This window comes from Phalacrocorax aristotelis, chromosome 9 (genome assembly GCF_949628215.1).
Source record: "Phalacrocorax aristotelis chromosome 9, bGulAri2.1, whole genome shotgun sequence".
Classification (NCBI taxonomy): Eukaryota; Metazoa; Chordata; class Aves; order Suliformes; family Phalacrocoracidae; genus Phalacrocorax; species Phalacrocorax aristotelis.
In genome coordinates this window covers 32,850,641-32,914,927 of record NC_134284.1, presented here as the reverse complement: position 1 = coordinate 32,914,927, position 64,287 = coordinate 32,850,641, and the positions used below count along the sequence as shown (strand labels likewise).

The 64,287-nt window shown below is 39.0% G+C and overlaps 1 protein-coding gene across 2 annotated transcripts; it reads left to right on the top strand.

Annotated features, from left to right (window-relative positions):
- The first annotated feature begins 11,185 nt into the window (after positions 1–11,185).
- On the top strand, positions 11,186–61,614 carry ARID4A (AT-rich interaction domain 4A). 2 transcript variants are annotated; one of them, XM_075104233.1, is made up of 24 exons: positions 11,186–11,382; positions 12,169–12,239; positions 13,455–13,565; positions 15,995–16,060; positions 17,015–17,105; positions 29,352–29,431; positions 29,538–29,632; positions 30,225–30,357; positions 32,258–32,337; positions 34,053–34,129; positions 35,952–36,118; positions 44,704–44,776; positions 47,324–47,418; positions 47,570–47,667; positions 49,169–49,397; positions 50,900–51,150; positions 53,046–53,243; positions 54,449–54,533; positions 54,725–54,857; positions 56,123–57,253; positions 57,445–57,549; positions 58,791–59,006; positions 59,229–59,375; positions 59,869–61,614. In XM_075104233.1, the coding sequence occupies exons 2-24, from the start codon at positions 12,234–12,236 to the stop codon at positions 59,970–59,972; spliced, it is 3,771 nt and encodes a 1,256-aa protein (XP_074960334.1). In that variant the 5' UTR covers positions 11,186–11,382; positions 12,169–12,233; the 3' UTR covers positions 59,973–61,614. The 2 variants fall into 2 exon arrangements, with proteins under 2 accessions (XP_074960334.1, XP_074960333.1); XM_075104232.1 differs by having other exon boundaries at positions 54,725–54,926.
- Positions 61,615–64,287: the final 2,673 nt, after the last annotated feature.

Genomic DNA, 64,287 nt, shown 5'->3' with positions numbered 1-64,287 from the left:
TTACACAGTTGTGCAGCAGCCATGTTTCACTAATTTAGTCCATACCTGATAGGCTAAATATCAACTTCAATGAATTTTGCTACTGAGAATTAGTATTTACTTGTTGCTGTGTCAAATAGTGGAGGTTGAGGAGCGGAAGAAATCTTCCAAAAAGAAGTGGCTACTCATGGCAACACTGACCACATAAAGACTTAAAAATGCAGTGGGACAGCACAGCATCATTAAACTTTGATTAATCAAGTGTTGAAGACCATGGGCATTTTTTTCTAAATATATATAGAGCTGTCTGAGGCAAATCACTTGGTGAAAGCTAAGCTACAGAAAGGCTCAAGCTGGATCTGAGATTATTATTTAAGTGACAACTAGATCTGTTACAGAACAAGAGAAAAGAATAATATCTCAAAAAAAAAAGCTTTTAGCAAAGGTTCTGTTTTAAGTACAGGACTAGGGGGAAAAATATAATCTAGCTGTATTGTAGATACTCCCTTACCCTCCAGGCTTAAGCAATATCTAGGGGGAAGGGTTTGATTTAAGCTCGGAGAACAAGAATTGATCAGGTAGCTAAAACATTTAAAAGCTTCCACCAGTCTCATGTAGCTTCAGCTGTGGGGCATGTCTGGAGAAATGTGTACGCTCAGCATCTGCAGAGCTGAAGTTCCAGCAGAGCTGTTCCTTGAGACAATGGGTAGCACGTGCTCCTACTTAAATCTTACTACTTTTGAGTACGCTCGGTCTGAGAGCAGTGAGTCTCACAACATGCCAAAGGACTAGGGCAGCCCAGTTGGCTGGCTCGATTCAGCACTGCTTGCAACACATGCAAGTGCAGTATGACAGACTCAAGAGCAGCAGCCTGTGACCGTGACTGCTGAAGGCTCCCAGAACCAGCCTTCAGCAGCAGAGGCAGCATGCTTTCCTACAAAAGCAGGGCTTGGATCCCCTTCCCTAAAATAAAAATTAGCTTTTATAATTGGCTTGGAAGGGGTCAATTATAACTTAAGTGTAACATTGAAATGTGACAATGCATTGCAAGGCTAACAAATGGGCAGGGTAAGAGCTTCTGAATCAGAGATTTGAGCAAAAGGTGATTCTTAACAGTATAATTTGGATTGTTTCTGCCCAAAGCACTGGAAGTTTCAGTTCTGAAGATACCAGAAAAAGCATAATTAGCCCATACTAAGCAGCACTTCTTGCTTCAGGCTCCACAACTAACCTACTTAGTCCACACTGGCCATTTATGGGAATACGTAATAGAGCAGAAAGTCAAATACCCACTTGGAATGCGTAACTGCAGTTCTTGCCACACTGAAACATCTTACGTTCGGTGTTTTAATGGCATGTGCCCAAAGCACAGCCTTTAACATAACAACAGAAAGTAAGACAGAATAGGCCAACTCATCTCTTAGCTCAAAGTCATCCCTCCACCAAGAAGTACTTAAGAAATACACAGATGCAGCAATGACACAAGAGTAGGATGTGCAGTAAGATGCTTCCTCTCCCTTTAAGTCTCATACATCCACTGACTCTTACTCAGCACCTGATGAATCACGACTGTGGTATTTAATAGGACTGGATGTGTCACATTCCCTATGATAATTATTTAGTCAGCAAGTCCACATACAGAAGCCTTGTTAACAAGAATTAAGAAGGGTGCTATGGTGAACAGCAGATGACAAAAAAACAGTGCTCCAGTATCTAGTTTACTTATGCACACCTCCGTGACTGCACCAGGACAGATTTTAGACTGTGCAACTGGACTTGCAGAGGTCACATATCAAGTTTAGGCTATTGAATCAGGATAATTGGTTTTCATTGTTTGTACTACTTTTACATGGCCATAAAAATTACTGGTTTGGATAATATCTTCAATACAACTGACTAGTACTGCCGATGTAATTACAGTAAGATTGAGCTGTTAGAAGCTCATAGAAGAACAGCTCATAAAAGTAACCCGCATGTAAAATTTCCTGTGTGGCAGATACGCACAACAGTATCTCCAAAACAAAGACTACTGAACTGTATTTGGTGCTGACTCTCAGAAAGGAAACATTTCAAACAGAATTTGTCTCACGCAGATCTGAAGTATGCCAAGCATTAGGTCATTTGTTGCTTCCTTCTCATCACCAGAAATAGCTCGATGGCCTGAGGTTCAAAGCCCCACATACTGGAAGTGTGACTGTCCATACGGATGCAATGCTGCTTGGGATGCTGTCTGGCTATATAGTCCAAGTCACCCTTACAGAAGGAGATTTGGAGTAACTACTTAAGCTGTTTTGCAACTCTTTTCCTTAAGATAAAACTGTAACCATAGAAGGAAACACAAAACAGTGAATTCAACGATGCCTGTTAAGCATTTATCAGCTGGAAGATAATCATGACCTTAAAGTGCACAGTTTCAAGATTGTGAAGAGAAAAATAGTTGTCATGACAATTCTGAGACTGTAATAGCACCAAAAACACAGTATGGAGACTTCTCTCCCCCTCACTTTCTTCCTTCAGTTGCATATGCCTATAAAACAAGAACTAGCTTTTCCACCACCCACCAGTTTTTGAAGTGACATGCAGCAAGGAAGTTACTTTTACTTAAGAATCAAGAGCTTTTCTGAGACACCAACTGCTTGTAACTTTCCATCACTGAAGATCTTGCTACTTATTATGTCTCATTATACAGAGTTGCAGAAAACGGGGTGCTAGGGGTGAAAGTGTAGCCTTACTGTTTGTCCAGTAAATACATGCTAGTATTTGAGAACATGGGATCTACAACAACGCTCAGACCAAGTCTCCAATTTCCAAATGGACTAAGCAGCCACCACACAGTGCTCTTTCATCTTCGGTACATTGCTATTAAAGGACTCTGAAACAGTTGTTTAAAAATGGTTCTTTACAAGTTGCTGTGCCAACCAAAAATGGACAACTAGAATAAAGCCGGCAGCAGCACCACATAGTTCATAGTCCAAACATGAGCATATAATCAGATACAGGAAAAACTGAAATCCCCTGAAGTTCCCCCCTAAAGACAGTATAAAGGCTACCTACTGAAAATACCATTTTAGGTGAGGTGGCAAGCCAAGCCCAGTTTAGAAAGAACACCGGGTGCTTTATTGCTGCATAAAAGGTAGGTATCATTTGATAGTTGTGTTGTCTGCATAGACAAAATACTTCTGTTAAGATTCCAAGTTCAGTTACAGTAAATTCACCCACAAGCTGATGCATTCCAAATGCACACATACAAAACCCCACCCAAGCGATGCCCAAGTTTTGGAAGTTAAATTTATCTTGTTTGCAGGGCTTTTAGAAAAGTAGGAATCCACTACTTCAATTATTTCAGGGCAGGACAGAGACCTCTTACATTAGGCTGGATTATCAGGTGTCAGGAGCAGCAAAGGAAGTGCTCGATGACTTCACCAGAATGCTTACGTAAAGCTCAATTTCAGCTCTAATTCTAGGCTTTTCCACAGTCTACAAAGCATACCACTTGAGAGGCTATTTTTCCCCAACTGCTTTTCTACATCAGGAATAGAAACAAATCTGAAATACTGTTTTAGGAGGCAGAATCAAAATGTAGCTTAATGTGTTTCCTGTCACTCAGTTTAACAAGCAGCTACTTCCCCCAGCTAAATGCTTGTTTCTATGCTCATACCAGTTTGTCCCCCGTTGTGCTGCTTACAAGGAGATCACTCCCACACTAATAAAAGATCTTTCACTGATTCAGAACAATTAACCTTTCCAAAAAGACATTATTTTCTTCTTTCAGAGTTCTGGATGTCACACAGCACAGCTTGTTTCAGTAGTTCTGTTTACAGCTGTACTGGTGTAACTAAGGGGGTGACAGACTACACAGAAGCACTGCAGGGGAAAGCACATCCCCGAAGGTACAAACCTCCTACAAACAGCACAGTCTTGCGACTAATTCACAGCTTAAGCATGCATTATGCGAGGTTGATTGCTCAGCTAACTCCCCGGCCACCTGGGAATTAGCTAGCTGTAATATCCTCCAAACAATACACACAAATAAAAAGTATCTTTTGGAAAAGGCAGCTAAGTAGGAAAAAAAATCAGAATTTAATCACTGGCTAAACTGTAGATTCTCACTAACAGCAGCTATTTAAAGCTAAAAACATGTAATTCAAAAGACTGAGGACATTAATACTCAATACTGACCAACTGCAGTCTTGTTAGCCAATGCTGAAAAGTAAGGTAATCCTAAGTGATTCAAGTAATTTGGACAAGCAAACGCCCTAGAAAAGCCATGTAACCACTGTCTTCACAAGCTCTCTTCTGCTAAGCAACCATGCTTTGCAGAAGTAGTGCTTGCTTCTTTGTGCTAGGCTGAATGCTGTGAGTGGCACACACTACTTTCTGGAGACTACTTGCAAGGAAAGACTGCACATCTACAATCCTGGTTAGGGTGGATCATGTTGCTCTACAGCCTGCATCTGTAACAGCCTGTAAATCAACAGCTTATCAGTGCTGACAGGCCTGAGAGTAACACCGACGCCGGCAGGTGGGCCACATCCAAGGACTCACCATCAGTATTAGAACCCCATTTTTTATCTCTACAAGTGTGGAAAGATGTACTTTAGTAAAAGCCCAAACTGAGCAAACCCCTTACCAGTGTCTGAAAAAGCTTGCAATTATGAGAACATAGCTATTAACAGCTTTATTTCCTTCTTGCGCTTTTTAACACGGCTACTTTGGCAGCAAGAGGTCTTACCAGGGCAGAGGGGGAAGCCTTCCAGGATATAACTAGCAACAGGTAGAATAAGCGAGGAAGATTCTTACTTCAGATTGGCCATGGCGGATCACTCAAAAGCACTTCTGAAAAACAAAAAGCCCCTAAATCTCCTAACGCAGGTATTAAGAAATTACTTCAGCCAGGGTTAGTTCGCTTTGCTAAAGTGAAACAACAGCTGATTTCAGCTCTCCAACGCCAGCACCAATTGACATCTTAGGTGTCTAATACTATCCATATCTATTTGGTACGCATTTACTCCCAGTCTGGTATCACAAAAGGCTGAAAAAGTGACCATGCTGTTGCTCCAAACTAGATGTCAGAAGTTAAATATTTAAGGAGAAATACCTTCTATTTAAGGAGCTTAACTTATTCAGAAGATTGCAGTAAGGTTCTTCAAATACAACATGCAACCTCATTTAAGTGTTAAAACTTTAAGGACTTTTTCTCCTGTTAGTTTTCACAGCAATGAAATATGTAATCGCCACTCCCAAAACCACATGGTTTCTACATTCAAGTTTTCCCCTCTATGTTTGATTTAGATGGGAGGTTACTCAAGCAGTAGTATTTATAAACAAGATTTGACTCTGTTAGGAAGAATACAGACTATTTAGAGATTCAGATGCAAGTTTAAATGTTTTCAGCTTAGGTTTATTTCAGGAACACTAAAACTGTATTTGCTCTGTAGACCTGTGACTGACTATATTTACACAGAAAACCACTCCCCCAATCCTGTAGAAAAACCATCTCTTCTCACCTTGAAAGATCAAACTTCCACAAATAAAATGTTTACATCAGTAATTATGTCTACAGCTTGGAAGCCAGGGAAAAAAAAGTGTATGCTGGAGAAATGATTTGGAAGCCAGTTTAAAAAAAAAATACAGGGAGTTTTAAAAATTAAAGTTTACAATACTGGAACAGCTGATGCACTAACACAGCCTGTATGTGCATAGGGTACATTTCTAGTACTAACCTAGTGTCTTGTGCCTGTCACAAGAAGTGTTATTCATAAAGCCTGAAACAGAAGGTTTGATTATTCAATAATGGCAGGTAGATCAAATCCTTCACCTTTACTGCTAGCATTCAGAGACAAACTGTTATTTTGAAAAATATGTAACGTGAAGTGATGCTACTACGCAGAACAGTAAATCCTCATTTGACTTCAAGCATCTACTTCAAGTTTTGAAAGACAGACCCATCACTTGATGGCAGATGACGACAAGTCCCTTGCAACATCTAAATTAAAGCTGCCGTACAAATCTTCAGCTTCTCTGTAGCACTGCACGCTGTTGTTTTGCAAGGCTGCACGACTTCCCCAGTGTAGTTGTAATAGCCTCACTATTGTCACCAATGTGACCTTGTAGTCCTTAGAAATAATGTAAGGAAATTAATGTGATTTGTAACCAAATTCCATATACCTTGCATCCCTTTGCTAGGCAACAGGAGAGAAATTATTCAGAGAGTTTAGCAGCACAAGATAAAACATGCAAAAACTGACTAGAATCCAATCTTAAGTAAACCCTGGCAACGGGCACTCTTCTTCCAAAGCTGCTAAATTAGCTGCCGGTAACATTTGATACAAATATGTTAGCTATCATAATAGAAAATTACATACCAGAAAGGATAAAAACAGTCTCTTACAATACTGCTCTTATTCTGTCCAAACACAAGATTACCAAATCAGTCTTAAAAAAAAAAGAACTTTTTACGTTTGGAATTAAAAGATTGCATGATGCACGCCAAGACACCCCCCCACAGCTAACGGGCTGGGATGAAAGAAGCAGTTACATCAGTTGAGAACTAAAACCTCTTCTCTCGGTGCTAGTCTGCTAATAACACACATCAGTTAATGCATCACTGATTTCCACACACGTTTTGTAACACATGGGATTGTAGTTAAGACCTGCAGCCACAAAGCACAACAAAGTCTGGACATAGTTTGTTCAGTAAAAATGGGACTGCTTCTCTCTGGAGATCTCTGAAGCCGCTAACAAGAGCTACTCTGACAAGTTGAGCACATAATATCGTTTTACTGGTGTGACTGGAAAAAGTATATACAAAGTGAATATTATTGTTAGCTGCAGAGCTGACAGGAAACCCAATAAGGAGATTTTCCTCACACAAATATTTATGACAGAGTACTCTATGTCGTAAATATTTTCATGACTATTCATACCCAGAAGAGATACTGCACTGCTGCAAAACATACCCAGACCAGATTCAAGAAACAACTACTACTTCAGTGGATATAATGCACTAATTCAGGCTTCCTAAGGCTTGCTAAACTTTGTGTCTTCTCCAGCAGCAACACTCACACAGAAATAATGAAAAACAGCATGCAGAATTTTGTTTGAATAACTTAATATCCATTTTTCTCAACCTGGAAACAGGAATGTGCCACAGCTGGGGAAACTGTAAGTAAGCATTTAACAGTATCAAGGGGTTTTGTTTGCTTGGTTGTTTTTTTTGTTTGTTTCCTGTCTCACACACACACACACGATAAATATGAAGGAATTTATTGCTGATAGTTAACAGTAAAGCATAATTTCCTCCATGACTAGCAAAGAAGGTTTGACCTTTCATTTTTATCATCCAGCTGTTACCGACTGAACTTTTCTGTTGTCAACTTCACATTCCTTGGGATTTTTTCCCCTTTATACCTGCACACTAAGTACTTCACAACTTCTTACCACACTTGTCTGAGCGGTTTGCAATCGCTTAGATAACAAGGGGTTTTGGGAAGCTTAGCTCTGACCTTCATCTGTACAGAAATACAGCAGTTCCACACAGACAGAGGTTCTGAACCACAAGGCAGATGCTTGCTAACCACCACTGGAAAAAATGTTGCCTATTTACTTAGAGAATAGAAACACCATGGGGAAGAGCATTAAAACAAAACAAAAAAGAGAACTAAACGCTTGAGACAAAAATAAAAGCTAAGTCTCCTGAACATCTACAAAATCTGACACAGAGTAGCACAGTATTTCATTACATAAAAAGAAGCTCAGTGTTAGAACAAGAATCAATATTTTTAATATTTCTAGAATATTTTCACTGTGATTTTAAGTGCATTCCAAGTTCTTTTATCTACGTGTAAATGCATTATGTCAAGAGCAATATGTGACTACTGAACAGAATTAAAACATCTTATCCCAGAAATCTCTCTTCTCATTATTTTGTCTCTTTTGTCAAGGAAGCCACATGATACATTCAACAGTGTTATTTGGGTGTTACTTATTCAGCTATTCTTATAAAATAATACTGTAAGATACAGCCATTCCTATACTTGCCTTTTCCTATTGTGCATTACATATGGGGAAGACTTTGGGCAAAATTGCTGTATATTCTGCAATTAATATACTAAAGACATTTTAAAGTACGTTATTTTTTTCTAATTTACTTAACAGCTGTCACCTAAGGTCTAGGATTAAATATGACCAAAGACCAGTGTCATGCTTAGAGTGGCTTGATGCATTTGTGTTAACTGCTTCTAAATTAAGAAGCCTTGTGCCAATTTGCACAAGCTAAGACCAAAACTCATATCCCCAGGTGAATCTCTTGTACTGCAGCTGCAAGACCATTGGTACCAAGAAAGTATACATAATACGCTTACTGCTGCTTTGAACAACGATGCTAAAAGGTTTTCTACCTTATAGCATGTCTGTTTAGAGAGATGAGGTACGAAAAGGACTTACTATGATTGTCTCATTCTAGAGCTTCCACAGTATTAACTTTGTGAAGTTAACATAGCGGTTCACAGCAGAGAAGTCCGCTTCTCATTTCTTCCACTCCTTTCAACAGATTCCCTATAAGGTATTGCGCTGGGGGATGGGGCACAGCTGCAAGGACCTAGTACAGTCAAGCTGTCTTGAAGTCTCTGGGCTAGTTAACACCAACACACAGTTAGGATATAAAATTTCAATATCGCAGCATAACACTGAGTCATGAAGTTCATATTCCAATGAAAAGTTGTTTTAAACCAAAATTAGACCCTTTCTCTGGCTTGCCAAAAGTACAGCTTTTTCATTCCATTACACTAGACATCACCCCTAAGTCGTGTGAGAATGTTTACGCTCTCTGTTGAGCTGCCCAACTAGGCATTCTTATGTTGTTTAAATACCATAAAAGAACAAGTCACCTCTCCTGCTGACTGGCTATACAGAAAAAGAGTCCTTCTGCTCACAATAGCTAGACAGGTGATGTGCCATGAACTTCCTAAGCATGCCGGCTGTAACAGATACATCCAGGTGGACAGGATTTTTCTGCTAGAAATCAGAAACAAGACTGGTTAGTTTTGTCACAAACTCATTTATTGAATGGTACTGTACTTTGTACAGATACAAATCGTGCCTCAAAAAAAGCTCACAATCTAAGTCATGATTTTGCCAATACATTCCACAGTGAGATCAGAATTTCACATTCAAAGTGAATTTTTCAAGTTCTGTTAACATTTGGGCCAGATTTAATATATTCTAAACAATAATTTACTCTTCTATTTATCCACTGCCTAAAGTGGAGGTACAGCACAGAATCAGAGTTCCCTCAGCACTAAATGCCTCAAACCTTTATTCTGTGTACATCCCCAAACATCTTTATGTTTACAACCCAGAGCCAAGTACCAGAACCCTACAGCAACCCTTCCCCCACGTCAGACATCTCCTGCAGTCAATTTTAAACACACCTTGCCTGCATTATGCCTTACTAAACCTTCAGAACTTATCTATGCTATACACCACAGCTCATTAAACTCCCTAGAGAACCGTCCCTTTGAGTGCCGCTTTCCAAAGCATCAGATTTAATAAAAAAAAAATTATACAAAAACAAGGCCCACCTTCAAACCGGAACTTACATGGAAGCTACACCTAAACTAGCAATCCACTCCTATCAAATTGGCACAATGGATCTCTTAATTATATTGATAGGTGCGTCCACTATTGCTTTAGATAGACGTCAGGTATGTCTTGCAGCTAAGAGTAAGTGCTGTCAGACAGATTCTCGTCACTTTGTGGAAAAATAATGGATCTGCATTACAGTCAACCACAGGGCAAGTTTTATACAGGAAGTCAAAATGTGAAACTAATGTTAAAAATATAACTTTATTACAGGCTTCTGTTCATAACTCCTACTTAGTAGTGCCAAAACCAGCCTCTAAGATTCCCTCAGAGGACCTTTGACAGGTGCAGACGTCCTGCCTTGTGAGGCCGCCCCTTCAGAGCATCCGTCAGAGGTACGGAGGGACCGGACCAGGCTGCAACCCACCCCCTCCCCACCCCCCCACCCCAAAAAAAAGCACTCAGCTCCGCCACCACTGTCTTCCCCTGCCCTTGCTGCAACTTCCTGCGCAAGGATGACCTCACCCGCCCGGCGGGACGCCAGCCAGCCGTCACACCCGCCGTGCGGCACCACGTGCAGGGGCCACCGGGCGGCAAGACGGTCACGTCCCCCTCCCCGGCCTTCACCCCAAATGCGTCACGGGTAGCACGGGATGAGTAACGGCGATGGAGCAACGCCTTCCTCTGAAGGAAGCGCAGCCGCCCGCGCCCCGCCGGAAAGACCGGCGCGAAGGGAGACCGGCACGGGCGGCGCCTGCGGCCCCTACCTGCAGCCCCGGCGCTGTCTCAGCTGGGCGGGAGGGCCGCCTCAGCACTGCCGCTCGGCTCCGGCGGGCTCCGCGGGGCAGCGCCGCTGGTGGGTTCGCGCCTCCCCGGGCGGCTCAGCCGGTTCCTCCGCGCCCTCCCGGCGGGCGGTTCCATCATGGCCGCCGCTTCACTTCCGGGTCCGGCCGGGCCCGTTCCTACGCCATCGCCGTCGAGCGGGAGAGGGGTGAAGCCATCCTAGGCGGGGGTGGAACCACCGGGGAAGAAACGAAGTGCAGCCTTTCTCCAGACCGCCAGCTCTGCAGCTCCCCACCTCCCCCGCGAAAGAAGCGCCGACCACCCCCGCTCCTTTCCCTCCCGCGGCCTAAAATGGGAAAGAGCCGCACACAAAATGGCGGCGGGAGGCCGACCGCGGCGCATGCGCTCTGCCTGCCCCGGGCCGCCGCCACCCCCGCCGCCCCCCTCCCTCCCTCTTTTCCTTCCCCGCCCCACCGCGTCTCCAAGAGACGGCTCGCACCAATCACATCGCGCTGTTCCTCTTCCCGTCCCCGGGTCGCGACCAATCACCACGCCTAGAGCTGCAGCCGAATACACCTCTTACCAATCAACAGCGAGGGGACGCTGACTTCACTTCAACCTCCACCAATCGGCCGATGCTAAGAAGGAACGCCAATCAAAAGTCTTCGTGGGTTTACCTGCCTCGACGGCTGGCCAATGCCCTCTGCCGACCGCCCTGTGACCAATGGGGGTGCTGTCCGCGGGGCCCAATCCGAATGGGGCAGAGCCCCCGGGGCGTCAGGAGGGGGCCAATGGGAGTTCAAGGAGGACAGATTCTGCTCAACAGCTTGTTATTGGGTTCGTCGCTGGTGATTCGGTGCGAGTCCGGGCTGGAGGGGGCGGGGCGGGGCCGCGCTCAGCCGCCGCCGCCGCCGCCGATCGCGGGGCTGTCGTCGTCTGGGAGGGGGCCGCGGCGCTGGGAGCGCGGCGGCGGGGCCGGGCCGGGCTGCGCGGCACGGAGGGGGAGGCGGCTTCCCCGCTTCTGCTCCGAGTTTGCAGGTAGGAGGCAGCGGGAGGGCGGGTCGGTGACCGCAACTCCGCCGCCGTCCCGGGGGAGGGGGCGCGGAGCGGGAGACATCCCCCCTTCCCTTTCCCTCACCTCACTACCCCGTGAGGGAGCGGGGATCCCGCCGCTCCTCTCACGGCGGGGACGCGGGACTCCCTTCCCCGCCGAACTCCACCCCGGCCGCCTTCCCCCCCCAACCCCCCCGCCCGGGGCTGCCCCGACGCTTGGCGGCGGGGACCGACCGACCGCCCGCGCCGTCCTCCATCCTCAGCCCCTGGCCCGCCCCCGCTCCGCCTCCCCTGCCCCGGGGCCGGGGGCTGCCCGCGGCGGGGTGTCCGGGGGGGGGGGCGGGAGGGAAGGAGAAGTCCGCCCGGCCGGAGGGTGAGGGGGGCCGGGGAGGAGGGGCCCGGCGGCGCGTCCCTCCGCGGGCCGCAGAAAGTTGCGAGGGCCGGGGAGGGGCGGGGAAGGCAGCGGCGGGCCCGACCGGCCCCCCGGCGAGGAGCTGCCCCTGCGCTGGGGCGGCGGGTCCGTGGGTGTCCCCCCCACCACCCCCGGCTCCTCCGCTCTGAGGCGGGGAACGGGAACGGCGGCGACGTGACACACCGAGAGGGGCCGCCGGGGCGGGAAGCGGCGGCGGGCGGCGGCCCCGGCTCCCTCGGCGGGGCTGGGGCGGGCGGAGGCTCCCGCCAGCCCGCCCTGAGCTGCCCGGGCAGCCCGGCCGCCCCCTCACGGGGGGACCGCGGGGCCACCTTCACCCCCATCCCCTTCTTGTTTTGCAGCTTTTTCCCCTGTGCTCGCGGGAGGAGAAGTCTTTGAGCTGGAATCCCTCAAATAACCCTTAAAGATGAAGGTAGGCTTACCGCGGAGCGGGGCACGGCTCCCTTTCCCCGCTCCCCGCCCCAGCTCGCTAGCTTTTCTGGCGATTTCATTTTTAATCGCACGTCTCGACTGAGCAACAGTAGGATAACGCTGGCCGGGGTTTCGGTGCGTGCTGCAAATCCTGTTTCTTCTCTCCGGCGGAGGTGTGGGTGAGCGAAGCTGTTATCGTCTTGCAGTAGTAGCCTGAAAATTCACAACGTCTTTTGAGTTGTTGTCCTTTGGGCTACTGTCTTTAAATGCTTCCTGTATCAGCAGCTGCTATTGCAAGTTTGCAAAACCACAGCTTTTGTCCCGCCTTAGCTGTTGCCGGTTTTTTCAGTACAAAGGCTTAACAATTGCAGTATGATTCACAAAAGAGAGAAAAACTTGGGGTTTTTTGCCTTCAGAGTTGAAGAAATAATAACAATTTTTTAAAAAAAACCATAACAGAAAAAGTTATTTAATATTCTGTGCTGATTTCCTGTCTTGATAGACATTTTCAACGTGATAATTGTGTCCTTGTTTATCAGTTGCTACAAGCACAATAAAGTGAGATGTTGAGTAATAAACTCCAGATGAAGGAAGACACGATGAGAAATATTTCTTGCTCTTAAAATGCATGAGCAATTAAGCTTTGATAAAGGCATTTCAGGAAAGAAAAATACTAGTTAACAGCCGTTTGAATGATTACAACAAATTTCTCTAGAGGTCTCCTTTTAGTCAGCAGAAAAAAATCTTATATGTAGAATATTATTGACTTAATTGTAAGCATTGAGATGATAGTGATCTCAAATGTTTAAAATAATCTGTGTCACTGGATTTCTTATAACTGAAAAAAGTACAACTGTCTTTTTGTGCTGCCTTTTTGCAGTTGAAATATTTGTCTTTGTATGCTGTATAGGAAAGACATCAATTAATAGTTGCTTCTATATGTTATTACTCTTTCTAGAGAGTAATTAGGCTGACAAAATTGGGGGGAGGAGGTGTCCAACATCACTGATAAAACAAAACTTCCTGTAACTTGTTTGTTGGTTTCTTTTTTTTCCTTTTAAAGAACGGTCTGATTGGAATTATGAGTAAAGACATCGTATATCACTTAAAAGTCAATAGTTCTAAAAATTTAGATGTAAAATTAAATATATAGTGATGTAGCTGTACAAAATAAATGCAAAGAACTGATTTTTTCTTTCTTTTTCTTTCTTAATAGGCAGCAGATGAGCCTGCCTACCTGACAGTGGGAACTGATGTCAGTGCCAAGTACCGTGGTGCCTTCTGTGAGGCAAAAATTAAGACCGTGAAAAGGCTTGTGAAAGTCAAGGTAGTATGCTATGGTTGTTGCTGATTTTATGAAAGCATTTTCTTGAAAGGGCGGTCAAAGGAGGTCCTAGTCCTGATGATTAGGAAATGTTCATCACCTCACTATGAATTTTAAAATCCCACTTGAATGTTGTTTTTCATATTTTGATGTTGGGTTTGGGGTGGTTTTTAAAAAATTTTTAGGAGGATGCTGGAACAGGAGTGAGCATTCAAAATACCTGTTCTAGCTACTTCTTTCCTAATCACACTTGTCTTCTGTTTGTGAATGCATCAGTTTCACAGCAATCAGTTTTGATGTCAAAATAGAGGATTATGGCTCTACATGACTGATAAGGGATAAGAGCAACCTCTTCAAAGGCAAAAGTTCCATTTTATTCCAGATGACGTTCTCAGTTTTATAGCTCGGAACTTAAGAGGCAGTGCCAAAATAAATCAACGCAAGAGTGAAAAAGTTGGCAATAATTAGTTTCTTAGACCAGGTTTAGAAGTGTCCAGGATACCATTTGTTAAGTTTTGAGCATCTGGCGGCTGCTGCTGCTTCTAAAACAGCATGCTTTGGCTTTAGCTGAGTTTCTACACGTGCCTAGTACTGGCACATAATATTCATCCACATTTACAGGTCTTATGCCAAAACAACCAAAAAAGAAAGTAATTTTGATGTCGCAGTATTGTTGTTAATGCTAGGGTGGGAAAACAAGAATAAAATGTAGTTAAATAAAAGTTAAGAATTCAAAGTAAATACAGATATTGTTCTTCTGCTTTGTTTTGTCAAAATCTTGCCACTTCCTACTTTCTTGTCTACTGTCCAGGATATGTAAATAAAGCATTGGTAACCCAAAACCCCCTACAAATAGAGATGAAAGCTTCTTTTTGTAACTAGACATCTAAGTTTTCTTGTGCTTTAATGCTTAGATCAAGCAGAACAAGCTATCAGCCTCTTCAGTTACATATATAGATCATATCACTTTATCAGAGTGCTTTTCATGATAAGAAAAAAAACACTACAATTCAGATCTTGGAGTCTTTTCCCCTGTTCTTAATGAGCGCTTTTAGAAATTTGTGATGTTCTTTGAAATCTGTGTTAATGAGAAGCTCTGTAGGAAACAGCATGCTGCCCTTCCTGGTCTGACAGATTTTGTATCTCTTTCTTTGGTCCGATAGAGTATTTAGACTGTTAATAGGTGTGAGTTTCTTTTTCTCAGAATCTTATGCTTTATTACTCCATGGTAAGATTTGGAAGTATATGAGGCTGTTGCGACTTGGTGGAAATTCCTGTCGCTCTATCTCAATTCTATTATAACAATTGAAGTTTTAACAAGCTAAGCCTGATATTGTAATTAAGAGCATGTAGGCGCACCCCGGCACGCTTGCCAAGAGTGCAAGCAGTCTAAAAAGTCCAGTAGTCTTTTCCTGAGTAGCAGGACAACCTGCATTCATCTCAAGGCTGATATAAAAATTTAAATAAAAGTTGCATAAACTGCATTATTAACCTGAATGTGTGTCAATACCAACGCTATTTTAGCATGCCGCTAGTGTTGTATTAATAACACAGCTACGGTGTAGATATGATTGGGGGATTACTGGGGGAGCTAGAAAACTGGACATTTTTATAGGTGGAAAGGAAGCTCTTGGAACTTTTGATTCCTGAAAAGAAATACGGATTTTCTTATTAAAGCACGGTAGGTGTTTTTGCTATAACAAACGCCGGTGAAATAGTTAACAGTGTTGACATCTGAATATTAATCTTTTATGTTTCTAAATTGAGTCTGTGCAAACTCAGGGATTCAGATTGCAAAGGCTTACGTTCACTCTGTCTCATCAGTGCTACCTTCTCAAACATAAGACTTTAAAGGGAGAAACATATTTTACTTACACTGTAACTGATCCTTATTCTCATTACATTTGTAGAGATTCACATCTTTACCACAAAAACTTTCTCTTGCTCAAGGTAGCAGAAGTGGTTGTATTGTAGTCAGTTTGGTGATTTTTTTTTAATACGTATTTAATAAAGTGAGCTTTTTATTTTGATTGTAGTTTAGTACTCAGTGTGTTCTTCATAAAGTGCTACAGTTGAAATAGAGAGAAAAGAAACTGCTTAATCTTCTGATCTGGAAGCCCAGTTCCAGGTATGCCCTGGATTGCACTGATATCCAGACTCATATCAAAACATATTTTCTTTGCCTTGGAATGGCTGATGTTTGATTTGCCCCATGCTTTAACTGTGATGTTTCACAATAAATACTAAGTGTGATATTTGGGGCTTCCTGTGAGTAAAACTGTCCCTGCCCAGTGTTTTGCATTCAGTAATGTTTGAGTCCGTTTGATTGATAAAAATCTTGTTTTCCAAATTATTATAACTACAGTTCCATATGCTTTTTGTATGCTATTAAAAATAAGATAAATGTTAAAAACTTTATTAATATCTTTCAGGTGGTCCTGAAGGGGGATAATTCAACTCAGTTAGTGCAAGATGACCAAGTGAAAGGACCTCTAAGAGTATGTATGCTGCGTGCCTTTTTTTTTTTTTCTTTGTAATCACATAATTGATATGTAAAATTCTAAATTTTGATGCTGTTTAGGTGGGTACCTGTTCTACAGAATTTAAATTAACAGGAGGAGGCTCATTGCTTTGGATCAGGTTGATTCTGAGTAATTAGTCTTAACTCTTGTAGCATTTAGAGGCTGTTTAGGCTGCTCCATGTAGTACACTCCATACGCAAACAGTTTTGCATGCGCAGTGATTTTTTTGTATCTTGTAAGACTCAAAGCTTTTTATAAGTAATGGGGAACTTGGTTATGAAGCTAAGTTCAAGCCTGTTAAACAATAATAAATGACTTCTCTAACAGCATTCTAAAATAGTTGATGTATTTTATATAAAAATTATGTGTTGGTTTGTATTTTTATATGTAACAGTTGTCTGCTAAAATACATAGCTGCATTATAAAATGCTGACTGCAAATAGAGCTCTTTAGAGGAGATCATCTTCTTTTGTCTTTGTCTTTTCTTCAGCTACTGCAAGAACACCAGTGCATGTTGTAGGCTGCTACTGGAATTCTGATGTAGTTGTCAGTATAACAATGTTTAAAGTATAAGAAATAGTAGTAATTGCATACATGTCAGTAATAAAGTAATAATTACTTTGATTGAATATTTATTTCCAATTAGCCTTCTATTATCTCTTGTGATGATGTAAGTCATGCTGAAATTAGATGTTCCAAGTTTCTTACTGCTCTACTGTCTACTTGCAGTTTAGCCTTCGTGCATAAGGACCTTTGTTCTTACCAGCTAAGTAGCTGAATTTTACAGAGTTACATTTAGCTAAAATGAGTCTTAAAAAAAAAAAACCAAAAAACAAAGTCTGGCTTGCTGGCAGAGTTAATGCGTACGTGTGTTTCTCTCCATTATGGGAGTTTGGGATTACATGTAATCTTGAGATACTCCTTTTGCAGGTTGGTGCAATGGTTGAAACCAAAATGCCAGATGGATCCTTTCAAGAAGCTGTTATCAGCAAGTTGACAGATGCTAGTTGGTATACTGTAGGTGAGTAGCCACGTGCTTTCATTTATGGTCTCTAATCTTTGAACAATATATTTCTAATTATAGGTAATACTGTAAGTAATTGTATCTTGTACTGTAAGATCAGAGATAGATTTTGTAGGGGACTTTTTAAAGTCTTCCTGGTCTTGTTTCCTTTTCCATTTAAAATACAATAATAATGATTTGATGTTTGGGGGGCTGTTGCAAAGGTAATTTCAGGGCTGAACAATCAAATGTCATTTGGCACAACATACATATACTGATGTTACAGTCACTCACTGGAATTCAGAATAGGTTTTTGCAAATTTTAAGACGTAAACCTAGTAATTGCACTTCTGGCTGAAAACCTGTGGCATGTAATGAATGACTGAAACACAAGGCTTCTTTCACTATACGCAATCTTGCACACAAGAAAAACATTGGTAGCACCACTGTGCATTCTGAAGTCATTCCTCTGTTTTGTGTAGAGTTGAGGGTCATGTTTGGTATGAAACAATAGGAGAAAGGATTTACTTTTTTTTAAGGAAAGAATTGACGCATCACACCTGAAGAGAAAAGAGGGGACATTCACTTAGAACCTGAATAACCATTTGCTTTAAAATAATTTCTGAATAATAATTATATCTAAAGTGAAAGAGGAAACTACTTTGCTTCTCATGTTGGAGGCTCATCTACTTTTCAGTTATTGAAATAGAAACCTCAGAATTTGTGGTGGCAGCAAGATTTCAATGTTGAACAAAAATTCATTGCAAGATGAATTTCTTTATTTTGAATAACTAGAATTGCTCATTCTGTTCTCTGTAGATGTTTCTGAAAGAGCTTTAACAGTAGAATGGCAAAACCCAGTAACATTCAAGTAATACTAGATAAGCAAATAAAAACCCGCAGTATTTCAAAGAGCTTTGCAAGCACCTGTCCTTTCTTACACAACTTTCTTATAGCAGTGGAGTGTTATACTCGCTAACAGCAGCATGGAGGGACCAAGCTCCTCTTAAATATCCTGTACGTTCTACTCTTCAGCATTGCTTTTGAGACTGGTACCTGTAAATGTAAACTGTTTGTTTCTTACCGGCTGCCTTGTATACCAAACATATTCAGCTTTACTTCATATTCTTCTGTGCTCTCTTGAGGAGTCCTCTGTCACATGAGGTGTCAATTATTTTGATTCACTAATCCTTTTTTTTAAGATATAAAGAAGATATGTTCAGTAATCCAACATTTCCATTGCAGTAGGTGAGGTTTTGTCGTCTTTGGTGGGATCAGGATAAGGCTCTCACTGCAGATAATTTGGAAGGATTTATCACTTTACAATTGTTATTGCCCGCTTTGAGTATAAGCCAGTTGACTTAACAGTTGAGAAAGCTCACTGCCCTTTGCATTCTTCTTCAAGATTATAACATTGCTGTAAAATTGTAGATTTAGCTGTAAATTCGTAGTGTATGTCAGGTCAGGGAGGGAAGGCAGGATTATTTTGGAGTGCAGAAGATATTTCAAATGTACTTGGTGTAGTACTATGATGTGACATACTCAGTGAAGAACACTGGACCTTCAACTTTGCTTTATATTGACTTGGAGGTTCACCGTTCTGATACAGAAGAGATAAGAAACACAGTCTTGCACTAATAATTTCATTGTTTATGAATTAGCCTTTCCATTTTAAAACTACTACGTGTTTTAGTTTTAAAGTAGCATTTTTAGCCAATTCTGTTTGAATTTGAACCAAAAGATTTACATCAGTAAACCAACCCTACATATTCCTGCTTCAGTGATTAAAAAAGGCTTTAAATTATTGATAAAGCATATATATTTGTCTTCTTGCACTTGTCAGGTGAACTTTAAGTCCCCTGTTTTGGGGGTGAGCTTTGTCTGGGGTGGTATTTTTTCTTTTTTATTCCCCCCCACCCCCTTTTGAGCAGTACACTTCTGCCAAGTCATTTCTGATGAGCAGGTAATTTAAACAGTGAATATGTGCTCTGCATTAGCGGATTATTGTCTAGTTTTAACAAGTTGTTGAATTCTCCCCAATAACGTAGGAGATAAATCATGCATGCCATGATTTTTACTTTATACATTAATTAAAGTGCAGTTCCTCAGAAACTCAAACCAATGAATTAATGTATTGTAATTTTCTTTCCCCAAAAACTTCTTTGATGGAATTGGGAAAATAAACTCATATGTTTGCCATATGCAAGTGTATTAAGACTTCTAGGATTTTTTAAAGATTTGGAGCTGGGAGTGTGTAGGATTTAAGTAATCTTAGAATACATATACCTATGACTATGAAAATGCGATTGTAACCCATTGGAATTGTATTTAGATCTTAGGAACATTTTTGTGAGTTGTCTGTGGTGGTGTGCTTATTGGTTTTGAAAGCACAGGTAACATTGACCAAAGTATCATGAAGTTTGTGTCATCTAAAAAATGGTTATTTTACTTTTAAAACTGGGGAAGTGTTCTAGGTTGAGCACAGGAACACTGAGGTGTGAAAAATAAGCCTTACCTTTTGCCTGCTGCTTCCATTGTACCTCTGTGGAAAGTTTTGGATAGATGATCAGGTGTGTGTTTATGTTGCTGTGAAGCAAACAGAGGTGCCGTGGTTCCTTTTTAATAGGCAGTGGGCCGTGCTACTTGGCAGTCTTATTGACCGATTCAGTCAAAGGTAGAGAGTTGAGAGGGAAGTGGATTAAACAGCCTTCAGGTTTCTAGAATGCCTTCCTGAATGCAGTCAGGCTTGAGTTGGAAAGCAAAAGGGAAAGTTTGTGTTTCAGTAGTACGCGCTTTTCCTGTACTTTTTATTTTCTGTCTTATGTAGCATCTCTTTCTCAGTGATCTAAAAGTAGACTGATACAGCTAGGGAAACGAGTAATATATACAGACAAACATTTTCAAAGCGTTAACTACAAAAATCTAAAAAATCCACCAAAACAAATCACATGCACGCCTAGCGAGAAGTGATGATGTTCACTTTTGCAAATCAGGTTCTCTCTTCTAGATCTAAAGAAGAAAAAAAAAGTTACTTGGAACAACTTTGCTCTGTTAAATAGGGTGAGCCAGCAGAAATGCTATGTTGAATTTGGTGTAGTGGGCTACTTTGCCACCAATATAATGGAAGAGCCACGATGATGATCAGTTATTCTATTTTAACACTATCTCCTGTCTATTAGTGATGCTTGTGTACCCAAAATAAACAAGGAATTATTTTTCTTGTAGCTGCCATGGAATCACTTTTTGACCTATTTTTACCTAATAACACCTATAGCCATTTAGTCATATTGAAATTTTCAGCTGTGATTTGGAAATACTTTTGAAATTACCTTTGAAATTCAGCCTTTCAGTATAAGTAGGTGAAGAAGCAAAAGTTTAACAATGTCTGGAAAGTACCATTGCACAAGTCAGCCCTCTCATCTGCTCAACTGAATTTAGAGTGGGGTGACAGTAAGAGCGCTTTAAGTTCTTCGGGTAACAAATGGCTCAGTTGGATGTTAAATGCAATTATTTAAAATTAACTTACTTAATTTACAAATTCTAAAGTGCTGCATTGATGCTTTTGAAGTGCTGAATATATTGCTGGGTGATAATTGCATAGCATTAGAATGGTCTATCGGATCTGCTTTCAGCTGCGCCATGTTTCAATTATGGCTTCCTTCGCCTACCATCCACCTGACTCTCTGTTAACATGTAAAATGCTTCAGGTAAATACTGAAACAATATCTGAAATAATTAAAAAAAAAAAAAAAAAGAAAAAGAAACCACAACCCAGACCACACCTTACAAAGTACATAATTGTATTTTCCTTCTTTCACATTTTCTCTGGAATCTTAGATGCATTACCAGAATTTCAGAAAACAGAAATCCTTATGTAAATGTTCTTTAGGGAGGCACTTTTGCATCACTCCTGTGCATAACTAGAAGCGATGTAATGTCTATATAAAAGCAAGAAACAGTATTTCAATTGAGCAAGCATCCGAAGAGTTGCTGTTTTTATTTATGTTTTGTTTTTATTTACTCTTTTATTGCCCCATCAAAATGAAAGTGTCATCCCGCTCTTGACAAAACTCAGGTCAATAATATGCATGTGCTTAGGTCTCCTTTAAGCGTATGTAGTTTAACTGTATCTACAACTTCAAACAAAAGGAAAAAAACAGATCAAACACATTGAGCCTTGTATTTTGCTAGATAAAATCGCGGAAAAGTTGTTTTTTTAGGAGAGAAAGAGAAAACGTATTAACTTTCCTCTGTATTAATTCCTCTGTATTAATTTTTCCTCTGAAATGAGTAGGAAATAGGGAGAAAAAAAAACCCAAAACAGTGAGAGGCATTTGCAGTTTCTTGCAGACCTTGCTGTCAACAGTAGGGCTTTGTACTGTTTAGAGTGAAAGGGAGCATGAATCTTTAGTTTTTTGAGAACTATGGCTTTCAAGCTTCATCCAGAGCTTTTATGTAAGGGAAGATGCATCTTTTCTCCTTTTAAAAGTTATAATGAAATGGCAGAATATTTTAACGTGAATAGTAAATAATTTATTTTTCTCATTCTTTTCAATACTGCGTGAGTCTACAAAGCAGAGTTTTTCCATTTTGGCTCTAGTATGGTGTTGTACATCATCATGGCCCAACTTTGGCTGTGCTGTAAGCCAGACACCTGTGGCTGGCTTCTGAGACACCTGTGAGCCCCATACCTCTGCTTGTGCTGCTCTACGGCCTCATGTGGTGGTAGCTTCCACTCTGGCAGTTTGTAGGGAACGCTGACTGAGCATGCGCTGGGAGGAGTGAGATACCTGACTGCAAGTGAAGTTTTGGGTGCTCTGCTTGAGTTGTTCCAGAAATGAAGCATAACCTCAGCCACTGGTTTCTTCACTCTGGGGTACTGCATTTAGGAGGGCAGGTGACAGAAATGAAAGGTATTAAGTATTTGGTTCTAGTCCTCTTTCCTGTTGCATGGGGTTTGAAAATTCCAGTTTATAATTCTTAGAATGTTTATCAGAAAATGAACCAGCAGTGATGTCCAAGGACCTTCAGGAGGAGGGCTGCGAACAGGAGCTATTTATAGTCACTTTTTCCTATTGTAAAAAAGCTTTTCCTCTTCTGATGCTGTGAGGAGATATCTGTACCAACAGGAAAAATTGTCTTGGTCCTGGCTCCACTACAACTTCAAGCTCCCAGCATGTCCTGTTCCTGCATGGAGGGTGATAAAAGCTATCAGTGCCACCACAGTCAGTTGATCTCATCCATGCCAAAGGCTTGTCAGTTTGTCTCTTTATAAATTCAACAGCACACATTTTGTGGTATGTGCAAGGCACTAGTCACGTTTGTGGCTGGTTTGACCAGTTCTTCCCAGCATCCTGTTGAGTTCTACATCCCAGAAGCATCACTTCATCTTCTGGCTGTGCATTTGTCATCCAGGAATCCAAAACCACAAAGGTGGCAGGGGAACTGTCCAGCTGTCCCCACTTTGCTGGTGCTGTGTACTACCCTGACCCACCATAAATTTGTTCTTTTCGTTTTCAAAGTGTTGCTTGGGTGGATTCTGAGGAAACCCTGAATTTGCCTGGAGTCCTTCCTTATTGTTGTATAAGTGCGCCTGTGGCACATAGAAACTGTGCAATCCCTGTGTCGGTTGCTTTCTGGAGAATCTAGAAAAAAGCAATAGCACCGCATTTTGCACTTAAGTGTGGGTAGGCAACGGGCAGGTGGAGGAGCAGGCGTGGTGGTGAAAAAGTGTTTTAACTGAACCTTGTTACAAATCAACTGCATAGAGCCTTCGGTTATAAAACCGCCTTTGTTACAATGTGGATTGAGTGTTAAATAAAAAGTTGTGTACCAATAATACTGTAGGGAAAGCAGTATTTCTGTCATCTCTTTATATATAACAATAGTAAGATTACTGTAACATCTCAGAAGAAGCAGTTTCAGTAGGTTTTTGTTTGTAAGGTGATAGTCTTCTGTAAGTAGACTCAAAGGTCGCAAGTCTGTGTTTTCAATGATGTTTCATATACGTTTCTGTAGAGGAACTGAAGCTCATTTAATATTCTGGTTTTTTTCTTTTTTTTTTTCTTGTTTTTTCAAGTTTTTTTAAATTGAGTTGTGTAGCCTCTCCAGTAGCACAATACACTGCAGTATCATGCTCTTAATCTCTCTTACAGTGATGAATTGGTAGTTAGTACAGACCATGTCTACGAGGTCATTCAACAAGTACTGCATGACTCTTGGTACTTGCTCTATTGTTGCTGCAGCTGAAAAACAAAAGTCTGCAAAAGTTGCCTCCATTCCTCGAGACATTCATAGGTAGCATCTCTGATAGTTCCCAAATTACTACTTTGTCAGGCAGCTAGTGGAAAGAATTAAGTGTGCATAATGAGACTGGATCAGTTTTTACTTGTTGGTACGTAATTTCGTTGTCTTAGTAGATTTAAAAGTTTCTGAATGGGATGAAGAGTGAGAAAATACAGTGCATATTCTGTGCAGTATAGAATATCTCCTCCTTTGGGCAGCAACAGTAACATAATTTTTTGAAGTTAGCAAGCAGATGCAGCCTTGAGGGTTGTTTTTCCTATTCGCTTGTCTATTACAGGACTGTCTTGTTCTGGTAAAACTGATTGTTCTGTGTAAGTAATATGGTAACTACTATGAGGATGTTATTGCTACTGTCCTGCTATGTTCTTCTTTTTTTTATTTTTGAAATATTAGGGATGTTTATAACCAAGATGTAGTTAAACTGATCTGCAATATTTTGTGGCAAGTTTCTTCACAGTTCCTAAAAATTATTTTGATTAGTCGACCTGCTAGTATTTCTTCTATAAGTAAATGAGAACCGATGTTGAGGCAGTGTTTTTGTGAGGACAGGGTTAGTATTATTTTTGTTAACGGCACATATTGGCCTGCTACAGACAGGGAATGGAAGATACCTGCTCATCAGCTGTGAGTTGAAAGTTGCGCTGTTTAATGAATTCGTGAGCTACCCAACTTTTAATAAAGAGATTTTTTTTCTAATTTTTGGGATGTATCATGTTGATTCCCACTGGGAAGCTTTGTTTTTCTTTTTCTGTCGTAGCTTTGGTTTGCCTAGGCTTCCAGAAACAGAAGAAAAAAATCAATTCTGTTTCTTTCCTGTTATTATCAACAAGGGGGGGTGCAGCAAAATTCTGAAAATTTCCATTTTATTTCCACTGATTAAATATGCTCTATATGGAGTATATTGAACTCCATCCGTGGGACTAGAAACAAGCATTATAACAGACGCTGTTCCTCCAGGTTCTGCTGCTTAGTCATCTTTTTTTTCCCATTCTGTCAGTGTTCGTCATAAAGCAACACATTTGCAAGAAAGGCCTCTGGCCAGCAGAAATGTAGCTTTTCTTTCTGTCATTCCTACATTCTTATATTGACTCCTAAATCGTAGATAAAGGTTCCTGGCTAGCATGTATCATTCTTTTTCCAGATGTATTTACTGAAGTAGTCAGCTGGTACACCCTGTTTCCCCCACAAGTACATGCTCACTACAAGATTAGGTAATGGTCGTACTTAAAGGGCTTCTGCTTTTTCATACTTGCTTCTTTGGAAGGACAGGGTTTTAAGTTCCTCTTCTAAGATAAATACCGTGGCACTGTAAACACATCTTTTAATGACCACATTACATGCGTATGGGGAGATACTTCCCTCTGTTCTGTTCTGTTCCCTTTCCTCCTTAACACAACTGATGCTGTTCAGTAAATTCTTTCTTATGGAATATAACCTCTAGAATTTCTGCTGTTGGAGAATTTGCAGTTGTAACAATAACCTATTTAAGGAATGATAAATTAATATAAGCTATTTGACACTAATTTAACAGTTTTTCATTTGTCTCTTTGTTAGTACTAGGCATTTTACCTAGAGTTAAACAGTCTTACTTTTGGGTGAGGTTAAAAAGAAGAATGAATTTGCAGCTTAGAGCATATTCTAAGAGTGTATTAAGTTCTTCTAACGGGACTTCTGTCATTCTATTTAAGTATCGCATAGCCAAAAAGCGTGCCATCTGCCCTGCTGCTTATAGTTACGCAACCCTTAATATATGATACTGTACATTGAAAAGACATTCTGTTAAAGCATCTAGGCTTTAACAGTCATGCATAGGGTGGCAGTAATATGAGCGGTACTTTTGCTGAAGTAGATTTTTCCTAAGAGTGAGATGGAAACCACAAGGCCTACTTAGTTTAGGAAAGGTACATATTTCTAAAGGTGCTGAGACTATCAATGTGTGTTGCTGATTACCTTTTTAATAAGGTACAAACAAGTATTTTCCCTAGAGGAGAAGCAAGTTTAAAGTAGTCACAATTAGAAAATATTTCATGCATTGTAATTGCTTTGAGAGACTGCTTACTTGGTCCCACTTCAGTAATTCAAATATTTTATATTTTTGTATGAAAAGTGGTGTTGTTCTTTCTCTATTGACACTTTATAAAGTGATCACTAATTTAGCTACGGAAATCTTTCTTCTTATGCTGTTCTGTTATGTACTTCGTTGTTCTGCAAAGTTGTTCTGCTCTGAGTTGTGCAGCTAGGCTGTCAGCTGTGGGTGCTGTCGCACGTGCCCAGAACATAAAGTATTGTAGAATGAGCAGACAATTTCTTAACATATCTAAAAACTCTTACGTGGTCAAAGAAAGTTTCAGTTTATGCTTGAAGCAGATAAATGACTTTGAAAGACTAAAAATATTAGTGACTTCTGTTTCTGCCCCTCATGGTCCTTCTACCTCTGCCCCTACTGGTCCCCATCAAGACAGAAAATTAAATGTAACCGTTACTTTCCTAGTAATAATTTCAAAAAGGCAAAGTCTTTTTAAGTAATGATAGTGCTATGGTATTCCCTTCTATATAACACTGCCTAGTTTTTGTTATTGGGAATTCTATTCTAATTGACTAAAGGCATTTTCTGTACTGAGCTGGTGATGTCTGTAGGGATAGCCACACACAGACTTGATAAAAATTCTCTAGTTTTGTCATTTGTGTGTGTATGTATATATTTACACATATTTATATGAGTCTTTCAGGCATTGGATATGTTGACTTTATCCATTCTTTTAACCTGAATGTGAGGGGCGAGGGGGAGAGAAATTTCAGTCCTGGAAGAAAATGACCAAGGCAAAATGGAGCATATTGGGCTCAATTACTTTGAAGGAATCACATACTTTCACACTCTGCCGTGCATTTCCTTTACCCTGGGCAAGTCACTCTCACATGGCTGCTGAACAGAGACGCTTTTCTACATTGTCGTTTAACAGTTATGCCAATTCCTTCACCTGCTGCAGTTCAGGAAGGAGGTCTGAGAATTTGTGCTTCTCTGCCGTGCTTTCCTGAAGCTGTGTGATAACTGCCTCTCGTATGAAAGTACATACCCCATCCTTTTGGAAAGATGGCTTTCCTTTTTGGGATGGGGTTTCAAAAGGGGCTTTGAAGGGTTTTTTTGTTTTCTTTTTTGTAGTTCACCTGTTTTGGTTCTGGAAAATGTACAGTGGCCTATCGCTTCTTCCCCTGTATGGCAAGGGACAAGCAGTTTCTGTAGAACAGGCCACTTCTGTACCTTAAACTAGAGAGAACAGAGACATGGCAGAAAAAGGCTTGTAGGAAGAGGTAGACTTGCCTTCATTCAGGTATGAGATGGGGAATAGGACTGAAATCATGACTGCCAAGCTCTGAAAGCATACTTATGCTTTCATTGTCTGGGTCTGAGGGGTGATTAGGAAAACTTAATTATTCAGCATTAATTGTTTTTTCTTCCATGTGGTATTGTCCATGGAAGTGAAATATACATTTATGAAACTGACGCTTCTGCAGTTAAAATTACATTTTGCAATCTATAATTGCCTCATATTGGTTGAGAATATCTAATTATGTGACTTTCAAACTTTTAAGTTAACTTCCGTGTTCATTGTAATTGAGGAAAGCAGAATACCTCACACAATTCTTAATTGCCATCATTTCCTTATGTGTCCTAATTTAAGTACAGTTTAGTATGTTTTACCAATGTATTTTAGTTAACAGTGTTAATAAGATTTTATCTTTTAGGGATGAAAAAATGGTATATGTCATCTGGTTTATGATTGGTTTGCTTGATTTCTTCCTCTACTATACTAGTTTTAATTAAATAGGTAGAGCTTCCAGGAATTGGGGATAAATTAGAGTGATTTTTTTTTTTTTTTCTTTACTGTCAAGTACCAGGTTCTGTTTGCTTGTAACTCATAAAGTTACCTGTTTGGTAAAGCCATTTATCCCTTAAAATGATTATTTGTAAAGAATCAGTACTTTGACTTTAGTTCTGAATGTGTTTGGCAGAGGGTAGTGATGATAATCTGCTTTTAAATCTCTCCGGAGTGTTGAGAAATGGCACACACTGTAGGATGCACAGAACATTTAGGAAACAAAAAAAAAAAAACTCAGCCAGCCAAACCACCCTAAAACTTAAAATATGGCAATGAAATACTGCTGTCAGAGCGTACAGAGAGCTGGTGAGTGACACATTTGGGTGGGTAATGAAACTTAAACTTCAGAGGGATGGCACGGATGGGTTTTTTTTATTTATGTAAACCTGTGACAACGCTGAACTTCAGAATTATTTTGAGTGCTTTGGTCTTTGCACTTTGCTGGTCAGAGCGTGCCGATGCTGACTTAGTGACGCAGGGGGAAGAGCTCACGCTGTGTTTTCCCAGTTCATGTGCAGTGTCACGTGGTGGCTTCCTTGAGCAGTAAGCTAAACCAGAGGATTTTGAGAAAGATGCTGATGTTGGGGTTGATGGGTCTTACTGGTATTTGTATTTTTTAAAGCTTTGAAAGTATTATTAAGTAGTATCGCTCATTAGGCATATATGTACCTGCTGTTTTTAAAATATTAGGTTTTTGGAAGGGGAAAAGTTAGTTGCTGTGTGCATACAAGTATTAAGCTATTCAGGTAATTCAGTAGTGGAGCGTACCACAGCAGTATCTCTACTTTGAAGATGGAGGAACCTTAAAGCTTATCTTAGCAAGCTTAATTAAATTTGTATTAATACCTTTTTATATAGTTATTTTGCAGTATTATTGCAGTCTGTGGTTTTAATGTAAGATTATGAGAATGTGACACTTCTATTTGGTTATTTGAAAGATAAGTGCTTTTCTTGGTGCAACCAACTTGTGTTTTTGCTAAAAGTCACATATGTTAGATAACCATGCTAGCTGAAGAGTTTTTTGGTTTTTTTTTTTTTTTTAGTTCAAATATGCCAAAATTATACTGATATGCACAACACTCTTGAAACTTTTTTTTTTTTTTTGAGTTCACTACTGGACAAAGTATGTTTCAAGTAGTGTAATTATAGAGTAGTATTCTGCACTTTGACCCATACAAATAAACTTTTACCTTACTGGAATGCCAGACTGCAGCCACCTGGTCTCTGCTCTTTGAGAAGGGCCTGTTCGCATGGCTCAGACCGTGGGATCTGAACCAGTTGTGGGGGGTGCAACTAGTAACTTTTCTTTCCTTCTCTTCAAGGAATTTTTTGTGGAAAGGTTTTATTTAAACTGACTAATGAGCAGATCTTTCTCAGGCAAAGCTTGCAATAGCCTTATAGCATTCTAGTCATTTTCAGCTGCCTATTGATGGAAACTGATGGAACTTCGCTGTCACTTATACATGAGTTTTAAGAGAACAGGATGGCTACTAAGTATTTTTTATAAATTGGTCAGACTGACAGTTGCAAGTTTCCAGTACTCCCAGTCTGTTGGTAGCACAGTATTGATAATGTAGCAAAAACTATCACACACTTGTTTTTCTTTGCATTCATTTGTCTTTTTGTGGGGTTGTCTGTAGCAAGAGAGAGGATTAAAAGGTAGCGTAAGTAGGGAATAAATGGATAGCTCAAAGGGAAAAAAGCCACAAAACCCCCCCAAAACCAAACAAAACCCTAAGATTGTTAGGTAGTAATAACAGGTATGCAGCCAGTACCTGTGGTTTGAAATCTGTAGTGTATTGATAAGAAGGATGTCTGAATTAGACTAAGACTATTGCATCAGTAAGACTTACTTTATACTAGCTTGAATCTCTGTGTGAAAATGTTACCTGTTAGACTGGATCTTGAATACCACCCTCCCATTTTGCTTCTGAATGAATGTAACGTTTAAATGGAGGTCTTGGAAATCATGTTTTAGAGAACATTCTAAAATTGTGAGATAAATGGTAGACTTGTTTTGTCAGCTTGGGAAGGAGATCTGATCATCTTGTGCCAATGTGTTTTCCTGGTTTCATATTAGTTTTTGATGATGGTGATGAAAGGACCTTGAGACGAACTTCGTTATGCTTGAAGGGAGAAAGGCACTTTGCAGAGAGTGAGGTAAGACAATGATGGACATGCAATGAAAACCAGGTAATTAATTTATGGGTTTTTTTATAATAAGAAGAAATTGCAAACTAATTTTGCTTCCTATTGTTCCATGTAGACGCTTGATCAACTGCCACTAACTAATCCAGAGCACTTTGGAACTCCAGTTATTGGGAAGAAATCTAACAGAGGAAGAAGATCATCTCTTCCTGTGTGAGTTTTGATAATGCTCTGTTGCTTTCCTTTCCTTTAGTATCCTTTGCTAAAACTGAAGAGGTACCATTGAAGCTCATTGAATCCTCTCATGGGAGCTGTGTACACAGCTTATGGACTTAAGTAATTCAGTTCACGCAGATGCGTTCATATGTTAGCAGTGTTATGAAATTGATGGGGTTTTTTGCTTGTAGTAGCCTTAAGAATGTTTATGCTTCTTTCATATAATAGGAACTCGTGTCAGGAAGTGTAGGATTCTTTATACTGCACAAAGTAGGAAAAAAAGGTGCTGTTAAATTTCTGGGGGAGAGGCCATTTCTTTGTTTCATGTGTGTGCACAATCAGATCCTGATTTATGTCTCCAATTTCAACATGACACTTGTAAAATAGTACTACTTGGACAGAATTTCTACAAAATTCCGTTTACTAAGTAAGTGCACTTAATATTTAAGTGTGTTTCAAGCAATTTCAGCTCTTAAAATTCTATTTTTGTTTTTGAAGCTTTGCAGAACAGGAAGCAAGATCTGGTTGTGAGCTGTATTTGCTTTCAGATATTAACTTCAGACAAAAACTTTATGTTTTGATAATTTAGTACTGAAGATGAAAAGGAAGAAGAAAGTAGTGAAGAGGAGGATGAAGATAAAAGGCGTCTCAACGATGAATTGCTTGGCAAAGTTGTGAGTGTGACTTGTAATTCTGAGAAGGCAGACTGGTATCCAGCTTTGGTAAGTTGCTTAAGACGTTGACACCTCTAGTGTCATTCTCTAATATCTTTTTAGACAAGAGTGTCATCTGACTTGTTGTACTCTTCATGTTGGGGTTTTCCTGGATGAGATGGTTTTACGGCAAAGTTGCGAGTGTAGTCAGGCTAAGCTCTGCTGCCCATATTAGCTAAAAATAAAAATATTATGCAGTATCTCTGAAGAGTAGGAGAGCAAAGAGTAACGTTTCTGTGTAAGTTACAGTTTTATGGCTCTTAGGTCTTTGAAAACTGCACATGAAATGATTAGCACATAATATTTATCTTCTAAAAATAAGATACATTAGGACTTGCGCTCCCAGGTGTTTTAAGAGCAACTAGATTTATGAATTTTAATTGCAGTGGAGTGTTTATCTTTTTGTACTTAATGATCGCCTTTTTCCTTCAACTTTCAATTTTGTGAAATACTAGTTTCTTTCATGCTTGCATTTATATAAAGGACTGGCTACTCTAACAGTAGAGGTTGGTTGTTACTTTTATTTGGCTGTCAGTGTAGGATGTAGCTGTTCATTGCCATTGCTGGTAATAAAATATACATTAAATAAATTGAAGTACAAGCAGACTTGTACTGTAAAGGTAGACACTTTACAGATTCTTCATACACACAGAAAAGCTTACAGATGCATATTAAAAGTTGCTTTCTCTAGTAAACTTTTTGTCAGACAAGCTGCATATGCACTTCTGTCAATCATCAGAGACGTGTTTGTTTAAAAACAAATTATTTGGAGCATTAAACATGCAGGTTTGGTTCACTAAGTTTTGCATATTTTATTTAGTTAACTGTATATTCTCTAGTCCTTTATTTTGAGTTTTCATGGTTAGCTGGGATGAGATCGGCTGTTTCAATCTTCTAACTTAGTTTACTATTTTATTCCCCTGCATGAATCCAGGATCAAAAGGTAACTAACTACACAGGCCAGTTGTCTTCCCTTCCTTGAAAGAGTGTTATGCTGTAATGTAGGGTGAATAGCTGATACTGACTTATCCAGCTGGATGTATCTTACTTTAAAATGCGACCTGTGGTATTGCTGTGCATGTTCAGACTGTTGTATATCCCTTTACTAACAGCAGGTTTTAACTTAACATGGTTCTAACTAGGGAATTAAGTTACTGGAGGCCATCTATGTGCCTGTTCTGTTCTCTGCTACCTGAGAAACAGGAATGCCTTATCTTGATTTTTCGGGGAAAAATTCTGATTCATCTGAACGGGGTGACACAGCTTCCACTGAGTCCTGGTAGATCCACAAGTTCATCTGCATTTGACATTTGCTGTCTGTATATGGTCTAGAGCAAAGCATAAACTTATCCTGTTTGTGACAATACAAATACTGAAGATGCATTTTTATCACCTTTTTAGACTTTTAGAGAGGATACTGCCGTGGATGGATGTGCTGGATTCCACACTATCCGCACCTCAAAAATAAAAAAAAACCCCAAACCAGAAACTACTTACCTCTTTTGAATGCCAAAGATCAGAAGCTGGTATAAAATAAGTGGACCTGTGATTTTTTAAATAGAGGCTTTAAACAAGTTTTGTATGAACAAGGATAAAAAAGCAGAGTGAATAAACAGAATCTCATGAAGTCACCCCAGTAGAGTAGTTTTTGAGTTTACAAATGAAATTACAAACTTTTCTGGCTTGTACATAGCATATAGAGTTAAAAGTTTGAGATAAACTGCTTTTTGAAATTTGTCATTGTTGGCCTTGGTAATATAAACGGGAGTAGGTTTCTTTTCTCAGAACTGGAAATTATAATAGAAGAAACAGGAAAACTGCTGTTTTCCTGCTGTCCATCTTTCTTTCCTTTCAAGATCGGCTTTTTTTTCTTTTCCCCTTAAAAAAAGTGTTTTATTTGAAACTTCAGGTTGTGTCTCCCAGCTGTAATGATGACGTCACAGTGAAAAAGGACCAGTGTTTAGTTCGATCATTTGCAGATTCCAAATTGTAAGTAAAAGCTTACTTTCATTAGATGTATATGGGAGAAAAATGCGAAACTAATTACACATTGCTTCTGAAGAAGTTGTTTCCTCCAAAAGGAAAGGGTACAATTTTGTGTATTGTTGGTTGTCCACGTTTGTCATTCATAGTCCATTTCCAGCCAACTTCTCCTGTGGTTACTCACCCACCTTTACACTGTGTGTACAGGCAGAGTTCATTGGATTAGTAAAGTTCCTGGTGTTTCTTCATTTTAAAAAAATGAAGAACTTTGGAAAAAAACAGGCGTTAACACTTTCGATGATTCCTGCTCTTTGAAGTGTGAGTTTTGGTTCTAATTATTTCCCTTAATCTCTTAATTATTACGTCTTTATGGGTGTCTGTTGTAGAAGTTTGGATATCTGATTGACTTATTACCTCCAGTGCCCAGATGTCCATGGTAGTTTAAATGGCAAAGTTTAAAGGTGTTTAATCTACTTTTTTAGTAAAAAAGTGATTGTAAAGTAACTGTTTAATTAAAATCTTTACAGAATCTGAACGAAGATTCCTGCGAAAATAAAGAAAAGGTCCTCTTAGTCCATTCTTCCCTGCCCGCCCCCCCCCCGCCCCTAAGGGGGTAGGGAAGAGGGGAAGAGAGAGAGATGTGTGTCTTACTTAAGGAATAATATATTCAAAAGAATACAACGACTGTTTCTTAAAGCTGTTTCCCTGTATTTCTCTTGATCCTTACTTGTAATGCATCTGTCTCAACATATTGTAACTAAGAACTTCCTTGCCAAAGGCCGGCTGTGATCCCTCTTTCTTTCAAAGTGAAAAATTTGTGATTTTTTTTAATAGCCAGGATTATGAGTAGGATGCGAGTACTTTCAAGTAACTGAAGACTTAAATCATTTTGGCCTCTTAATGTAGACATGTATGATCAGCCTTCTTAGATAAGTCTGGTTCTTTATGTACTGAAGGTAGAATGTTATTGGAAAAGCATGCAGACTTGCTCTGTTTTACTTTTTTTTTCCCCATAGTATTATGGCTTTAACTTCAGAAAATGGCGGCCTCCAATTCCTGAGGTTTTACTCCAGTTTTTCTGAAATAATGAAAGAAGAAAAAAAATCTTATTATAATAACTCACTTGTAAGGCTTTCCTTGCAGGTTGGTTAGCATTTCTATTGTAGTAATTCAGTAACTGAATAGTCAGTGTGACTTTAGAACAGAGCAACTTCCATATATTTTGTTGTGAGAACACTTTGGTAATTTAAAAATAAAAACCACTATGTGAATTTGGCTTCACTGTTCTGTGCTAGTAGAAATGCATTTTGAAAATAGAGGGCTTGTTTCTTTCTTAGCTAGATTGCTGGTTTAGGTAGCAACTGTTGATTGGTGTGAATATTTTCAATTTAGAAAATGTTTTTGCTGACGTACAGTATGTTACCTTTGCACATTTGTACAGGTTTAACATTTAAAGTAAAGAATATTTGTGAACTTTTCTTAATTATTTAATTACAAGGGTTCTTTCAGTGTCTGAATCTCAAAGAAAGATTGGAAGCTTACTCTGGTTTTGAGTCTTGTATTAGGAACTAGAATAACAAATGCCTTATGCATTTAGTTGTTAGAAAGAACCTTGAAATTGAATGATAAATCCTGAAAACTGTAGAAATTGCTGTTTTTCTAAGTGAAATGCTTGCTTTACTGTGATTTTAAAATAATAAAAAAACCTTATTCTTTTTCAGTTACTCAGTAGCAAGAAAAGACATTAAAGAACTAGATGTTCAAAACGTACCAAAATCTGAGTCCTCTCCTAAAAAAGGTAAATTAGAATAAATTCTAGGTGTTTAAAAAAGGTAATCTTGTGCCATAGTACTTTTAACTTGCAGATAAATGATGGTCTGTTGATTTCTGCTAATTGCTCTTGGATATTTTGCAAACAATTTTAAATGTGATAACTTTGAGAAACTTTTGATATAGCTGCCAATATTATTAAATTAGCACCTAGTAGAAGTGGTTTTTATTTGATTTTTATTTCCTTCTTTTGATCCACTCCAAATGCACCGAAAGTGAATAGAATATTTTCAAGGCAGAGTATCTGAAATGTCCTTGAACAATGGAATATATAGTTACCTTTCCTACAACCAAAGTTTTGTGCTATTGCTCAAAATTCTACATTAAAAATACCCAGACAGCAAGGTGTAACTTCACTACAACAGCCCGCCTGCGATTGATATGATTAACGTGATTTTGGGATGGATGGATGATGTGACTGCAATAATCCATCTTTTTAGTGAGCTTGTAAAAGGCGAGATTTTCACTTTAACTAATCCTTAAACTTTTAGTGTTGTTTGTCCCATTCAGACCTCAAAACACAAAATTTGTTCAGGAGAAATATTTGAAAGGTATTTATTAAAATTAACTTAAAAAAAAAACAAACCAAAAAACAAAACAGCAACAAAAAAAACCCACTCAACAACAACAGTTCTTTCTGTTTGAGTTGTGGAACAGCTCTTTAACAAGTAAAGATTTAACATGATACTCACAAATGAGAGTTTGAGGTGGTTTTGATTGCTTTGTGTAATTCTTAATGATTTCACATATACTTTCTTCTTAATACCTGTTTCACAGTACAAGAACTTTAGAACAGCCAAAAAAAAATATCAAATGCTAGGTTTAAGACAAAATGAATAAAGGGTTTTGGGGTTATTTTTGTGCAGAATGTAATTGGGTTGTGACATGCAATGCCATGAGGGAATATTGTGGAACCAAAGGTAGTAATGGTTTCAAAAACTTCAGACAACTTGCTGGAGGTTACTCTATCAGCAGCTATTAAAAACTGGTACCTTTTCTTCTCCAGGAGCACTGTGAATGGTTCATTGCAATATGTCCCTCTTTTGGGTATTCTTCTGATTCCTCTTTATTAAAGTTTTTTATTGTGTCTGGGGGACATGTTTTGGTGTTATCTGGGTTTGTTTTGCTTTGTTTTCCCCCTTGGAGCACCTCTTCAAGGAAAAGAATTTGAGGTATTCCCATTGTACCAGTGTGACTTCTCCCTGTTCCATCACTCCCTTTTTCATTAGTGTATTTCTCCCTCTGTTCCAAACATGTGTAACATCTCTTTAGGCAGTGCTCTTAAACAAAGCATTTGCTTTTTTTTTTGCAATCTAATCTTTAAGACATGAAGATATTTTGAATACGGTACTTGATCTTACTGATGTGTTTGCTTTTTTAAAATACCTTTATTACAGCATTTGTCTCTTCCATACAGAAACAGTTCACAGCTGCATAGAATATATATGGATAAGTATAGCTGCTTATCTTTGGCACTGTTCATGTACATAGGTGTAAATCTTAGTCATGTTCATGGGGACCTATGCCTAGAAAACAACTGGATGTGGTGTGTGGGATGGATATTCTCAACTCTAAACTCCGTAAGCTGCCGACACTCAATTTTTAAAGTTCGACAATGTCTAAATGTAAAGTGTGTAAACGGAGTGTTTGACGCTGAAGTATCTATTTTATTACTTAATTTTTGGTTTAAGTGTGCATTTTGATTTACAAGAAGGTGAAAAGGAAATTAAAAATGCTTTGTGATTGTGGATACTGCAGTTGAGGTGAAACCAGGGCCCTTTCTTCTGTAGGGTTACAGGAGGCAAGCACGTTTCTCAACACAAAAGGTGTTCCTCGGAACTGGAAAATGGACATAAGTGAAATTCTGGAGTCTTCTAGCAGCGATGAGGAAGATGGAGCTGCTGCAGAAACTGATGAAGAGGAAGAAAAAAGGGAAGAGAAAACTGAAGAAGTAGTGGTAAGTCTGGGCACTTTCAGTTATTCTCCAAAGATAAGTGAGTAACTTGTGTGCCTGAAGATCCTGCACTTTCCAACAGTTTACGTGCAGATATACAGTACTCACTTCTCAAGGTCTTTTCAGACCTGTTCAAGATCTTCCCTTTGCTACAGCCACCTTTGTCAGGGTTTGTGAGCAGGGGCAGATTGCCTCCTATTATCCAGTGCAGATGTTGGAGCCAAATGTCAGAAATGAAGAATTCAAGGCAGAGAAGAGTGACAGAATCTGGGTCAGAAGGAGAAACGTAACAAAAAAAAATATGCTGAGCCTAAGAGTAGTAATCCAACCTTAAATAAAAGTGTCTTTGTATTTTTCTTTTGTACTTTATATGTAGCTTAGATAAAGAGTAACTTGTTTCTGAAAACAGTAGTTTGATTAAAATGGAAAGACAGACTATTAAAGCAAAAGCAGTAGGCTGTCCAAAAGTAAGAGCTGACGCATACTCATATATAATATGTGTATACTTATATACACTATACTAATAGTGTTTGTTAAAGCTATTCAGTGGCTAAGACCCTATTTAAGAGCAGTACAGGACTTACCTTTGGAAGCTTTAGGTTTTTCTTAACACCGGTGTTACTGGTCAGGCATCATAGGCTCATGCTACAATGTGGGTGGACTTTCTGTTTGGTATTTACAGTAAAATGCTCTTCTGCCTTGGAATACTTTGAGTGGCTCTTTTCCACAAATGTAGCTAGTTTCTTCCTGTCATCAAAACCGTATTTAGAGACTTTCCTTTTATTTTGGCTACCTGTTGTTAACCTGGATGTTGTGTGGGGGTGGGGGTGGGGGGTGGTGTTGGTTGGTTGGTTGTGGGATTTGTTTGGGGGTTTTTTTCTTTTTTTTTTTTTTTTCCTCGTCGCCTGGTTTTCACAATACGCTTGGAAATATGCCTTCCTTTCTATAGGAAGAAACGCAAGTGCAGTTTTTCTCCTGTGGAAGGCTGAGCAGCGATTCCCCCCGGGCTCCCCCGCGGCCTGTGGGTCGGTCGGCCCGAGCGCGGAATGGCCGTTCTTCCGTGGAGGCGGCCTACAGCGTTGCCACGGCAACCGGCGGCTGGTCGGAAGCGCGCATGCGCGTCGGGGGGGGCGGACGCTGGCGCGGAGGCTTGGCTGGCGGCCAGGGGGAGGCTTGCCAGATGCTTTGAAATGGGCTGTCTCTTTTCTTTGCCTTTCATGTAATGTCTGGGGTGGCTTTTTTTATTATTATTATTTTTTTAATTTTTTTTTTTTTAATATGGAAGAGAATGTAAGTAATGCCGTATAACTGCGGATGGCGTGCAGGGAGAGAGAAAGCCATTAAATATTTGGAAGTCAGGCTGAAATATGTCCAGGCAGTGGGCAGATTAGATAGAAAGGAAGTAAAACCATTTTACATTTGAAAGAATGCAGCTCCTAGGTAAGGATTCTGTGTTTTAATCTGTAATGTTAACATGGTTGATAAGAATGCGGATTTGACTTAGATTTCTGATCTGGGAACTGTCTGGTGGAGCATGCAGCCAGGGTAGATCTTTCCAGGTTTAAAAAAAAAAAAAAAAAGACAATAAGAATCTGTTTTTAGGTGTTAATTTTATGCCTTGATAACAGTGCTCTGGAAAATGGAGTGTATGTCTGTATGAGAGTAATGGTACGATTAGATAAATATAAGGATAAATGTGTGCAAAATATAAAATCCTCTGGGTTTTTTGCTCCGTTTGTGTGAAAAGGACTGAATAGGCCACATTTTGCAGGGTGTGAACTGTTGCAGTCTGTATTGGTCTGTTTGTATTAATGTTGGTTAAAATTGCGGAATATCAGTCACTAAAAATTAAGGATTTCTATACTAGGTTTCTAGTATCCATTTTTAATATAATTTTTCATGGGTGTTGCATAAAAGTGCTGTATGTTTCAAACAAAGAAGGGGGGGGAGCTTGGTGGCTTAAAGAAAAAAAAAAAGGAAAGAGAAAAGGCATTCCTGTAAAAGAAATAGAGGCTATTTTTAAAGAATAATCTATATGTAGAGTAGTAAAGCAAAGGATTCCAGACAGGTAGTTGTGCTGGTAGGAAAAGCTGTAGAATCTGTTATTTCCAGGTGACAAGTAGGCATGGAAAATAAGGTGAGCATCTTCATGCTGACAGTATGTAGCAGAGGATAGATATTAATCATTTTAGATTATGTCAGAGCAGAACTGTCATTTCAGCCCATTAAATCAAATTACCGATTCAACTGTTACAATATGTATTCTAATTGTGGGCCATGCTAGATGTTACAATTGAGAGCATTTAGGGAATTTATCATAATTTTTTTTCTTTTCCCTTAGAAAGGTAGTAATACCAATTGCAGAAAGAATCGACGAGTGAATGGTGTTGCCTTGTATCTCAAATTTTGCATTTACATTTTTGTAGAGTTTCTCCTTTATTTATCAAGGTCAAAACAGCTTCTGTCCATCCTCTGCCGGAATATTCTCAGTGGACCTTTTGGTTTAGACCTGCAAATTGTTATATTACTGGAGATGGGAGGGAGATTTGAAAAATTTATCTCTTCCCCCCCCCGGCCCCCGTCTTCTGAAATGCACGGCAGCTTTGCTGTCAAGGCCTGCCCAGCTGCTGACCAGGCATGACAGGCCTTCATTAAATCGATCGAATGGACACAGACCTACTTAATATATAATGAGAGTGTAAAGTTAGTCAGAAGAGTCTTAATTCTGGGAAGGGAAAGGATCCTATTTTTCTGAAACAGGATCTTTTATAATGATAATGGAGCAGAGAGACCTACTGTAGCTGGTGATAATAGATCCTACCATTTTTCCAGTAGCTGGGTTAAAATCTGTAACTTTGTTTTGACAGAGACTGTCTTTCTAATTGTGCTGCCTTTCATGACATCTTAAGAGCATGGTAGGGTTGGTACAACAAGCTTTCCAGGCTTTACATGGTTTTTCTTTGATGTCTTTTGTAAGCTAAGGAGTGGGAGCCAATATGGTGGTGCCGAGATGCTAATTCTCCTCGTTGGTGGTAACTGAATTTATTGGTCCAGAGTTGACTACGAAGGAGGAAAATGTGCAAATGGCTTGTCATTGACTTTAACAGGGATTGAGTTACATCAAGTTGCTCAGCACATTCACGTTGTTGCATTTTTTGTGATAATTGCAGTATATGCTGCAACTCAGGATTACTTTTAATTCACAATGTGAGGTTTGAATACCAGAACAGATACTGCTTGTGTCACAAAAAGTGAAAAAATCAAGAGGAAAATAGGAAAAATAACTGTATCAAATGAAAATTTAAAGAATCACGCACTTGGTTTGAATCCAGATAAAAATCTGGGTGTTGCTTTTGGTTCTTACTCAGTTTTCAATGTGTCAGAATAAGAGAATTAACTGTGTTTTGAGAGTACATTTGGCAGTTAAAAAATGCACTGCAGCTAAAAGGAATGAGAAGAATCTGCACTCCAGTATCTCCACATAGAAGTAGAAGCTTTTGGAACATTACCCAATTTTTATTTTATTAAAAATCACGTTATACATATGCACTACTGTATTTGCTTGTATTTAAATTGTTCCGTCAGGGAAGAAATCATACCTATTTGTTTTTCAGGATTAAATAGTCAAATATTCCCCAATTTACCAGGGAACATGTAGGCAACATTTGGTTTTGCCTCTTATTCTCCCTGTAGGCCATTCAGATTCCAAACAATGCAAGATTTTAACATGCAGTTATTTGAAATATATTTTCAGTATGTGTTCTTAGTAGATACATTCACATAAGATCAGAAGAAAAGTAAGGAATTTGTTCTTTAGAGTTTGAATTTTGCAAGTTTCAAAATGGTATCTTTTTATAATATCAAGAGCTGGAAAAAGGGATTTCTGTCTTACCTGTAGAATTGGTTATAATGCCATCTTAGATAAGTTGGAAGGGTCTCTCAATGTCACTTTAATAGTAGCTTCTTGTTCTTTCACTCCTCCCCCGCAGTTGAACATGCAAAAAATGTTCAGAAAAAAATCCTGACTAGCTTGGTCCCCATGCCTTTCATTGAAGAAAGAGTTGTAGCACCTCCAGGTGTATGCTTAGAGGAATTTTCTCTTAGTCTTCATTTTGACAGTCACCTGAAGGATGTATCTGTAGTATGTTTAATAGTGTGCATTCATTTAAAGTATTGAGGGTTCTTGGATCACAACAGTGTTTTCCTGAACAGCGATTCTGTTTTGCCAGGCTCACATGATTAATTGTTATTACTTACCAGAAAAATCCATTTTCTTCGGGATATCAACAGCATCAAGAAACATCGGTCAGAGCCGCTTTACATTGTTGAGCAGGAAAAATGCCAGAAGCATTTTATAATATACCTATTCTGCAAATAAGTAAGGGTTTCGGTTCTCATGATAAGTCATTGCCATATATTTTATTAGCAGTAAGTTCATAAAGGAAGGCGAAGTATATGAAATCCATGACGTTTTTTTAGGAGGCTTGAGATTCCTACAAATGATCAATAGTCCCCTATTAAAATGTTCACATTTTGCTTCAAAGTAGTTCTCGTTCCCCATGTAGTCTTTTCTCTAAGCGACTGAGGGAGACCACATAAAATGGTACGTGAATCATCCATTTCTGTTGCAACCTATGTGTATTTTAAGATAACATTGAAAAAGCTGACTCTAAAAATTAAATACAGGAATACAGTCATTTCAAAGTTAATTAAGCATGGCATCCAGAAACAAGTGGTTTGTCTAGATACATTAATAAAATTAAGCCGCTGTGATGTGTAATATGCAGAATAGTCTTTAAAAAACAGCTAAACATCGATCAGCTAATCGTCCTTCTCGTGCATGCATGCGTTTGTAGGAGTTTTGGCTACTGTGAAGCATGGCCTACGTCATACCATGCGCAAGTGTTCTTTACAAGGACTTTCTTGCTCACAGTTCTGTGCTAACAGGCGGTCTCAGCATATTCCTCAGAGGCGTGAAGAAGTTGCAAACTGAGGCACAGCTCTAAAGTGAGTCATTGTTGAAGATGGTTGAATTCCTGGTTCCTGTTGGTAGAAGTCAACATTTTAAGACCACTCTTATCTCAACGCAGTGTAAAGCTGTTAACTTGTTGCAATCAGTTTAATTCTTTTCATTTCCGTAATTAGTGCTCAAACTTGGCATCAGAAAGCAAATGTGCAAGTGATGAAAACGCGTTTAAGTACTCTGAAGCAACAACATTATGTTAACTCTAATTCTGGCAGCTTGTCTTGATCATATCTGTTCTGAACTCCAAATCCTGTACACGTTGTTCTTCCTCTTAGCTTGCATTTATTTCACAGAAGAGGTCATGGTATTGTCAGTCTATTAATAACATAAAAGGAAGATCTGTCCCTGGTACCTTAGCCCAGTATTGATTGAGTATATGGTGTACGTGTTTGTAAGTAGAGACTCATTCTTTGTTTTGTAAAATCAACCGTTTCATCCTTTGCGCTCCCACTCAGCTCTACAGGTTAGCATCCACAGAAGCTTTGACATCTTTCTGAGGAGTAAAAGATGAGTCAGGATAACAGAGCTATTCTAGCATAAAGTCATGCTACGGACAGAGGCAAAACTCATGGTGAATAAAGTGGCTTGAAACCAAACAAGCAAAGCCAGTTACAAGTTTTCTACAAGTTTCTGTGGGTTTTACGTTGTGCTTATTTGCTGGTGGTTGTTCTCCAAAATAATTTTACAGAATGCTTAAACACTGTTACTATTACTTGGAAGGCAATAAGAAAATTAGTTATGTCCCTTATATGGAGATCCTGTGTTCATCGTTGATTTCATTGCTTTACTGTTTACAGTTATCTATAACTGATGTGGCCGGTTAGTCAGAATGGAGGAAAAAAAGTCTCAAACCCATAAAATTTCAGCTTTTTAATTATAAGCATAAAAGGGCATCTTGGAGATTTTTTTTTTTTAATTAAATTCAGCCTCTTGCTCTGAAACAAACAAAAAAAATTGTGATTATGTATTTAGTTAGGGGTGTTGGATGAACAACAGAAAGGTCTCAATTTTGAACTCCTGCCACTTAAAAATTTCATGTTGTTTTGCCCCTCTCTCGGACCTATCCTTACCTAGAGTCTCCCCTCCTTCTAACATCTGTATAGGAAAAAAACGAAATGGAGAGACAGAACTCACTTAAGACTGATTTTGAACAATTGTCACTGTGAACTTACTTATTCCCAGTCTAAAATGGGCATGGTGATCCTAGAGGTCTTTTCCAACCTTAATGATTCTATGATTCTATAAGTGCCTGGATAGAAGTGAGTTTTGGAGGGTAGCAGCACCCCTCCCGGTGCCTGCTGAAAGAGGTGCTGGGACTTTTAGCTCTCCAGTCACTCACTGATGGTGATTGCAGGTTGTGGCATCAACACTTCTCAGGTGTTTTCTTCCCTTTGGGTGCAGATTTAAGGTTGCAGATAGAGCAGCTGAGATGATGGCTGATGCATCTAAAATAAAACTCAACTCTAAATCAGAACAGTAGACACTCATCGGTATTCATTATGTCTAGTTACAAATAGATAATGTTGACCTCTAATAAAAATCTATGTACCTTAAAGTTTCAGTAAGCATATCTGTGAGGGATTGTTCTTTCTCATTTTGTCCAGTAGCAAAAAAAGACTTTGAAGTAGCTGACACATGACTTATTCCCTGGTGACAGTTATTCAGGTCTTGTTCGAGCCAGCTCTCCGAAGGATTTGGTGCCTACTCTGGCATTGGTACCATGGTTCAGACTGTCTTTGTCAAGGGGTGGCAACCTACCTCATATACAATCAACAGGGAGAAGTAGGTACAGGATTCAGGATCTCTCTCGTAGGTGGGTGAATATTGCAGTCAGGTTTTATACCCTGGTCCTATATAAGTACGTAAGTGCTTTTAATCTTTTCTTTTTACTTTTCTCCAGCTGAAAATACTTGGTATCAGTGAAACGGTTAACATTCTGTCTGCAAGGGTGCTATTTCTAACCTACATTTCTGCTGTTCTGACCTACAGTTCTGGTTTGGCATTGTGCCTGCATAAAATAAATGGTTTGAATTCAACTATTCAGAAATATTTCTGAATGTTTACTGTTATTAGATGTATTTAGTTTGCATGGTTTGAGTTGCATTGCCTTTAATCAGTAAACATTACAGTACACTGTAGAAATTTCTCGATGCTGAAGTTGGTTTGCAATCCAGATGGAGAGAAAAAAGCTGTGGTTTCTATAGCAATAATTCATTTTTTTAACCTGGAAGAACATAATAATTCTATAGATAACTCTTTTGCTTGTTACAATCTCTATAATACGTAGTATGAACAAACGGTAACTGATGCTTTACAATGTTGTGATTATTCGATTTCCTCAAATTATTTCCCAAGAAAAAATAGGAAAATAAAAACCAGAGATTGTCTCTTCCTGATTGTAGATGATCCCTGTTGGGCTTTGAAGCTCAGAATTCACTGAAGCAGGCAGGGCTGAAATTCATTCTGATGCTGGGCAGATTGCTTTCTTGTTAACAAGGCAGTAGCACGTACATTTATATTTTGCTGCCTGTCTTCCTGCCTTGAAGCTTAAAGTTTACAGAATGCAGAGACGATTGAAATTGAAATTGCTATTCTGGTTTCCTTCTGGAACTGCTTGTGACTTTTATGTTATTTTTAATAACGTAATGATAGGATTTTTTTTTCCACGTACTGTACGTCTTTCTTTCAAGACAGCTGCGGTCTTCCTTGTGCAAACTGCGTTACCAGCAGTCCCTGTGATTGCCAGGCTGGCAGGAAGAAAGTGGCATGCGTAAAGCGTTGCAGGGAAGAGATTCTGGCCCCTCACCCCCCCCCCACCCCCCAGTCTCTGCTGGCATCTCAGAATTCCATGAAGTCTACGTAGATATGTAGAAATTGTTTCCCTCCCCCTGACAAATGTACTTTATTTTCATGGTTTCCACCTGAATAAAATAAAATCTTTATTTCATACTGTGGAATGCTTACCATAAAGTTTATAAGTGTTTATCTCTGAGGATTTAAGTTGTAAAGATGAAACTAAGGAATTTATAATTATGGAGATATGTGCTCAGGGAATTATGGAAATGACTCTGAAAGTGTTTCCAAATATGAGCTGAAATCAAGCGTTGGAGCTTAATCACAAAACTAATAGTGTCTGGAGCATCAAAACCAGGAAAGGTTAGAGAAGGAATTGTTCTGCAACCTTAGCTATAGGTGGGGTAAGGAGGAGGAGTTAAACCACAAACAAATGAACAAAAAAACCAACAAAGTTCCTGTGAACTGCTTCAGTCTTGTGAATTACAGACCTTTTCTGTGTTAGAACAATATGTTAAGTATATTAGTGTGTTCGTTTTGAGGATCACAGTTATATTCTTTCTGTCATTTCTGATGGAGCGTTTCCCTGACCTGCATTTTCTTTTTCCTGTTCCTGAGCAGCGCCCTTCAGTCTCCTGAGTAAATTTTGCTTTCTGCATATTTCACCATTTTATGGGTACAGGGCCAAATGGGAAGTGGTTTGGGTTTAGTTCTAAATTGTTATTTTGCATATTTCATGTTTTCATTATGACTGCATTTGTTTTCACAGCCTGAGGAAGAGCTTGATCCTGAAGAGAGGGACAACTTCCTCCAACAGCTTTACAAGTTTATGGAAGACAGAGGTAACATTGACTTTTTTTTTTTTAATTTAATCTCTCGTCCACTTTTTTAAAATGGCTTTTTAAAATTGTTTTTAAATGTAATGGGTGTTATTACAAGCCTGTTCTCATGTCAGTGAAGAAGGATAACAGCTAGTCTGGTGCGAGGAAAACCACTTTTACCCATTTTCACATGTGGCAGATCTGGTTCCAGTACTTTGAAGCACAGCGTACAAAGGAAACTCAAATCTTCCCTGAGGTGTTTTGTTTTTGTTTTGCTTTCACAAAACCTTTTTTATGCTAACAATCTCTCTTAAATAAGCTCTTGGTTGATTTCTTGTTGTGACAGCCGTGGCTGGGAACTCTGCTGCTGTTACTCTCAGGCTGGAACCTGAGGAGGTTATTCATGGATGGTGAAACTCAACCAGCAGAGAATGGGAGATGTGCCATCTTCAAGTCTCCTTGCAGAACTGTCTTAATCATGTGCCGATGTAACAGTGATACTCACCTGAAGAGACAACTTAAAAGATTCTACTTTGTCCAGTAGCTAGAGCAAGAAAATAGCAAATTTTAAATGTTTTTCTTTACAGAATTAGGTGAGACTGTTATAAATTGGAATAGCTAAAGTCCTGGCATAAGATGTGTATTGAAGTGCATGTGCTGTGTATAGAGAGCAGGATATACCTGCTGGCTGGGGAGAACTGTTGTTGCATAAGCCATTCACATTGGCGGTTGTGATGAGACTGACACTAAAGTGGAAGGTTTTCTGTTCCTTGGCTGCAGTCCTCCCCTCCTCCTTTTTCTTTTTTTTTTTTTTGAAGGATGTTCAAGCCTGGAAAGAGTTTAATCTTTTAAAGTATATTTGTTTTATTCATTTTACTCATGAACTCGCTATTTCAGTTCGAATACTGCGTTAATCCTGCAGTAACGTTGGTGGAGGCAGATTACAAGTGCAGCTACTGCCTTTTTACTTTTATTTTCCTTTCTTTTTCCTTGACAAAAGTTACCTGAATTATATTTCTTTAGCAGCATCATAGTGCAGAAAATGTTGATGTACTTGAATTTGAAATAACCAGAGCTAAAAGTAAAATGTAAAGTGCATGTAGTGTCTGAATATTTCCCCCTTTCTTTTTTCCCTTGGGCTTTAAAACTGGGGGGGGGGGTGAACACGCACAAAGATGACAGGGAATCACATTACTTTTGTAAAAGAGGTTCTACATCCCTATTGACAAGCTGTGTTCTAGTCCACAGAAACATAAAAAGAACAGTTCCAAGTCTGTTCTGTATTGCCAGTTCTTATCATGGGTTTAGAAATCGATAGTGTTTTATAGCAGAGTGTACTGGAGTTTCATCCAGTATAATTTTCAGGCCTTCTGTATATAACCAGCATTTCTGGAGAATAACCTGCCTTGGGGGAATAAGAGGCTATGTTGGGGGAAAAAAAATCCCTGTGCTGCTGGACTAACCCACAATTTTCTATCTTTTCTAGTAGCCTGGTTCTTTCCCCTTTTCTGTTTTCCTCCTTTCTCACTCTATTTTCTAAGCACTCTTGGCTACAAACCAAGTAGGGAGCATGGCAGGGGCTCGTAGATGCAAAAGAAGACGACATTTGTGCACTGAATTTGAAGACTTAGTCCCCAGAAGCTATTCTTTAAGCTAGTATGTCAACAGAGCAATATGCGGGACGTTTTCAGGGCTGGGTCTTTTCCCCTCCCTGTCCTTATAGCAAGATTTCTGTTCCCCACCAGATTTGTTCTACATTATGTTCTCTCAGTATGAATGTTTTGATTTGTGTAATCATGACAGTATTCCCAAAGTCCTATAAAATTACTTTCATGATTCTAAATGTAATTGCATGAAGGTGAAGGAAGATGAGAAGCAGCAGGGAAGAGGCTTGATATTCTTTCTTGCTGCTACAGGAGTACTGTCTACATATGCAGCCACTTGCCCCAAGCTACTTTTGGTTTCTGCTTTTGCAATTAATTATTGCTCTTTATATCATTGCCACTCATCTGATTTGAGTTCGTTCTTTTTCCTGGAACTGTCCTGAATCTTCACCTCCTGTTAGGTCTTTGTGCTTTTTCACGTTCTGACAATTTGCCTTTCTGTGTATCTTTTTCTAATCCAACATCTCTGCTTCTTACCCCTTCCTTTCAGACCACAGTGCTTCAAGTTAATCTCTTCACACATTGCTATATTCCAGCACTCATCAGGTGCTCTGTAGAGCTTGCCTGCAATTCTGGCCGCCCCTCCCGCTCAAGAGAGGAACAGTGGGAGGCAGCCAGTTGGATGGGGTTTATTGCACAAATCTGAAAAGGCGGTCAAGAAATCACAGTTATCAAGCAGCTGGTGCCAGTATGCTAATAAACCACCCAGAAATAACTGATACATTCAAAAGAGGGTGAAGCCTTAACTGGTGGTTGGGAAACTACTGACTTGTGACATATCTTAGAACTATTAAATGCGGATTTTAAAATGTAGGAAGATAGTAATAATCAAATGTGTGCTAAAGGAGTGGAAAAAGCAGTTTTCTGTTCTTTGTGATAACTTCTTATTTCTGGTTTTATTTAGGTACTCCTATCAATAAACCACCTGTTCTGGGCTACAAGGACCTTAATCTCTTCAAACTTTTTAGGCTGGTATATCAGCAGGGTGGGTGTGACAAAGTAAGTGTTGGATGTTTCCTGAACTAAATAAATCTACTCATTCTTAAAGGCTGTGGTTGTATCACACATGGAGGGCTGTGTTAAATATCGTTCCTTAACGTTCTTGGTTAACAAAACCTGAAAACTTCCCTTTTTTCTTTTTTTCCCAAAGATTGAGAGTGGTGCTGTATGGAAGCAAATTTATATGGACCTTGGCATTCCTATTTTGAACTCTGCTGCTTCCTACAATGTAAAAACTGCTTATAGAAAGTAAGTTCTCATATTGTGTAATGGTGAAAACATTTTTCCTTCTTTTTTTTTTTCAGTAGCATGTACAATATTTTAGCAATTTTTAATAGTTTAGTGAAACAGTAGTTGACATTCTTCAGTTAATGAACAGTTCTGAGCATTTTCCAGTGCTGAGGATTGAAATGGTGGAAGAAAGGATGGAGTGCTCAGGGCTGCATAAGTTCCTGTTGCTCTAATACATTAGAATTCTGCTTGTTTTCTTATCAAGAAGTATTCACGTTCAGCATGTGATGATGGCATTTCAGAGTACGACAATGAAATTTATTAAAAAAGCTTTGGCGAAAAAAAGCTTTGCAGTTCATGGTGATTAACAAGAACGGACTCTGTCCTCGGTCTGTAGATGATGCATGCAGTGAGGAGAATTTTATACCAGTTTCTTTAACTTTTTGAAAAATGTTGATAGACATGTTTCAGATTGCATATTTAAATATCATCATTGTGGAATCTGTAGAATAATGGCTTTAGGGCATAACTATGTACATTGCTATGGTGGATGTGACAGTATTAAGTAGTAAAATCACCACTTGTATTGAAAAAAATGCACAAATTTTTTATTCTGACCCTTGGTTTTCAGATGTGTTTTCACTTTTGAAATGGAAACCTTTTAGGAATTAAACTTTTCAAGCTCATTTTCTAAATAAAAATTAAATTTATCTCTCCTCCTGGAATTTTGACAAGAAATAATTGGGCTTTTTGAGGAAAAGAGAAGAATGAGGTTCTCTTGACTCAAACCTAAGGAAATTTGGCTGATTGAATAGGGATGGCTAATGACTCAGCTCATGTTAATGTTGATGAAGATGAAAATACTCAGACTACCTTCAGTGGGATTTGAACTGGGCATATATTTAAGGTCTGTATTTTACAGAGAAGAGTATTTATCATTAAAAGAGTGATTGGTAAGTATGTACCAGGTAGCTGTTACAGTGGAAATAATTATGTTGTATGGACACATGATAGGACGTTGTAACTTGCATGTTTATTCTTTGAGGAATATGCTAGTTCGTATTTCTCTCACCTATAACTGGATTAGAGTGCACACACAGGTAGTTACCAGAGAACAAGCTGGTGCATGGCAATTTGTTACGCTGTGGTAACTCGTTGGTAAGCCCGTATCCTAAGACGAGGCTGATTTTAGCTGTCACTGTGCATTTGCAAAACAGCGTACATGTTCTTAGGCTTTACTGTCATGAATTCTTGATTGGACGGGGACAAAGTTAAATTTGTGGAAGCACCTGCGTGTATTCTTTCTCACCATTTGACTTGTGTGCATAATTGTTTCATTTCAAAATCTTCATGGCTTTTTATTTTTTGTTTATTGGGGGTTCTTTTTTGTTGTTGTTTGTTTGTTTTCTGAAGTTACTGCTTCTCTTGGTTTTCTGTGCGCAGGAAAATTGGTTGTATGCACTTCAATAAATAGAAAATAAACCATGAAATATAAATGGAAATTTATTTGTATCTATAGGTATCTTTATGGTTTTGAAGAGTACTGCCGTTCTGCAAACATTCAGTTTAGGACCATCCATCACAATGAACCAAAAGTGGTAGAAGACGTACAGAAACACGTGGAACCAATGGAGGAAAGTGTAAAAGAGGAACAAAAAATGCCCCCAACAGAAGTTAAAAAAGAAGCAGAAGAAAATTATTCCAGCAGTGAAAGTGAAAAAGAAGAAATAGAACTAAGATCCCCAAGGGTAAGTGGTTTGGACTGATTTCTATTTAGTACTTAACAAAAGCTCTTTGTATAGTGAACAGTTTACATAATGAGTTTTCCCTTGTGGAGTGATTGTACGTTTGAATTAGCATACTTGTACGAGCATAAAACACGGTTCTGTGAATGCAGAGTTGGTGTTAGCTGTTAATTATGGTCTACCTGTGGACAGAATCAGTTTTGAGTATTTCTTCACATTATAAACCATCCATGAGATTTGTTCAGGCTATGTTGGATGTCAGACACGTTTTGATTCAGGGAGGGCTTGAGAGCTACTGAGAGCTGTGTATCAGCAGGATGGTCTTGGTTGCGGGTGAGAATTTCCACAGGCACATGGAACCTGGAGCTTTCTGGCAAGAAGCAGGAATATAAAGAGACTGCTACAGCTTTAAGAATCAAAGAAAGATGCATTCCTCTGAGTTGGTTTTTATCTATCTGTGAATAAAACACTGCAATTTTAGAGTATGTAGACAAAAGCAGAGGGAGCAACACTTAAGTTTTGTCCTCCTTTCTATGCTGTGGTTTATCCAAGCTGTATCAGCCTTAATGAACTTCCTGGAATGACACTAGCTCTGTTGTTAGTTTGTTCTTTTTTTGTTGTTTTTGGAGAAAACTGTTGAGAGGATAAAGGAATGGAAGAATTTTTTGTCTTTTTTATCATTGTCTATGTTAATTTGTTATTATGTAAATATTATTTGATATATAAAATGTATTTTATAACTTCATTAATCCAATCAACAGCTATCTATTTATGAATTATTATTTTTACAAAGTATTTACCATTGTACTACTGTGAATTTTCATTATTATAGTGCCTTCATTACTGTTGTCTTTGAACGGTCTCCAAATAATTAATCTTGCATTCATAACGTGTTTTAAATGTTCTGATTACAAAGCAATGACTCTATAAAGAGGCTTTTAATGGCAAAATGATGAACCTGTACTATATCCCCAAGTTACCAGTCGCAGATAGTCCCAGACAGCAGTTGTCTGGCTACTCAAAGCACCCTTTAAAAATGTGATACTTAGGGATTTTCTAAAGCTGACAAATTTCTGTCTGTGAAATCAACAGGTGTCTGTCAGGATTGAAGTGCTGAATGGAAGATGCCTTCTCTCAGTAATCCTATACAAGCACATTAATTAATGGTATTGCTGTACTTGAGCAAGGAATTTTGGCCCTTACTATCATGATAACAGACCTCACAAGTGTCCATGAATGTCCTGAAATCCTCCAGAAGTTAATCAGAAGCTCATCGCCTTTATTCCAAACCAAGCAGAATGTCTTTTATTTTGGGTGGTTTTTTTTCCCCTCAATAAAAGACTTCAAGTTACTGTCTTAAGATTTTAGAATATTTTGCTTTTTGGTGTTACCTCCAGCCTTTCTTCTGTACAGGAATAGTATGTTTCACTTTCAACTGAGATTTGGAGAGCCAGTACAGAGAACAAATGACAGGAGTCACTAAAGAGATCTTATTTCTGTTCTAGGGACGAAGACGACTTGCCCGTGATACAACCCCTGCTAAAAAAGATAGCGAAGAGGATAAAACACAAGACAAATTAAAAGACAGTAACAAAGAAAACAAAGATCTAGAGGAAACACCTGAAAATGCAGAAAAGAAAGAAAATGAAACTCCACTAGGGAGAAAAACTACACCAAAGCAAAAAGAGAAAAAAATTAAAAAACAGGAGGATTCTGATAAAGAGTCAGACGAAGAGGAAGAGAGGCAGAGGGAGAGGTAAACATTAACTTGTATCACCTTCTTACAAGTATGTCCATGTCGTGACTGAGCCATACTCCAAGCAGCAGTATACACAGAATTGGAGAGCTGACCAGTTCTAAAATGTGGAAGTTGAGAACCTAATTGACTCAGCCAGATAGGAGATGGACGATTTTATTTTAAGTTTGTAGAGTCTACTGTTCTTTATGGAAGCATCTTTTTCTAGTAGATGCCAGGCAGTGTTTTTCATTTTCTCGAAGGCCTCACCAAGGTTATGCTGGTGTTTTATCACACTAGTACATACAGACACCAAGTAGACCAGGCTCTAAGTGTGGCAGGTGCTGTACGGATGGTGAGCAACTGTTTGGGCAGACTGTTCTGAAACATAAATGGAAAAGAGAGACCCTCTTCTCCCATGCTTTGGCTTAAGTGTTCAGCGATGGCTGGGGAACCTGCAGCTTGCTTGGTTTTACTGTTCCTTGATGCTTGTAGGCAGGCAGGAAAGGGATCAGCTACTAAAGCAAAGGAAAAGGAAAGAGGGAGTATGAATGAAACCCAGAGGTAGGTTGAAGAGGAGGGGATGGAGAGACATGGAAGGGCAAAGGGAAAAGAGCATCCGGAGACTAAGCTTGGCAAGTTGAGTTAGATTTGTAGTCCTGATTACAAACGAATTCTGAGCAGGTGACTAATTTATTGCCCGAGTAGACCTCCTCTCAGCGAACTTTGGCTGTGGCCAAGGGCAGTGCCGTACTTGTTTCAGCTGGCTTTCCTATCTTGTTTTTCTTGTCCTTGTGGCTAAGTCGTGTGGACACAAGTTGATACTGAATAAAGCCTGATAGGAGTATTGCAGATTTTCTTCTAAAAGAGCTGTGAGGAGTGGGAACAACACACAACTATTTTAAAGAAGGTGTCACTGTGCTGTCAAAAAAAACCACAACAAGTCTTGCAGTGCACCATAGCATGCAGAAATGCCTCAAATGAAGGTTCAGTGTGGGTGTGCAGCAGGTTGCAGAGGTACGCCAGATGACTAAGGCATCAAAGACTTTGAAGTGGTGCAGATGGTGCTTCTCATCTTTCTTTTAATTGTTTGCCACAAGAAGATAGTTCATCTTTCACTGAAGGCTAGCAAATCTATCTCGTTAAAAGCAAACCCATAGTCTTGTTCAGTATTTTCTTTCTTGGTGAAATTTTTGTAGTGTAACTTTTGCATTACGCTGAAGTCACCCTAAAAAAGGAGAACTATATATAAAAATAGGTTAGATTGTAAGTCTTGAAAATATGTTTAAATAGAATATCTAAATATTCGGTATAGCTAAGAAGAGGTAAATATAGCTACTAAGAGCTACATAGGCACTTTTAATCTTGGTTAAATGTGGTTGTAGTCAGCTTTTTTTTCACTGGAATGGTGTTTGTATCCATGTGAGGATCACTGTGGTGGTGATTCAGAGTTACTATGTGCACTGGTAGTAAGCTGCAGCCTGTTAAGCAAACTAGAAGAAAGATTTTTTTTTTTTTTAAACATAGTTTGTCAAAATCAAGTCTATTTTAAAAACTGAAACTAGTATTTCATGTCTTATTTAGGAGCCAAACAATGAGTTAACTTATTCGTCTTCTTGTAATATCAAAATATTAATTAAAAAATCTTTATGCTTTGAGGTAGTTCTACACCTAATAAATTGTGTTTAATATATCATTTTTCTGGATATTTTTGGCACTTACCCCTATTCCCTCTACATCCTGTTTTCGACTTAAAAAGCTGTGTCCAAGTGAGCTTTGGAGGCAGTGCAGGATGCAGAAAATGAGAAAAAAAGTGTTGTTGCAGCCTTTTTTCTTTTGTAGTAGCTTGGTTACAGTAGTTAAATGTTAAAACTTTGTCATTAATTAGTGGGCATTTCAAATACACTTTACTGCAGGGAGGAAACTGAGAACAAAGGAGAATCAGAAGGTGAAGAGGATGAGGAGGACGCAGAACCCTGCCTGACTGGAACCAAAGTGAAAGTAAAATATGGACGTGGGAAGACTCAGAAGATTTATGAAGCCAGTATTAAAAGCACAGAAATTGATGATGGAGAGGTTTTATATTTAGTTCATTACTATGGTTGGAATGTAAGGTGAGGAGAACAAATTGCCTTTCATTTCTTTGTTAAAAGGATTATTTGCAAAAGAATTTTTGTTTTAAGAGGAAAATAAATAATTAGTGATGGCTTTGAATTGAATTATCAACATGACAACAGGATCTGACTCTTACGTATTTTGATCTTAATTGTTTTGTTTGTGGTATGACACTATTGCACTGAAATCTCAGAATATACTTACTTGTATGTTTCCAAGTTTCCATCCTGCTTAAAGTGTGTAATCCTCGCCCCTCACAGGAGTGTCGCTGTAATTTATTGTGTCAGCTGTGTTGGCAGCATGAGACTGTTAAGGGAGTCACTGATAATGGTGAAGATATCTACAATTAAGAGTATCAAGCACTAAAATTTTGGCAACAAAATTTATTCTTGTATTCAAAGTTAACTGTGATTTACAGAGAACGGTTGTTACGTGTAGAGAGGGCTAAGCAACAAAGAATTACAGAAAAAAATTAATCAAATGCTTGTCTTGGCAGCCATGCTTTATATTCAATGCTGCTGTAGAAATGGATTTTTTTTTTGGTTGTTGTGAAGAGCATTGTGGTTGTCTGTGTAAACAAAAATAGCACAAAATCGGCAAATTTTTAAAATACAACACTTCTGTTATATAACTTGAGACATGCCAAAGCCACATTTTTCTAAGTAAACTAAGCAAATTTCTTTATGTGGCTACACTAAGTTTATATGTGTTGGGTATCCCCCCAATACTTATATGTGTTCTTTCTGTTAGTAACTCAGGAAATTTTGAGGAGCAGTAGTAGTGTGTCTGCGCTTTTCAGAATCTCATACAGTTTGTTGCTATAATGGAAAAACTTTCCCTTTTTTTTTTTTAAAAAAAAAAAGGTGTATTTTACTGTTGACATACAGTGTGGTGAAAACTGACTTTTATATATCATGTTAAATGACTGACAAGCTTTATAGCTGACTGAGTCCCCTGACTTCTAGTGCTTTGCCAGCAAGAGACAGGAAGTTGGCACTTCCATTCCCCCATCCCATAACTTTTTTTATGTGTTAGAAATGTAATTCCTCTTTCTAATGCCAGATACTGCATGTGTTTGTAAACATATGCTCCACTTTCTTACCTCTCCTTAATACATGCTTCCTCTAACTCAATCTTTTAATCCTCATATTGCAAACAATTTCTTTATAAGCAGTAATAAGATTTTGCTGCTTTTTACTTTCAGATATGATGAATGGGTGAAAGCCGATCGGATTATCTGGCCTGTGGACAAAGGAGGACCAAAGAGAAAACAGAAGAAAAAAACAAAAGTAATGGTTATTTCCATAAGTTTCTTCTTGTAAAATACTTACAACTATCACTGCTTCTTTTCCTATTCTTTCCTATTCTTTCCTATTCAGTCCACAGTCTAGATTTTTAATAGAAGTGTAGAGCAATAGGAGAAAAGGTTTGATGATCAGCAATGAAACATATTAATAAAAATTCTTTTCCCCTCCCTCAGAACAAAGAGGACAGTGAAAAGGATGAGAAGAAGGATGAGGAGAAACAGAAATCAAAGCGTGGGCGACCCCCTCTGAAATCTACTCTTCCAGCAAACACATCTTGCAGTTTATCCAAAACACCTAATAGTGAAGGTAAATCAGGAGCCAGAAGTGCACGGAACAACTTGTCAGATTCCTCACCATTACCAAATGGAACAGAAGGTACATCTGGTGCACTCGTGTCCTGGCATGGAAGTGCATGTAAACAGTGATGTAATGCGGTGCATTAATATGACAACTTCAGTGAACACAGTGCTGTCAGCAGCTTTGAAGCCCTACTTATCCATTCAGTGTTCCAGCAATATAACAAAACACATTTTTGGCACAGATCTTACTCTGTAAAATTTAATACTTTTGATTTTGATTGTAGCGATGCTTCACAGGCAGACGAGACGTAGCTCAGGAATGTTTGATTCTGAGAGAGGATCAAACAGCGAGTGATCTCAGTCCTGTGTGTGCTTCTGAGGTTTTTTCAGTACCTTTTAGAAAAGAGGTTTGATTTTTATTTTTCACTTTGTCCTTTTGTTTTTCCTTCCTCCATATGAGTTTTACTGAGGAAGTAGTTGAGCTGACACTGCTGAGGAGCACAGCTTGCTCAGAGAAGAGCTATGGCGTGGAAATGACTGTGCAAGTCATTCCATATTCTTTAGCCAGAGCATTTCAGTCCTAATCTTGAACAGACCAAATCTAGTGGTGTAATGACAGTCTTTACTGTGGTAATTAAGTCCTCAACCTCAGTACTACATCATCCAGCAGAGCTGTTAATTATAGACAAATGACAGCAATATTTTTGGTATTCCTAAATCTCTGTGAACCAGAACTGAAGTGAAATCACTGTCTCCTTTTAGTACAAGTCCCTGAATAATCTTCTGGTAATGTAACAATGCTTGCTCTGGGTATGGTGTGTGATTCGTAAATAGCTCGGCAATGAAATGTATGTGGTGTGGAAAGGGGTTTTTTTTGTGATTTTTTTTTTTTTTTCTTTTTGGGGTGCATGGAGGGGAGGAAGGTTGGTTTTTGTTCTTGTAACGTCAGGTGGAGAAGGCATTATGCCCAGGTAAATCATGGGAGTCTGTATAAGTATTGTTGCTACTGTAAACTGTAATTTTTTTTTATATTGGCTTACTTGGGAAATAGTAGAAGTACCACAATTATTGTAGTATCAGAAACATTTTGAGTAAAAATCAACTGTAATAAGTGCATTGAATAACACAGAATTTTTAAGTTTGAAATTGTTTATTGTAAACTGATGTTAATACCATAGATTACTGGCAAAACGTTTTTCTGTGGCTGAAATAAGAAAATGTGCTGAAATTGATGTATACGGGGGCTTTTTCCTTTTTAAAATTTTTTTGCAGACTCTGGCTCATCTGACAGTGAAGCAGATGAATCATCTGAAAAGAATTTGAATGAAGAATTTTCTCCAGAAACTTCAGAACTGGAAAAAAGTGAAAAACTACATGATGAGAAGCTAGATGAAGAAAACCCAAAGATTCCTCATGCATTGAAAGAAAATGACAGGACTCAAGTACAGCCGTTAGAAACACTGAAACTGGAAGTTGAAGAAAGTGAACAAATTGTTCAGATTTTTGGAAATAAAACAGAACAAATGGAAGAAATCAAAAGAGAGGCTGAAAAATCACCTAAAGGAAAAGGGAGGAGGAGCAAGACAAAAGATCCCTGTTTAGAGAATGCAAAGATTGCACCAGGAAGCCAAGAAGAGGTGGCAAATGAATCTCTTACAGAACCTGAAAGATTAGAGATGTCTTCCTTGGACTGTAAAGAGATTTCCAGCACTACTGAAAGTGAAACAGAACCTTCTACAAAAGATAAGAAGCTTTTGAAAAGGAAAACTTTGGAGCAGGCGTCACCTGAGAAGAGGAATCGACGAGAGAGTGAGATGGAAGTGCCAAATATTGTATCTGAAGAGAGGACCAATGAATGTACTGGAGCAGAGGAATGTAGAGGGCTGAATGCTGAAGAGTCCCTCAGGACTGAAAATGAGGAAATGCCATCCCTGGTGGCAGAATCAGTTCAGCACGGTCAAGAGCTGAGGAATGAGAACTTTGAATGTCCATCTGAAGAAAATGAGAATATTCCCTTAAAAGATGAGGATGATGCAATGCCTCAGATTGGTCCTGAAACTTTGCTCTGCCACGAAGTAGACTTGGATGACTTGGATGAAAAGGAGAAGAGCAGTAATGAGGACGCAATATTGGAAAAGCCAGACCCTAATGCTTCAAATTCAAATCCATCTGCCTTACCCCCTGCTGTCCAGTCGGGCTTTTCAGTGGCTTCACCTCTTACTCTTAGCCAGGATGAATCCCGCAGTATCAAGAGCGAAAGTGACATGACTATTGAAGTCGACAGCGTGGCAGAAGAGTCTCAAGAAGGTCTCTGTGAAAGCGAGTCTGCTAACGGATTTGAAGCCAGTACTATGTCAAGCAATTGTGGCATAGCCATGCAAGAGAGAGAGATCGGAGAGAAAGGTGAGCGCTTCCTGTGAAAAGTCATTCTCTGCTGCCGCGATTCCTGAAGTCGTCTTAAGGCTGGTGGTACTTTGGTAAAAATGACTGATTTGTTTTGTCTTCTGCTTTTGAATTTCTTTGTCGCTTATGAAAAAAGCTTGTTAGTAGCAGAAGTGTTTGAGGTGTCTTCTCTTTTCTTCCTTCTCATTTAGGTCAAAAAAGACCCAGTGATAGCAATAGTGGAACACTGGCTAAAAAACAAAAGCGTACTCCAAAGCGAACAAGTGCTGCAGCCAAAAATGAGAAGAACGGAACAGGTACATTCCTGGGGCGGGGAGAGGGGGAAGGTTATGCTGACCTATAAATATGTGTAAGGGCCCACTGTCCTCACTATTACCCACTATTTCTGTTGGATGAGACTTCCTTTTCAGGGCTTTTCATTATTATTCATCATTATTACTGGCTGATAAACAGAAGCAACTTACCAGCTTCGTGATAGCAGTGTTACTGAGAAAACTCTTGGCTATTTTTAATTACTTCATCAGAGAAAACTTTTAATAACTGTGTGTATTTGCAGTTATGAAATATTTACAATTATGTTGATTTTTGTATATTGGGTTGGTTATGATTCTGGGAGAGGGGAACTCCTGAATAGAAGCATCCCCTGTAAAGTCTTCCAATAGGTTTTTCTCTTGGGGGAAAAGTGCATTTATGAAGTACAGAAAAAATGTTTGATGCTAAAGAATAACTTCTCAGTGAGAGGAATCTTGTGTGTTTTTATCTCAAGTATGTGACTATCTTTTAACTTGGTACAGAAATCTGGATTTTTGTGTTTCTGCAGCTCATTTTTGGTGATCATTGTATTGAATGGGTCAGTATCTTTAAGCCCTGTGGCAGCAGTGTTAGAGCTTTTAAATATCAAACTAAAATACTAATTACCTGACATACAATATTCAGACATCTTTACCATGCTCGTGTAAAACTTGGCAGTTATTGTGGGAATCCAAAATATATGCATATATCAGCTTGTAATTTTCTGTTACTTGTTAAAGCTTTTATGCTTTTAGTCATATTCCAGAACTGTTCCTTTAGGTGTGTAAAGCAATTTTTGGTAAATTTACACAACCATGTGCTACCTACCTATACTAGTACAGTTTTAATCTTTTAAAAAGGGATTCTAGTGTCTGCTTTATATTAGAACCCCAAATACGTAACTTAAGATAGTTTATCAGTGCTCTAATATTTGTATTTTATATAAGCTGCTTTATTGCTTCTATGAAAAAAAAAAATCGGCTACTGTTTTTTAACTGAAGGCCTGGTCAGCCTGTGACTTCTCCTGCGTTAACGATCAGTACACTTGAGAGTTCGGTGCATGTTGTGTCTGATAAGATTATATACACTGACTCTGATAATGGTTTTTCTTGTCTGCATTCTGGGATCTTCTGCGCAAGCAGGAGTTTTTGCTTAATCTTTCTGACTATAAGTACAACTTTTAAAATGTCAGGGGTTTTTTGTTTTGGTTTTTTTTTCAAGTCCAAATACATTTCTCTTCCTGCAGGGCAAAGTAGTGACAGTGAAGACCTTCCTGTCCTGGACAGTTCAAGTAAATGTACTCCTGTAAAACACTTAAATGCATCCAAACCACAAAAGATTTCTCGATCACCTGCAAGAGTGATTTCACCTCACATCAAAGATGGAGAGAAGGATAAACACAGAGAGAAACACCACCACCAGAATGCTTCACCTCGAGTATACAAATGGAGTTTTCAGCTCAGTAAGAATTCTTTAAGTGACTTGATTAGAGGGAATTTACAAGAAAATTTGTTCTGAAAGAAAAATGCACAAATCTGGGGGTTCTAAATTAGGTACGCGCCTTTTATGGCATAGTTATGGAAGTGTGTTATCTTTCATGCTGCAATTTCTATACTCTTAAGAATTGCATTTGTTTAAAATCACGTGGATGAAGCTATTTTTTTCTTTTCTTCTCACTTTTAAGATGAACTAGACAATATGAGCAGCACTGAAAGGATCTCCTTCTTACAAGAAAAACTACAGGAAATACGAAAATACTACATGTCCTTGAAGTCAGAGGTAGCAACCATAGACAGGAGAAGAAAACGATTAAAAAAGAAAGACAGAGAAGGTAACTTTCAGATTTGTTTTTGCTTCCTATAAGAAATTAATTTTATTGAAAATACATAACTCTAAGCAATTTGAGTTCAATTGACAGTATTTTTGGGGAAAAAAAAAAGTGTTATTGCTGTTTGTATGTATACATATTTAGAAAGAATATATGTGGCTTTTCAGAACTTGAACTTCACAAAAACATTCACGGACTATTTTAGAACTGTGTATTGGAAACTTGGACTTCCTAGTCCAAGCTCGGTCTGAGTTTTCAGTCAGCGTAATAACTCACCTGACTGATTTTTTCAGTTGGTCTGTGACGCAGAAGGGGTAAGGTTACTCGTCCAGGTTATGTGAAATAGCAGTGAAAGCAATTGACAGAAAATCCGTATTGGTTTTCTGTGACTGTGCCACTTCTTTGAGGTCTTTTAAACAACCTACTAATGAAGGAAGCCTTCATTCTGACATGTACTTTGATAATCTGATGCTGATCTGTTGTTCTGTATATTCAGTGTCACATACAGGAGCATCCATGTCATCTGCTTCATCAGACACTGGAATGAGTCCATCATCATCTTCTCCTCCACAAAATGTGCTTGCTGTAGAATGCAGGTGATACACATTTCTCTGCCTTGCCAGCAACTTGCTGCCATGGACATAAATCCTGAAATTCAGCCACAGAAAGCACTCAACTGGTTTGACATTGCCAAGTATATTCTGTACACACTTCCACTGCTGGACTGTACCTGTTCTCCCCTCCTACCCTCTTCTTTTGTTTAATTTACTGTTCAGAGAAACTAAGCTCATTGGTAACTGAAGGTTTGTAGGCACAATGTGACATGCTTGTCATTGTGTTCAGTTTTGGTTTGTTTTTTTTTCTTCTTTTTTTTTTTTTCTTTTTTGTTAATGCAGAGAAAGGGCACTTATCAAATTTGAAAAGTTATGTCCAATGAAGCATTCAGGTGTTCTAGGGAGATCTTAGAAAAGCAAGTGCACCGAGCAGACACCAGAGTATTATCGAAAAGAAGTGAGTAACTGCTGCACTTTCACCGAGCTGTACGGTAACTCTTGGTGAGTAGTTCCTCTTTGTGGAAGCACTTGCTATACAGAACTGCCAAAGTATGTGTTCAGCAATGTGCCCAGTTCTAAAGGTGTAAATGGGACAAAATAAATTGTGAAAGGAAGTGTAGTTGACTGAAAACTACAGTTGTAATAAGTCTTCCACTTTTTATAGGATTTTTGAGCACACAATTATGCAAATATTTTAATGTTTATTAATGTTTACAGTGGAATTGTGAATAGGTTTTCAGTGGACTATCTTATCCCTTGACAAAAATATTTTGTCTTTTTTCTATGTAATTTCAGAGTTTTTATTTTGTTACAAAAAGACGAAAAATGAAATATATAACAACAATGAAGTTATTTAACAAGATTTCTAAAGCTGAAATTTTTGTGTAAAATAAGGTATCTTGCAACTTGTTAAATATATTTATTCAGACATTGGATGTTGTATTTTTATGTATTTTTTAAAATATTAATAAAATCGGAAAAAAAATTCTAGGTTAGTTCACTCTTTCGATAAAACATGCTTATCAGTTATGGCTCTTAAGGAGGTTGTATCCAGTGGCCACGCCTGTATTTCAGATGGGTCTGTCTACGCATCCTCCACACCATAGGAGATCTGTAAGCGGGCATCTGGATTAAAGGATGACTTTATTTGGAAACTTTGGCAGTCCTAGTACTTATATTGTTTTGAGGAACAAAATTTATTGGGTTGCCCTTAAGATACTTTGTCACAAGTTCTTACGTTTGCTATACTGCCGAAAGAATTTATATCTCCCAAAGTTGAGATGCGACGATAAAGTAAAGCAACTGTGTATGCTTTGTCTGTGGATTGTCCCACAGACGGATACAGTTTGTAAATAACTCTCCGAAACCATGTATTTAAAACAATTTGCATATACATTATGTATAAAAGTGATTTTTTTATCAATTTTTTTATTCATGTTTGTACATTGAAAGGGGTTCTTAACCCCTTTTTCTGTGTTTAATATGCTGTAGAGTAATAACATAGATGCTCTAGACTGTATATCAGGATATTCTGGTTCACACGGCAGAAGGTCAGAACGAAACACTAGTGATGGCGTAGCATTACTAAAATGGATGTTTCTTGAAATCTCATTTTACACCATTTGTCAACTTGTGATTCCAATTCCTTCCATTTTCGCAGGAAATTAAAGAAAAAGTACTCTTGTAAATGCACTTTTTCTGTCTTTTCTTAAGCAAAGCAGAACTATTTCAATGTAAGATAAATATGGAGCTCGCTAGACAGCATTAATAAAGGCCATGTTTTAAACATAGGCTTTATATTCTATTTTTATTTAAGTGATTGTTCTTGTAAATGTCTGGACTTACCTAAATAGGAAAAATTAATCTCCATAAACCATTGTAAAGACTTTTTCCAGAGCTAACTTTTTCTGTTAATCTTATAATAGCTATGAATAAAAAGCAATACTCATTTAAAAGGAAATAACACGGGTCACATTTTCTCAGATTACCTTCCAAGTTTAATATTTGCAGAAGCAAATTTTAAATTCAGTGAAATAATAGGATGAATTATATCTTATGCAGATATCTAACCTCTGTCTACAAACCATGTGAGATCTTAAGCAGGCACGTACGCGCGCTCAGCACGTGCAGGTGATGGACGAGCTCCGAACCGTCTGCGCCTCAGGGCAGCTGTTGACCGCGTGCTCGCTGGCTGCTCTGACCTCGCAGGGATGGCAAAAATATTGCATGGAAGACTGAAGGTATGGTCGCACGAAACATGGAAACCCATTCTAACAGACAGACATAGGGAATCGGTACTTCCTCTTTCTGCGTGCTTACTGTGCGCTAGTACCCAGCAGGCAGACACGCCCCAGTAACAGCTCACATTACTGTTCTGGCGGAACGCTAAAGCTGCAAGAAAAGGCACTGGCAAAGCCTCTGGCGTGTGACTGATTTCCTAGTTCTAGCTTTCTGGCAAGAAGCATAGCAGTGAGCCAGGTTTCTCAGTAGATGTTAAAATTAGTCTCTTATGACATTTAAAAATACTATAGGGAAAAGAAGATTAACTTTATAATACGTATAACTGTACTTAGAGGCAGAATCAACAAGAAGCCCTAATAGATCTTTTATTTCTAACTTTACCTTAATCCCCTTGTTTCTGCTTTGTTGACATAAAATAAATTCCACAGTGTTTTCCAATGCCTTGAATAGAAGTTTAAGCTGTTGAGGGTGCAGCAATTGTGATTATACTAAATTGGGATTTTTTTTTTTTAATAATAAGAGATTAGGTATCATGTTTGCAAGAGCAATCAAAAATAAAGCACCCTCTTGGCAGGCTTCGCACTCTTCTGCCTTCTAATCTTTTACAGTTTTTCTCAGAATGATGTATGTTATTTCAAGCTTAGTTAGGAAGTTAAAAAAATATATATAAAATTAAGATCATGAGATCAAAGGCTGTTAGAACTGTTAAACAGGGCTGTAAGAGAATTCAGACTCTCCCCCCACCTCCTGCAATTGATACAAAGAACTGTCAGATCTTTGTCAGACTTACTATTTTTGGATTAGCATATATCTGAAAGCTGGAAAAAACTTCAGACATTTGCATGCAAGGACATAAGGTAAGAAAAGATAACTTTCCCAACTCGTTTTAGTTTTTATTTTCTTTCCATAAAGTATACCAGCAATGTGGATACAAATGAGTTTTTATTTTCTCTCTGCTATGTAAGTTCAGCAACACCCAGTTAAAACCTCCCCTTGTTTCTGGCTCTGCCATCAGGTTGCTCGTGTTTCAGAAACCTTCTCTTGCTTTATCAGTTTGAACAGATCAGGCAGGAGAAGCAAAGGTGTTGGAACAATAATAACAAGCCATTATTTCAACAGAGGTTAAAATTTACACTAGTAATTAGTAGTGAAAGAAAAGCATAACAAAGGCAAACGCAAGTGTGTATCTTCAGGAAGCGTAATGTACCTGACCTTCACGGGGAGCAGCAAAGAGCTTTGATTTGAAGGACAGCAGTAGGAAAGAAAAAGATACTAAATTGACACCACATCTGGAGCACTGTGTCCAGTTCTGGGCCCCCCAGTTTAAGGAGGATGTGGAACTGCTTGAGCAAGTCCAGCGGAGAGCTACCAAGATGCTCAGGGGCCTGGAGCATCTCCCTTATGAGGAAAGGCTGAGAGACCTGGGTTTGTTCAGCCTGGAGAAGAGAAGGCCGAGGGGGGATCTCATAAATATTTAGATATTTATAATGCTTATAAATATCTAAAGGGCGGGTGTCAGGATGATGGGACCGGGCTCTTTTCAATAGTGCCCAATGACAGGCCAAGGGGCAATGGGCACAAGCTGGAACACAGCAAGTTCCACCTCAATATGAGAAAAAACCCCTTCCCTGTGCGGGTGCCAGAGCAGGGGCACAGGCTGCCCAGGGAGGCTGTGGGGTCCCTTCCCTGGAGACATTCACACCCCGGCTGGACGTGGTCCTGTGCCCCTGCTCTGGGGGTGCCTGCTCACGCAGGGGGTGGGACGGGGTGAGCTCCAGAGGTCCCTTCCAACCCCCACCAGTCTGGGTTTCTGTGAAATCACTTCTTTGCTGTTTGTGGGATTTTGCACAAGTTCCATTTGCATCTAATTTTTCTTAAAACAGCAGTATTAGAATATGCTGGGCAGAAATTTTTAAAATGGGTACATATTCTCATTGTATGTGTAGGGAGCCACGTAGTAACGGCTACTGAAGTTACCCAGGGTGGCTTTGGCAGGGAGCTGGAAAGAGGTTCTGAATTTTCGGACTGTTGGCGCCTTTGTCTCAGTCAGACTGTCCGGTCCTGAGAGAGCCTCTTTCTCCAGATAGGTTTGTTAACCAGATGGAATTTCACAGGAGGAA

Excerpts from the sequence above, each read along its gene's own strand:
- ARID4A (XM_075104232.1), top strand. Across the intron at positions 36,119-44,703 it reads AGAAAACTGAAGAAGTAGTG|CCTGAGGAAGAGCTTGATCC; the intron begins GTAAGTCTGGGC and ends TTGTTTTCACAG. Across the intron at positions 54,927-56,122 it reads ATTACCAAATGGAACAGAAG|ACTCTGGCTCATCTGACAGT; the intron begins GTACATCTGGTG and ends ATTTTTTTGCAG.